Source organism: Aulonocara sp. 'chitande type north' Nkhata Bay, linkage group LG1 (assembly GCF_057382095.1).
Source record: "Aulonocara sp. 'chitande type north' Nkhata Bay isolate Kocher_YH1m ecotype deep benthic linkage group LG1, A_spYH_male_GT1.1, whole genome shotgun sequence".
Taxonomy (NCBI): domain Eukaryota; kingdom Metazoa; phylum Chordata; class Actinopteri; order Cichliformes; family Cichlidae; genus Aulonocara; species Aulonocara sp. 'chitande type north' Nkhata Bay.
In genome coordinates, this window is record NC_141344.1 from 16,606,077 (window position 1) to 16,678,165 (window position 72,089).

General features: G+C 40.1%; 3 protein-coding genes and 1 long non-coding RNA gene across 5 annotated transcripts in view; 2 read left to right on the forward strand and 2 right to left on the reverse strand.

Moving 5' to 3' along the window:
* The first annotated feature begins 492 nt into the window (after window positions 1-492).
* rnaset2 (ribonuclease T2) lies at window positions 493-9,110 on the forward strand. Its single transcript, XM_086285750.1, has 10 exons — window positions 493-650; window positions 1,439-1,516; window positions 1,632-1,686; window positions 5,620-5,669; window positions 5,981-6,038; window positions 6,650-6,714; window positions 7,208-7,321; window positions 7,441-7,486; window positions 7,600-7,674; window positions 7,772-9,110. Exons 2-10 carry the CDS (start codon window positions 1,446-1,448, stop codon window positions 7,964-7,966), a joined length of 729 nt encoding a protein of 242 aa, XP_086141876.1. The 5' UTR covers window positions 493-650; window positions 1,439-1,445; the 3' UTR covers window positions 7,967-9,110.
* A 1,035-nt stretch (window positions 9,111-10,145) lies between these two features.
* rps6ka2 (ribosomal protein S6 kinase, polypeptide 2) lies at window positions 10,146-29,032 on the forward strand. 2 transcript variants are annotated; one of them, XM_086285758.1, is made up of 22 exons: window positions 10,146-10,821; window positions 13,025-13,141; window positions 14,416-14,497; window positions 15,161-15,241; window positions 16,072-16,151; window positions 16,441-16,547; window positions 16,631-16,668; window positions 16,764-16,906; window positions 17,703-17,773; window positions 18,045-18,133; window positions 19,752-19,816; window positions 22,870-22,972; window positions 23,122-23,306; window positions 23,462-23,584; window positions 23,863-23,952; window positions 24,081-24,239; window positions 24,466-24,627; window positions 24,730-24,806; window positions 25,067-25,184; window positions 25,300-25,356; window positions 25,734-25,814; window positions 26,880-29,032. In XM_086285758.1, exons 1-22 carry the CDS (start codon window positions 10,717-10,719, stop codon window positions 27,027-27,029), a joined length of 2,283 nt encoding a protein of 760 aa, XP_086141884.1. In that variant the 5' UTR covers window positions 10,146-10,716; the 3' UTR covers window positions 27,030-29,032. The 2 variants fall into 2 exon arrangements, with proteins under 2 accessions (XP_086141884.1, XP_086141895.1); XM_086285769.1 differs by having other exon boundaries at window positions 10,148-10,821; window positions 23,164-23,306.
* LOC147338880 (uncharacterized) lies at window positions 25,040-45,758 on the reverse strand. Its single transcript, XR_015128350.1, has 4 exons — window positions 45,574-45,758; window positions 34,451-34,555; window positions 32,345-32,654; window positions 25,040-29,517 (listed from the first exon to the last, which is right to left on the reverse strand). It is a non-coding gene; the product is annotated as an uncharacterized LOC147338880 (long non-coding RNA).
* Window positions 45,759-68,071: 22,313 nt separating this feature from the next.
* The window catches only part of immp1l (inner mitochondrial membrane peptidase subunit 1), a 14,673-nt gene continuing 10,655 nt past the window's right edge, over window positions 68,072-72,089 (reverse strand). Inside the window, exons 5-6 of the mRNA XM_086285798.1 lie at window positions 71,102-71,212; window positions 68,072-70,515 (exon numbers count right to left, since the gene is read on the reverse strand). Coding sequence (XP_086141924.1) covers window positions 70,429-70,515; window positions 71,102-71,212 — 198 coding nt within the window. The 3' untranslated portion in view covers window positions 68,072-70,428. The remainder of the gene's footprint in view (window positions 70,516-71,101; window positions 71,213-72,089) is intronic.

A 72,089-nucleotide genomic window follows, 5' to 3' on the forward strand; every position in this document is an offset into this window, starting at 1 on the left:
CTCCCCGGTTTTTTTCTAAGCCTAGCATAAGCACGCATATTCAATCCACCAGGCTGTCAAGAAATATGTTTTAAAGAAAATAAAATGACTCAGATTGAATAATTCATTTTTGTGTTCTTGTTTTGATTTTTGTCTCAATAATATCCGTAAAACGTGTCTGTACAAACTCAAAATATGCCTATATTTCTTTTTCTTTCTTTCTGTTTTGTCTTCGCTTTAGCTCAGTGTCTGAATGATCAACCTCATGGTTAACACTGAGGCAGAAAAAGTTGTAATGCTAATGACTGTGTAATACTTTAGTACAGTGATTCTAATATGACGACGATATATTCAACATATTTTTGACTGGAGGATAGGGACGTCTGTACACTGTTGAATCAACGCACCACATTTGAAAATATCACCGGCAGACTCCGGAGAATAAATGAAGCCACCGGTTCTGCTGCGTGATGACGCATGAGCGGAGCATCGCTTCTGATTGGCTAAGTGAACAGGTAGGTAGTGACGCGATGTGGAACATAAACAACAAACAATGGGCTGTCGGTTATAGATCGTGTGAAGTACTTTAACCGACAGAAGCTATTTGTTCGGGAAACTGTTTCACATTTGAGAACTATTGCGAGTTTCGGCTGTGACGTATTTGACGCAAGGTGAGAGATTTTAAAAATATGTTATGTGTGTGTAATACGATCTTTTTGCTGACATAAAAGAGTCGGGCGTTTCACGCTAAATGATTGTTTTTAAACGTCGATAGCTAGGATTATAGTTTTTGCAAATGCATCTACTGTAGCTAATTTTGTCTAATGTAAACTAGTACCGTAAACAATCTAATCACACCGAGTAAAAGGGTCGTTAAAAGTTCTCTGTCGCCATTTCTTTATTTCCTTAACAACAGCGGTGACTCCAGACGATTTTACATTGGGCTTCCAAATGTTTTGTTTGGTCTGAGGGCAAGGTTGTTCCCTTAATCAGAATACAGTTTCACATATAGGTAAACTGAGTCAATAAAAGACCCACAAGTGTGTGTGTGTGTGTGTGTGTGTGTGTGTGTGTGTGTGTGTGTGTGTGTGTGTATAAATTTTTTTTAACAATATTTGTGTTGATAGACATTTCTCTCGACTGTATTTTTCATACCAGGAACAACAAACAGATATTAAAGTAGCTGTCCAAACAGGCCCAATTAATACGTTTGTGAAACTTTGAAGTTATTTAAACAGCATTTTATATCTGTTTGAAGAGCGACAGAAAAACTGCCGGGATAATATTTTTGTCTTATTTTGTGCTTTTTGATTGTTTGTGTGTGTCAGTTACATATTTTCATCAGAATCCACAAAGCTGCGTGCTTACTGATTCCACACTGTATATGTAAAATGTAATGTAGATGTTTAGTTTTACATATAAGCTGCCATTTATTGACTAACCTGCTATTTTATTTTAGGACAACCATGAGGCTCTGCTACCCCTTATTGATATGCCTGGTCCTAACCATGTCCTCATCTTTCATAATTTCATCCAAGTAAGTACAGACAAACACTTAGGAGGTGGTTCATTAGAACGTATAGATTTATGTAACGATAGACTGAATTTGTTTTCTTGGTTTTTGTTTTTTAAGAAATCTTTCTATATTTCAGACACATGTGGACCAAAATGATCCTCACCCATCACTGGCCAACCACTTTCTGTTCGGTGAGTTTGTATAATTAATGAAATCATTGCCCTTTAGTTATCGTAGTTGTGCAGAACCAGTTCCTGTCTTCCAAGTGAAGCAACCTTATATAAAAAAGGAAAAAGTGCACTCATGGCAGCCACACCCAGATTGAACTCTGCTGACTGACTTTTTTATTTTATTTAAAGTGTCATTATTTAATGCCAAGTGCCTCATATTTCACTTGTTCCATTCTTAGTTTTTGGTTCCTTTCCAAAACATTTGAAGTATGCTGGGTTTGATTCAAGCTTATCAAAGTAGTTTCAAGGTCAGTATTATGAAAACACAGGGTTAGTATCACTTCTTACCTGGGTAACACTATGTATCTAACATGATACAGAACGTGTTCTAGTTTTTCAGTAGCAGCTGAAGTCTTTTCTTCATCGGTAGATCAGTAATAAAGCTCTCGTAGACACAACATAACACAATGACTTTCTCGTGTTGACTGCAAACAGTTTTACCACAACTGCACCTTAAGCCCTTGAAACAATTGCTAGAAAAGTCCTTTTATTTAAAAAATGAAAATAATATTATAATCTGTATGATTTTTTTTTTCATTTGTATCCCATCAGCCATATTTGTGCAATTTGTTCCTTAAACATTTATTGTGCAAGTTATTATTATTATTATTATTATTATTTATTTATTTATTTATTTATTTATTTATTTATTTTGAGGGGACAGGGGTCATAGTAATGATGCAGAAGTTTAAAAAATTCAAAGAATTAATACTATACTACTGCACAGCTCATTTTTTGAATTAGACACTGTAATTGTAATCCTGCTGATTGGTGAGCTGTGTTATACTCAGTCTGCATTGTCTTTAACCTCATCATACATTTCTATTAGTTTTACTCTCCTTTGTAGACTCAGCCTGTCCGTGTTTGTGATCGTGATTGGTGCCAATGCCACCCCGTTCATTCACTTGTAAATAAGCTGACCCAGGTTTTACAGTCTATCAAGTTAATGGCCACCTTCATGTGATCGCAGCCTGAGTATTAAGATAAGATAACTCTTTATTGTCATTGCACAGTCATACATAGTACAGTAGTACAATGAAATTGGAAAACTGTCCTACGTCGGCACTACATATAACACAACACGACACAATATGACACATCACAACGCGACAAACAACACAACACAGTATATTAACTTGGTATAAAAAAGAAGAATAAGTGTATGTGTATTGCACACTGTTATTATTGCACATTAATTATTATTGCACCTTGTTATAAATATAAATATTATTATTGTTATTGTTTTAAACATTGTTACCTCCCCCCTAAAAAAAAGTCCAGGGAGGTAGCCAGTCAGGTCAGCTATTTACATTGATCAGGGCTATTGCCCTGTTGTAAAAGCTGTCCTTGAGTCTGTTTGTTCGGGACCTCAGCAGCCTGAACCTCCTGCCAGACGGCAGCAGCTTAAACACCCGGTGTCCTGGGTGCACACACCCAGGACACCGGGTGTCCAATGATTTTTGGACACCCGGTGTCCAATGATTTTTTGGGCCATGTTGATGACCCTCTGGAGTGCCTTTCTGTGTGCTGTGGTGCAGCTGGAGAACCACACACCGATGCAATATGTCAGCACACTTTCAATGGCGCAGCGGTAGAAGACGGTCAGCAGCTCCTTCTTCAGGTCCATTTTTCTGAGGATTCTCAGAAAGGGGAGACACTGTTGGGCCTTCTTTAAGACCGCAGAGGTGTTAGAGCTCCATTGGAGGTCTGTGTCTATGTGCACACCCAGAAACTTGAAACTGGAGACCCTTTCCACGCACTCCCCGTTGATGCTGACAGGCTGCAGCTCGGACTTCCTCCTTCTGAAGTCAACTACCAGTTCTTTTGTCTTGGTGGTATTGAGGTCCAGGTTGTTATCGACACACCAATCTGACAGCCTCTGAACTTCAGCTCTGTACGCCGTCTCATCTCCCCCTGAGATGAGCCCCACCACGGTGGTATCATCTGCAAACTTGATGACTGTGTTGTCTGGGTGGAACTAACACAGTCATGTGTGTACCGAGTGTACAGTAGGGGACTCAGTACACAGCCTTGTGGAGAGCCGGTGTTGAGGCTGAGGGCTGAGGAAAGATGAGGCCCCACTCTAACTCTCTGTACACAGTCTGAGAGGAAGTCTCTGATCCAGCGGCAGGTGGTAGAAGGAAGTCCAATTTCCAGCAGTTTAACTATTAGTCTGTCCGGGAGTATCGTATTGAAAGCAGAGCTAAAGTCAACAAAGAGCAGCCTGGCGTAACGGCCCTGCACTTCCAGGTGAGAGATGGTGGTGTGGAGCGTTGTAGCAATGGCATCTTCAGTTGATCTGTTAGCTCTGTATGCGAAGTGGAGCGGGTCGAGTGTGGGTGGCAAGCAGGACATGATGTGACGTCGGACCAGTTTCTCGAAGCACTTCATTATAACAGGTGTTAGAGCAACTGGTCGGTAGTCGTTGAGGCTGCTAATGTTAGTACGCTTTGGCAGTGGGACAATTGTGGCTGACTTTAGGCACGGCGGGATGCAGGACTGGGACAGTGAAGTGTTGAAGATCTTAGTGAAGACCCCAGCCAGCTGGTCTGCACACTCTTTTAGGACCTTTGCGGTTACCCCATCTGGTCCGGCGGCCTTCCTGGGGTTCACTGCCCTCAGTGTGTGCCTCACCTCATATTCCTGCACTATGAGGCTTGGGCTGCTGATGTCCGATGTTTTTGCTGCTGCTGCCTCTGGTCCCTTCACCTCAAAGCGTGCGAAGAAGTGGAGTGTTAGTGTTAGGGGAAGTGAAACCAGATAACAGAAAGTTATCCTGGGTATGTTGACTTCCTTTAGGACAGACCTCAGAACAGTTCTCATATCCCACTGCATCTCTATTGTCAAGCTTTGAACTGAGTCTCCAAAAGGCAGATTTTGTTCATTTCAAGTCATTCTTTAGTAGATTTATGTGTGATTTATGAGGCAGATGTAGCTTTTATGGGAAAAGTGCACCATGTACTAGGGTACAGTTGCATTCAAAAATTGTAAATTTGTGCATAAATACTGACCTGAAACAGTCCTAAGAGTTCATATTTATCTGGAAATAAATACGAGGATAGTGAATTCCTGATAGCTCTGTAATTTGTCTTAAGCTATTTGCAGTTAATTTGAAGCTTTTATTTATGCAATCCTGTTAAGTATTCACAACATCTGAGTCTTTGGCATTTGTTTGTATATTTATTTATTTATTTGGTCGTAGGAGCTTCAAAACGTGCTTAATTATTATCATGCAAAGTGAACAAACTGAGCTTGCAGTTCTCAAATATCATGTGATATCTTTGCGAGCTATTTGGTCGGACGTGTTGAGATTCTCCTTTGTCGAAGTAAGAGTTTCATTGTGATCACAAGTACGCAGTTACCACAACTGACGACACAAAATGAACATCCCCTTTTTTGTGGTTTTTGAAAGCACTTTTCCTGGTAATTATTCTGTCTTGTGAACTTCTCTGACTGAGCATGTCTGTGGGTGTTATATAAGGGTTTATGGCACATACACGACTGTGTCAGAAGGGCATGTCTGATTTGGTAACATCGATGACCCTCGATTAGTTGTACTGTTATTTAGGCATTTTGCTCAGGATGTCAGTTTGCCCTAGACGCGTTTCTGGCTGCTCTCGTTTATGTACACTGAAGATGGAAGCAATAAAAATCCACCACTACAAAGAAAAATACAGCGCAACAACACAACAAACTGCAGGCCCCAAATGACCTTAAAAAAACAACAAAACAAATCAACTTCTCAACTTATCACACACACTGTAGCTTTAAAGGGGTTCCTCATTTCATCAGTCATCAAAGTTCCTGACTGTGTATATACGTTGAATACGTGGTTTCAGTTTCCGATGTGGAATGATTATTAGAGTTGTCTAAATAAATGTTTATATATTTTAGATGGAGCACTGTCAAAGCAACATTAGCCAGTGGACACTACATGGATTCTGGTAAGTGTGTGTGTGTGTGTGTGTGTGTGTGTGTGTGTGTGTGTGTGTGTGTGTGTGTGTGTGTGTGTGTGTGTGTAATACATTCCTGATTACAAGGATGTATTACATGTTTTCCACCATACTGTATATATTGAGTGAATAATGAGGTTTTTTACTTGGTGAAAAAATGAAATCTTTGGCCAAACTATTCATTACCACTGTTGTTATTGCTTGGCTGAATTATGTTTGTTTGTTTCTGTTTTGTTTATTTGTTTGCGTCAATATCCCCTTTTTTCTGTGAGTGAATGAAGTTTGAATCTTTCTTTTTTCAGGCCAGATGGTGGCGCTTTCTGCAATTCTTCATGGCATTTCAACTCTTCCGAAATAGAGGTAAAACACTATTCAGAGTCTTTTTCTAAATATATTTTTTCTTAGGTGAGTGTAACTCACAGAAGATAATATAACACAAGCTTAAATACCAGTTTGCATATATTAAAAAAAGCTGGAATTAGTTCATGAAATGAATACACAAGTCTCCAAATAGCTGTTTTGAAGTGAAGCACCCAAAACTAAAAAAAATACAAATAAGCATAGAAACCATTTGAAAAGGTGAATTTCTCCTGTTTTTATACTTTAGTCCAGGGGTGTCAAACTCAAATACACAGTGGGCCAAAATTCAAAACTGTAACAAAGTCGCTGGCTAACGTTAATATTTATTGAAATATATTTATTCCTCCAGATATAAGAATGAATCTTATGGACTCAAACACATTTTGCTAAAAAACTGAATATGGAACAAGCAAAGCTTAATACTAAACAATATATATATTAGCTGTATAATACCAGTAGGCCAGCTCTGATAGTAATTTGGTATGGCTTCACGGGCCAAATGTAATTAGGCTGTGGGCCAAATTTGGCCCGCGGGCCAGAGTTTGACACCTATGCTTTAGACCTTTTAGTGATGAATAAAACAACGCATGCCTTTGCTTGTATGTTTTCAGGACCTGCTCCCAGACATGAAGACGAGTTGGCCTGACTTGTTTGATCCCTTGTCTAATGACTTCTGGTATGTCTGAGCTGCTGGAACTATAGAGCACTTCTACTACCACTTTAGTGTTGCTTTAATTCAGGGATGTGAAATTAATTAAATTAATTTTACATAGTGGCCGATAAACAGTCTGAGGAATAAGATACCAAAATGTTTTTTGTTTTTTGTTTTAATTTACACACAGTTTTTATTAATTCACATAAAATGTTCAATTTTTTTTAATTTACTGTGGACTCGTTGTGCAAAACAAAACAAAACCCCCCAGAAATTGTCATGCAACTGTTTATCTATTCTTTTGGCCAAAAAGGAGGTGTTTTTCAGCAGGAAATTTTCTGCGTTTCTTCATATTTATCATAGCTATCCAGGTGGTAGGATTGGAGTCTTTGCCCCCCAGGATTCATGTTTGACACCCCTGCCTTATACGAATGCTGCTACATGGTCTGTTTGAGCAGTCCAGTGAATCTTTAAGATAATATGAACATTTCCAAATAATTTTATTTGTGTGCTTTAGGAAATATGAGTGGAAGAAACATGGTACGTGCGCAGCCAAAGCCATTTCTCTGAACAGCCAACATAAATACTTCAGCAAGGCACTGGATCTGTATCATACACTGGATTTGGACAGGTACAAACCACTCGCATATTTACACGTTTATACATATGCACACCTGATTCCTGCAGTCCAGTCCAGAGAAACGCATACAGTTATTTTATGTATGGAAATGTCTGTTTTTGTTATTTTAGCATCCTGAAGAAGTTTTCCATCACGCCTTCTCCGCAATACTATAATGTAAGTTTGATTGTATTTGTACAATCCCAGCTTAAATCTTGTTAGAAGTACCTCACAATGTTAAAGGTCATAACTGCAGCTTCTTTTATTTTGCTCCTGATGTGTCTGTGTAGTTTTCATACATTGAAGGAGTAATAGAAAACTTCTACCACGTCAAACCTAAGATCCAGTGTGGCCATTCAACAAAGGTACATTTCAGGTTCACTGAAATTATTTCAAAATGAGTTTTAACACGCCAGCTGTTAAATTGTTAATTGGTATGTTTTTGATTGTTTGTTTTGACAGAATGACAGTTTCCAGGTTTTGGGGCAAATTGAGTTGTGCTTCAACAGTAGTTTCGCCCTGATGGACTGTGAGAAACAAGTTTCCACGGAATCTGATCCTGATAGAGGTTGGGACTATCCCATGAATGTTGACAAGGGATCAGGGTTATCTGTGTGCAACCACGATGTGCCAGTTTACTATCCACCTGTTGAATAATACAAAAAACCCAATATTTTCACAAATTGAAATTGTACAACACACTATGATGATGATTCTTTTTTATTCGAATGCATTTAAATTCTAACTGTGACTTGAATAAAAACTGCTTTTGATTGAAATGTTCTTTTTACGTCCTACAAACCAGGACGCACACTCAGCCACACTCCACTGTCACTTTGTGCTTTGCTGGAATTATATTCCCGTCTGACTCTTACAAGTAGATAAGACTGCCAGTGCGCAGCATGGGTTTCTCTGCAGCACAGCAGGGGCATTATGGTAATTTCAAGTCAGGACGGGCAGGGAGTTTAATATGCTGCACATTTATAAATCTTCGTAGTGTGTATTTTTTTTATTATTGGTAGGCATATTTATTTCTGCATTGCTACATGTGCCTATGTACCACCTATTGTGTGTCCTCTCTCCTGTTTTGGCAGGGGTGTTTGCATTTCTTTGTATATAGTAATGCATTTTTGCTTTGTTTTGGTTTTGTTTTCAGAATCATGATAACCAAGTTTATCTGGCAATTCAGTTTTTTATATATATATATATATATATATATATATATATATATATATATATATATATATACATACACACACACACACACACACACACACACACACACACACACACACACACACACACACACACACACACACAGTGAAATAGATGATATGCATGTTTTGAGGACCATCTTTGTAAGCCCACAGTGGCACTTCTGAAACACTTTATAACTGCCAAGTATGTGTGTTTGATGTTTCCTTTTTAGGTCTGTTTCCATAAATATAAGGTAGTATGCAGTAAATCTTTCATTTATTTCAATATTCATTAAGAGATGTGAGTGTCAGCACAGTACATTACAGAAGATGTTACACAAGTTCTCAGCACATCAGTTTTTGCTGACCTATGGCCTGAATAGGGTTTAGCACTTGTTTTGGAAAAGGTTATTTAACACCTCACCGATCTGCACACAGACTTGTTTCTATTGATGCTGTTGGACTGTGGCTTTTTGTTCATAGATGAATTATTTTAAATCTAATGGATTTTATTGTATCTACAGTAGATCAATGCTGTAGTGTGAAATTTCTGAACTAAGCATGTGTATCATTTTTTTCTCTCACAATAAAGCCTTCAATATCTATTCAGTGTCTGCTATAATCATTATGTAAAATGTCATTTTGATATGATGTATTATTTGCTTTAAAAATTTTTACATGCCACAAAACATGGGATGGTTTTAACATGCATCCTGACATGTAGTGTAGTATAGCGTCGTAGTAGTGTCTGTCTATATCGGTGTGTATAAATATTAATGTGATCTACTTATAGATCCTTAATCCCAAACGGACAAAGACACCAATCCATAATCCTGAATCTCCTCCCACAACACCGCACAGCAGCATGACGAAACACATCTGATTACATTTTCATTAGCGGTAAAGTGACCTAACATTCTGTGCCAGTTACATCCAAATATGATCTAACATGAAACGATGCCAAAACCCCACATTTTTAGTCATTTCCAGGTTTAGAGATCACAGTTTGGGCGTTTCAGGTGAACTGCCCTGGATGAAGAATTTTAAACGTAATAAAAAAAGAAAGAAAGAAGAAGAAATTAAGCCTTGGTCAGCCATGGACACTTGACCTAGGTAGAACGCAGTCCTCATTTATTTACCCCTTACCTCCCTCTCAGTTTGGTCTGTATTTCCATCTCCCTCCCCTTTGCTCTCTCTCTTGTTATGTAACACTGCAGTTCTGCAAAGCTGCTGATGTGACAGATCCAAGTACCTACACACACAGACACCCACACCCACTGATCAACCAGATCCCTCTGTACTTGATTGTGATTGTTGTCCTTGTTGCTGTCATCATTATTGATCCCAACATTGATTACTGCTGCCCTCGGGATTTTATTGAACACTGTTACTCTGATGTGATGTGACTGGATCTTAGCCACTCTTTTCCCATCTACTGGTATGCAGCCTACACTGTAGCCCATGTTATTTTGTCATTTGTTTCATTGCCTGTGTGTGTGGAATTGGATGCCACACACAAAAAAAGAAGGGACAGGAGAAGAGGGAGACGGAGAGGTAGCTGGGTTACAACCATGTGACCTCACCAGCTGTTGCTGTATGCTGTTGGGAGAAACGAAGAGGGAGGTGAGGGCCAGGAGCAGGGGCGAGAATAAGAGAGGGAGGGGTGGCACACAATGTGACTGGTGACAATCCCTTGGTCTGCAGAAAGAGAGAGGGAGGTAGGGAGCAGGGGATGAATAAACACATGCACGGGCAGAGATGTGAAGAGGGAGCTCACACACACACGCACCTCCTGATTCAGCGGAACAGATTTATTCGTCACCTCTCCCTGCAGCCTCACGCAGAGAGCCTGATGTAAAACACAAGGCAACCCCAAACCCAGCAGCACAGGTCCCGTTCATCATCCCGCTGTCTGCCTGCGTAGCTTTAAGCCTCTGTCACAACTCTGTCTGCGTGCTCGCCGGTGTCCACTGCAGCTAAGGGACACGGGACCGTCTGAGAAGCCACCGGAGGGACGAGAGGCGCATGCGAATGATGGGAAACCTAAAGAGCGAGGACCGCATTGAGGATGGACCAGTGATGAAGCTGCGAGACAAATAAACGAACCAATAAAAGATCCATTTCTACCCTAGGACCCCCGGCAGGGGACATGATTATCATTATGGGATAGATGCACAAAGGGGGGAGAGAGAGAGAAATCTGCTCGTTGCCATGGATACCAGCACGCGAAAATTCACGGTGAGGAGATGGTTTTCTATTTACCTGAAGAACAAGGCGGCAAGAAACAAAAACACCGCTGGGTTCTGCCAGGTGGAGGTGAGTGGCCTTAGCAGATCATTTGGACACAAATGCAAATATGTTTGCTGTAAGGGGGGCTGCATCACATTTGCACCATGTGCGTTTGTGGGAATGTAACAGCCCAGACACCAGCTCACATGTGCAGCAGACAGTGGACTGCGTGTGTGTGAACAGTCCGTGTGCACATGGGAATGATAGTGGAAAGAATGTGTGTTATTTGGTTTGTTTTGGAGTGTTTCAGGAGTCACTGCTGCGTCGTTCTACAGCTGTTGCTGCTTTCTCTGGCCGTGGGGAAGCTAGAAAATAGAGGAATACGAAGGGAGTCACTGTGCTGTGACGGACATAGAGAGAGAGAGAGAGAAGTTGTATGGAAATATAGTCAGACAGAAACGCTAACGGGCAAACAAGCAACAAGGCAGGCAGGTTGATAGATAACTGGATACAGACAGATTGATTCAGCGGTCAGCCTCAGCAGTGGAGGTTTATTTATAGCCCAAACAAAGCAGCAGGGCAGAGAGAGGCAGTGAGTCTTTTGTTGCAGATCTACCTGAATGTTTTGGATATTAATGGAGCAAAACCTCACCTTATCCCTCCCTTTTCTTTGTAAAGGTGTGCTGATGAATCATCTTTATAGGCTACCGTTAACGTGATTGTTTTATTTTAGCAAATGCCTGCCTGCTTGAGTTTGTTTACCTGTCTAGTCGCCTGTCCCTGGAATGGGATGCTCTGATGCTCCATCAGGAGTAGGTGGAAATTACTCAGGCGACCTTGTTTAAGGAATAAACCAGCAATTAAAGAAAAGAAGGGAGCAGTTTGCTCAGTATGAGTTGAAACTTTCCAGCATGTTACAGTTGAAGCCAGGCCTTCAATGACCTCAAAGTGACTGGTGAAAAATCCCATTACAATAAGTTGGACTTTATATTTTTATGTGTGTAAATTAGCTCATGGATTGATTTGATCGAAGTGCATCAACATGCAAAATACTATATAATACAAACTGATATTTCAGTCACCCATTTATAATCCAATTCAGTTTTAAACAGTAAAATCTACAAAATGGCCGTTAAATATAACCTATTTTGCACATTTGCAAAAATGTTATCGTTTCATCTTCAAACTGGAAGAGATCTTCATCTCTTCATCTTACTTGAATCTATTGTACGTGTGTTGTGGGTTATAGATCTATATTCTTGCTATTCACTTATGTCAGTAATTGTATGGTTTTTAGACTTCCACTGTCTACACTGGTATGGCATAGTTCGTATTAGTCATTATTGTACTATCAAGATGAGAACCTTTCCTATGTTGTTTTCTTGATGGTACATCAATCTGGAAAATCAGACTGCAATTACCTCTGAATTCCTGATAGTTAGGAAAATAGTTTGGAGAAACCAGCTGTTTTATCCTTGCTATAATGACAATAACATTTGAAGGCTGTATTTATTTTTCATGACTTGCTTTGGTGGACGTTTCTGGTTTAAGGGGAACTGTAGGAGGGAGATGGCATCAAAAGACTTGCCGTCACTGGAGAAATGAGACCATGTGATTATTTTCAGCCTCATGTGAACGTTCAGTCACTCTGGCTCCCAGATCGAGGGAAGCATTTCTTTCTCTTATCAAACTATTCCACGAGGATGGGTTAGTAGCTGATCACAAGCTGCATTAAATGCATAAAAGGGTATGAAAATACCTCAGCCAAGTGATTCTTCAGGACAGACAGAATCTTATCATATACTAAAAATGAAGGTTATCTAACAGGTTTCATCAAACAAGTGGAGGCTAGAAGAATCGATTTATAACCATTACCCATATTTACCAAGTCCTGATAGTGTTTTGTACAGAATTACAGTATAAAAGAAGTTGCAGTGTATATCATATTGTCACAATATCCAGTCTAAGCCTTGCCTCTTGTTGAAAGTTGGTCATTCACTTCATTAAGCAAACTGAATAGGCTGAAAAAGGCAGCTTACACTGTGCATGATTTCCAGTGACCTCAGCCAATATCTTGATAGCAATATAATGGCTTGTAGATGACTATCTATCTTTAGGTATGGATTTAATGAGTAATTATTACATTGATGGCCTTTTTAAATGCACATTGAGGTTATAGGGACACAATTTAATCATTGCTCATATGTTGTAAAGTGTAATTTATTAACTCGTTTAAATCTCACCTTAACCCTAATCTACCAATAATGACTTCTATCTTTTCTTTCATCAGGATGACAGTGTACTTAAGGAGTTTGACATCAGCCACCATGTTAAGGAGGGCTGTGAGAAAGCAGACCCTTCACAGTTCCAACTGCTTAAAGTGCTGGGACAGGGATCCTATGGAAAGGTACAATGTGCAACCATTTACTTACTGCAGCTTTAAGGCTTTAATCTGATAAAAGTGATGGGACACTGACCTTACGGAAAATATCAGTGTTGACAATAAAAAAACATAAATAACCTTAAAAAGTCTAGAAGGTCACCTCTGAGGCTACATGTATTTGGTATAATGATCATGTTAATATTTTTTATTCCTCTCGGTTTTATTAGAATATGTGGACTTCTCACTTGATGATGCCCAAAAGTAAGTGCACATTCGTGTGACTGTTGAGCACTTCATCCAGACACCATCAGCATTAATATGCTGCTGTAATTGCCTCCAGTCCTGTGGGAAGTATTTCCAAGATAGCCTGAAACCACACTGCAGGAATTTGCTCCTGCTCAGACACCAGAACGTTAAGGTCAGACAGTGATGTGGTGCAATATGGTCTGCCTCGCAGTCAGTGCTGCAAGTCCTCCCAAAGGTGTTGGATTCAGTTGAAGTGAGAGGTCTGTGCAGATTGGTCAAAGCTTTTCACACAAACTCAAGAAATCGTGGGGGTTTTTTTGTACTTGCTTTATGCTATTGAAAAGAGGCGAGCATTTCTTAAAATGCAACTGTAAAAAAGAAAGTGCACTATTGTTCAGTCCACTTAGAACTAAGGTCCTGCTTAACTCTAAAAAACTAGATTCAAATGAGCCAGGAGATGTCCACTTACCTTTTGGCACAGTGAATATATGCGTGTCTGATTTCAGTGCCGCAGCTGATTATGCTTTACCAGCCAATCATCTGCTAATGATAAGCCATCTAGTTCTAATTATCTGTAGATTAGCTGCCTTGACAACGGTTTCACAGATCACCAAGTTTATTTAAATTAGTAAAGGCTCACTGATTTGTTAATGTTACTGTAGATTAGAGATCGGAATGGGCCTTACATGAAACATCAGCAGATGTTGGCATGTGGCTGCCGTTTCCAAGGCTGCAGGCATGGACAAAAGGTCACGTCACAGTGTGGCTTAGACAGCATGTTTACATAGCTTGCTATATGTCTGCTAAATTATTGCAGACCTTGTTTAAATCGTAGCTGTTGTCTCTGTTGCACCGAAACCACATTGATGTGGCTCTTTTATGTAACGTGATGGTAACTTGCTCCGGCTTGGTAACCTACAAAGGGTGAATATAGCATTTTTAAATGTTGTGAAATATAAATGACAAGTTTGTTTTTTTTCTTTTGTTTCAGAAACGTCACTACGAAAGAACAGTTGCACAAAATGTGATGTTTATGGTAATTATCATTGCAGGTGTTTCTGGTTAGAAAAATAAGAGGAGTGGACAGAGGACAGCTATATGCCATGAAGGTCCTGAAGAAGGCAACGCTAAAAGGTGATTTAGTGCAAATACACTTGGCATATTGCCCCATTGGCATCATTTCAAATAGTAATAATAATTTTTTTTAAAATTTCTTTCAAACAAAGCCCTTTTGTATCATGTTCTTGTTATTGGCTATATTTAAAGAAAGAAACAAAACAAGCACAGCTCCACAGAGGATTGGATCTGAGTCATGGTCATTTGTTAAAATTATTATTGGTTTAATAGAGGAGCAATAGATATATCATTGCCCAAGTTCTCACAGTGCCCTACATTCAAGGGGATTTTGGGTAAAAGAGGTTAGTTTGTACTTTTGATTCAGATAAACTGGTTTGCGTCAGCCAAGATTATTGTAAACAGGGGTGTACTGTAAAAGCAGGTTCAGATGTCATGTGCTGATTTAATGACTTTGTACAAGCCTTAATCCTCTTAACCTGCACCTCTGGAATCTAAAGAGTTACACTGTCATCTTGTCAAGCAGACAGATGTTGCAATAACACTGTTATTGTGGTTTTCATTTCACTATAAACCAGCTACACTGGATTTAATTTACCTTAATTTCAAGGAAATGCATTCTTATCCTACATAACACGTACTCGTGTTATTAGACTTGTGACATTTTACAGAATGAACTGGCTGAAACTTCATTAAAAAGACTGCCTTCTATCTCCTACTCAGTTCGGGATCGTGTGCGATCGAAGATGGAAAGAGATATACTGGCTGAAGTGAACCACCCATTTATAGTTAAACTTCACTATGGTGAGTATGAATTACTTGTGCTTTTTCAGCATGTATGTGTTGGAATCTATTGGCCTTATACATGTAGAATGATACATAGTGTTAATAGTGAATGTTTGGCCATTAAACATGGCCTAAGATTTGAAGTAATCAGGTCAGCATATGTACAAGTAATAAGGCAAAAACTCAGATTGCCCTAAATGCTCTATTTCAGAGTTTTTTTCTTTTCTTGGTTGTGTGCTGTTTTCCGAATAGCATCCACTTAAAGGGAAAATTGAGTTTAAGTAGGGGAAAGAAAGCTGAAGTGGCTTATTTCAGACAGTAGATGAACCAAGGGTTAGTAGTAAAGCCCAGTACAGGGCAAATAAGGATATTGTTGAACTATGAATCATGCAAAGCTACTTTAATAGAGTTAAGGAATAAAGGTGTGGAACCAGAAATGAGCATAGAAAAATTGTGTTGGGTAAGTCATTATTTGTTTAATAAATGTTGTTTAGCGTTGGTCTATATTCCTCGTCCCTGTAGTTCTAAATCAACAGCTAGTGTCTGTTTAAATGGGGCTGTGTGCTGTTGGGGGACTTCAGCGGGGCAGTTGACTAATTAGTCATTTTGATCTGTTACACAAAGACAAGGTGACATTTCACAAGTCATTTTTCTCATTGCATACATGTTCAAAAATGAGGGAAGTCATTGTAGTCTGCCCTTATTTGTATCTATACACAACTGCAGATAAATGTGCAGACTGTGCACAAAATAATAGAATACTTTATAGTCCTCAATACAGCAATTAAAGCCTCAAGACGTGTTTAACTTGCATTTCTGTTTGTGCATGTACTTATGTATTTGTGTAGCCTTCCAGACAGAAGGGAAGCTCTACCTGATCCTGGATTTCCTCCGAGGAGGAGACCTTTTTACTCGTCTGTCCAAGGAGGTAGGCTTCCTGGTTCAAATCATAATCCACTTCTCACTGTTTGTTATGGGAAGGTGTTTGTATAACTCCCATCATTCGCCTGTGAAAGAGATCAAAGACAGTCATTTTTTTTGTACTTTAAAGGAGGCACACATATTGAGACAATGTGCCATAGTTCGGTTGGCTCTGGTGAAAAGCGAATTTCATAGGAGAGAGCTCAAAAACAAATATGTGAATCAATAACAGACCAGTTTCCCCTTACTTTTCGTTTTTGCACATTATATTTAATACATTTGTTCATTTGTACTAGGTAATGTTCACAGAAGAGGATGTGAAGTTTTACCTTGCAGAGCTGGCTTTGGCCTTGGACCATTTACACAGTCTGGGGATCATCTACAGGGATCTCAAGCCTGAAAAGTACTAGCTCATAAACATCCCTTTTATGCATTTTAGAAAAAATATTTCGATGCTGATTTTAAAGTTCTCTTCTCCCTCTTAAGCATTCTTCTGGATGAAGAAGGACATATTAAGATTACAGGTCAGTACATCTGACTGAAAACTGTAATTCTCTGCTTTTCTGTCTCTATTTGTCTTTTGACTATGATCCCCTTTTGTCTCTGTCTCACTATCCAGACTTTGGCTTGAGTAAGGAAGCTATTGACCATGATAAAAGGGCTTATTCCTTCTGTGGAACAATAGAGTACATGGCTCCAGAGGTTGTAAACAGGAGAGGTCATACACAAAGCGCTGACTGGTGGTCATTTGGCGTGCTTATGGTAAGTCTTTTACTTTGATAGTCTCTCTACACTTCTGACATGCATGACTAATTTTCCAGTCACTCTGCTGGCTTGTATGTTTTATCTAATAATGAATTAACTACAAACTCAGTTCTTAGATAATATGCCAGTGCACTGATTTCTTCGTTTGGCTTTCCTCTGGCAGTAAAACAACTTTAATTACTGTATCTGGCAGATTAGGTCCCATTATTTTCAGCAAACGTGCATCTGCTGGATGCTGCTTGTTTCGCTAGCCTGGTGGCTTACTTTACTAATACTGAGAGGTTAAACATTCACTGACAGCTGGCAGCTACATTAGGTCACCAGGGGAAGATGTCAACCCTGTCTGCCCTTGTCTGGTGTTAGGAATGTACTGATATTAAAATAAACAAATAAATAGCCGAAGATTTCTCAATGTGCTGTAGAGATATTGAAAAGTAAAAGAGATTACTGAAAAAAAGAGAACTCCTTCACATTGTAATCCAATCTTTAATGTGGGTGAATACCATTGGGTGTGGCAAAGTCTATTATCAGGGTGCACAGTAGGTTAGGTTTGTTACAGTGTTAACCAGTGTATATCTTTATTTTATGCCTCTCAGCCTTTTCCAGTTAAATGTGATTTAGGTCATGGTATTATGCGTTAATTTCAACAGCTTTGTTTCTGATTTGGCCCGTTTGCAGTGGAAGTCAAATGACTAATAAAATTTGAAGCAAGCATGCTAATGAGATAATCCACCTCCACAGCTTCCATTATTGGGCGGACGTGTTTTGACAGTTGTTTCGTTGTGTTTTCCAGTTTGAAATGTTGACGGGATCATTACCCTTTCAAGGAAAAGATCGGAAAGAAACAATGGCACTTATTCTAAAGTAAGACTAATTATTGTTGCTATTTTATTGAACCTTCACATCTTTTGCAGGATGTAATGTTTAAAAATTCTTATCTGTTTCCCATTGTCCAACTGCATTTCAATTATCTATATTGTATCTTTGATTTCTGAGGGTTGCTTTATAGGATAAGCTGCTTATATAAATCTGCAATTATTAACCTCAAGAGATCCACTATACCTGAATGAACATAAAAATAAACTGTCAGCAGACATAAACATGCATAAACCTGTTTCTTGGCTTGTGTGTTCAGGGCTAAGCTGGGAATGCCACAGTTCCTCAGTCCTGAAGTGCAGAGTTTATTAAGAGCGCTCTTCAAGAGAAATCCTGCTAATCGACTTGGTATGTATAAAAACCTTGAACAATGACAATTAAATGTGTTTTTAGAATAAATTTAGAAACTTAAACATCAGCAGTTTGTGTCCATTTGGATAACTTTTGAAGTCACTTCTTATTTTACACACTCTCTGGTCTCTTGTAATAGGTACACCTAATCAGCACCTCATTTGGGCAAATATTTTAGCAATTCAGCAGCAAATTGCATCACATGTCACATGTTTGGCATGTAGACATGGTCAGGATAACCTGCTGAAGTTCAAATGTGGCATTAGAATGGAGTGAAAGGTGAGCTGAGTGACTTTGACTGTAGCAGGGTTGTTGGTGTCAAATGGGCTGATCTGTATATTTCAGAAACTGTTCTGATCTACTGGGATTTTCCCACATGTTTAGTGAGTGGCAGCTCTCTGAGCAAAAATGCCCTGTTGATGTAGAAGAGCATGAATGAATATACAATACATTGAACCACATGGGCTACAGCAGCAGAAGACCACACCTCATGCTGCTCCTGTCAGCTAGAACAGGAAACTGAGGATATGCTCACCCAACTGGACAACAGAAGCCTGGAAGAAAAAAGTTTCCAGGTCTTATGAGTATCAATTTCTGCTGCAACATTTATATGACAGGGTCAGAAATTTGTTTACACATGAAAGCATGGGTCCATCCTGCCTTGTAGGAGGGTTAAGGCTGCTTATGATGGTGTAATAGTGTGGGGCATATTTTCTTGGTACATTTTGACCCCATATCACATTTACCTGAATATTGTTAATGACCATGTACATCCCTTTATCCCTTTATAGTGTACCCATCTTCTGATGGCTGCTTCTGGCAGGATAATGTGTCGTGTCGCAAAGCTCAGATAATCAAAAATGGTTTCTTGAACATGACAATGAGTTCACTGTACTCAAATGGCCTCTATAATCACCAGATTTCAATCCAATAGAGCACTTTTGGGATGTGGTGAGACGGGAGATTTAGAGCAATTGTGTGATCCTATCTAAATCTCTGAGGAATGTTTCCATCACCTTGTTGAGTCTGTAGTGTGAAGCATTAAGAAAATTCTCAAGGGAAAAGTACCAGTACTAACAAGGTGCTAATTTGGTTTAAAAAAAAAAAATCTATTCATATTACAAATGTACCACATATAACACTAGAAATGATACTTTGTCCATTCATGGTTTACAAGAAATTCACCTGCTAAATTCATGATCATTTTAACAGTGATTTAAATGCAAGAGTGAGATAGCTCTCAAGAGCCTTAAAAAAATCACTAAGGGAAGTCGTCGCCCTGGAAACAGCTGTTTGACCTGTTGCCCTGTGGTAGATGTTACATTTCCACCAAAATAAAGGATAAATAGATTAAAGAACAGTTTTTTAAATGCACCATGGCATGGCGGATTTATTTATTTATTTGTAGTTTTTACTCCTTCATATCCATAATTATTTATTATCTTCAACTGAAAGGGTTTGTTTTACTGTGTGAATGATTGTTGAAGTGTGTGAATTGATTTTATTTTGGAGGTACATGCGGATGTAGCATTTCAGTTTTATTACATCTTGTGATTTAATGACAATAAAAGGCATTGCGGTTGATTCTGATTCTCTTAATCTGTGTTACTTATAGGTGCAGGACCAGATGGAGTAGAAGAAATAAAAAGGCACCGCTTCTTTGCATCAATAGACTGGAATGTAAGCATAATTTATTAAGAGTATTCTGCAATATAGATATTTGGGTACTATAAACTTGTATTATACCGTTATTGTCTTATAACCACTGTCTTTCTCACATTTACGAATAATAATAATTTCTTACTGCATCAACTACATTGCTGTTGTAGTTTTAAAGTGCAGTAATGAGATTATTGACCCGAGTTAAACTTAAAATCAGCATCACATGGATCAGGTTTACTTGGTCAAGACAACTCCTCCTTCACTTCCTCAAGAGTTGTCCATAGTCACGGCACTTTAACATGCTCATGTGATGTTGGTTAGCAGCAAAACCCCAAACTTCCTTTTCTGTCCATCTTGCCTAACTTTTTTTGCAACTAATCTTCTTATCTGTAAAAGCCTTTGTCTCAGAAAGTTGGCTCATGTGCAAATGTTTTCACTAAAGTCTTTATCCTAACTATCTTTATCTAACCTTGAGACCTCAGCTCCTTTGGATGTACAGTGAAAAACAATTTGCCCCCTTGGCGTTCTTCAAAATGCAAGCTGTGCTTATTGCATGTTAGAAAACAAAGCCCTCCTACACTATTTGTGGGCTGAAACATTTGTCAACAGAAGCAGAAAAAATATTCATGTCATTTTTATAAATTTGAAGATTGCATTTCTGATAGGGCTATTTCATTCCCATTCCATTCATCCAGCATTACTTTAAAAAAGTGACACATATTCATGTTGGTTACACACCACCAAGCCTGCTGGCTGCCATAAAAGGGGATTTGGTTTTTCTCTCTCCTTTAAATCAGTTTTAAAAGCAGAAATCTCAGCAAAGCAATCATAGACTCATTTGTTTTATTGATTGTAATCATCCTCCCTATAAATATCTGCTCTGATCTCTTAAAGCACCCTTCCTTTTTAATCATAGATGTTTGGAAGGCTTGGGACTCTCATTTATCTGCTTTTGTGAATTATGGCGCTCTTATTTCTATCAGAATCCACTATCATCGGCTTTACATGCTCGCTAATCTCTGCCCTCACCGCGGGTTCCCATTGCTGCCCTCCTCACTACATTACTACCTGCTCACTTCCACACAACATGCTCCCATTTACACATGGTGTTGCTGGCTTGATGTGACAACTGTCAGTAAGAGGCTTATGCTCTATTCTGCACTATGCTAATTAAATCACTGTACTCTATCAGGCAGAATGATTCCACATCATTCATCAGAACCTTTTCTGACTTTGCGGTCTTAGCCTTTCTTTAATGTCTTGATCTTTGAAATAGTAAAGATTTGTAGCCTCATTTTCTCAACACTATCAAATGAAAACCAAATACTCAAATGCATCAACACTTCCCAATTTCTAATAGTCTCTGTTGGTTACTTTCCATGTATGCTAGTAATAGGAACCCAGAAAGATTGTTCCCTTTAATGGGCACTGCAATGGTGACATCTGCAGGCTATACTCAGTATTACAGCAGGTGCCTTTCTGCTGCTGTATAATAGCTATACAACCAGCCACCAGTCTTTACTTCATATTAATTTTTTATAATTTTTTCCCATTAGTGGATATTCACATTTATTCAGAAGTCCTGAGAGGTGTTTCAAGATAGGTGCCAAGTTGCAGCACTTGCTTCTAGAAGGACCTTGTTGTATTCTGTCACATTCTAATTTGCTCTACTTTTTTCCTTTTTTTTTTTTTTTTAACTTCGGTTAATGAATAATTGAATATGATAGTCAGTGAAGAGCAAAATATATTGTATGATGGATGGTTGCGTGGTGGTTAGCACTGTTGCTTGAGTTCAGCTCCACCATCTGGGTGGGGCTTCTCTGTGTGGAGTTTACATGCTCTCCTTGTGTTTCCGTGGGTTCTCTCTGGTTTTCTTCCACACTCCAAAGAATGCAATTATTGGGGTAATGGATGATTTGAAGTTGCCCATGTGAGTGTGAATGGTTGTCTGTCTCACTGTGTTAGCCCTGCGATAGACTCCCCCACAACTCTGACAAGGATCAATCAATCAATCAATCAAGGCTTTATTCGCCACGTGCAGGTTGCCCTGATTCTGAGAACTCACGACCACAGTGAGCCTCCCCAAGATGTAATCCAATTTGCGCTCAGAGATGTTATTCCGAGCGAGCCCTTCCAAGATGTAATCCAGTCTGCACTCAGAGATCTTATTCTGAGTATTCACAGCAGCCGTAAGCCTCTCCAAGATCTTATCCATGCTGCACTCAATGAGGATAAGCAGAAGAGTTGAATGAATGGATGAATGAATGAATGAATGAATGAATGAATGAATGGATGGTGTAACAAGTGCTACAGTTTTGCACAGTGTCTGTCTGCTAGCTAATGGTACAGTGGCTGTACCCAGTGAGGAAAAAATGATAAAGTGGGATAATATCACTCGAGACAGAGAAAGGTATAAGAAAAAACAGGAAGATGAGAGATTATTTTCTAAGGTAAGGACTCCTTAGCAAGTCATATTATAATATGACAAAATAAAGTTGTCCTAAATCATTTTAATTTTTTTTAATTGGATATTGGATCTGTACATACATTGTCTGGATATTTCCAATTCTGAAACTATATTACAAGAAAAGTCCATGTCAATCAAAGTATATACTTGACTGTAAGGGCAGGCTAAACTGGGAAGTTTAATGGTTACAGTGATGAACTGGTGAAGGGCAGACTTATTCATAGAAAATGCTCTTAAACTGGTTGTTGTTCTCTTTTCTTTTTTTTTAAAATTGTTTTAATTTGTAATATTAAAAAATATTTTACAACTTACAACAATTGTTTAGTATAGCACTTTGGGCAACTATTTTTCCGTGTTTAAATAAATAAATTTTACTTATTTGTCTTATTTGTGTGCAAACCTAGCAAACTTGTGGACTATTTTTTATCAGATCTGACTGAAATAATCATTTTTTCCCCCCCAAACACGCTATAGTCAAAGCTTATACATCGTGTTTTCTTCTGACTTTTATACCTCCTTTACAGATCATGTGTCATTTGTGTTGAATTCAGCTGCTGGTGTAACAGTATTCCAATTTCTCTGGTTTTTTTTTGCTCATTCATAGAAGCTGTACAAGAAGGAAGTGAGGCCTCCTTTCAAACCAACCGTTGGCAGACCTGAAGACACTTTCCATTTTGACCCCGAGTTCACCTCCAGAACACCTACTGGTAACTAAAGCATGTAGACACACATGCAAATACAGAATTAATGTATAGGTTATAGGCGACTGGGTTCAATGAGGAACAGAAAAAAAAGAAAACTACCATACTGATCAATCGTTTTTACTAAACTTTAATATTTCTAAAACACTGTCAAGCACTCTGCAGACGTTTGGTTCAATGTGTCTTGGGATATCCAGATTCTCCAGGCATCCCTCCCAGCGCGAACACACACCAGTTGTTTCGTGGTTTTAGCTTCGTTGCAACTAACCAAACTCAGGAGTCCAGTGTTGCTACAGTAGCGGCCACTCCTCAAGAGCTGAACATCAACCCCATCGCACAGGTATACATCTAATTAAATCACAGACTAGCACACAGTTTATGTATTTAGGTTTCTGACCTTTCCAAACATTACCTCAAATAAATTCCCTGTCAGCAACTACATAAGTCATTTAATGTTGTAGTGTTTGTGCACCTGATTATGTGTTTTCTACATAGCATCTCTGTGGTGATCTGGCCTTCGGTGATGTTTATGATCTGAAAGAAGAAATCGGACACACGGGAACCTCTGTCTGCAAAAGATGTCTGCACAGAATTACTTCAGTGGAGTATTGTGTGAAGGTAGGGGACACTTAACCTGAACTGCAATTTATTTAAATACACTATTGATTTACTCTTTGCCTTTAGAGCCTCAGCAGTAATATTCTTTACTATGATGGTGTTGAATGTAAACAGGGCTATTTGTTAGCTTGTGAAATGACTATTTGGGGCTGCTTACATATTAAAATAAAATGTAGTCAAACTGGACAAAACTTGCATGCTTCCTGAGCTGTAACTCAGAGTTAGTTACAAATCACTGGTGATCCATCATGCTAATATGCTGTGCACATTTATGTCAGATTATTGACAGAGCGAGGAGAGATCCGTCAGAAGAGATTGAGATTCTGTTAAGATATGGACAGCATCCAAATATTATTACCCTGAAAGATGTAAGTACAGCACATGAGCCTGCAGAATAGTGATTTTTAATTTGCATGTAATTTTTCCTAAGCATTTTTTCTTTTTTTTAAAAAGATATTTGTTTGTATCTTTCTTCTGCATTCACCTTTACCTATAGGTGTTTGACGATGGCCAGTGTGTGTATCTGGTTCAGGAGTTACTGAGAGGGGACGAGTTGCTGGACAAAGCTCTGATGCACACAAATTTTACTGAGAGAGATGCATCAGACATCATGTGCGCTCTGACCAAAACTGTGGAATATTTACACTCACAGGGGGTAAGCTGGATGAAAGGAGGGCTTAAAAATCAATCTTTGAATTCAGGTGGGGCGGTTCAGTCCCAGTGTCATAACATAGTGCATATACATTGCCAAAGCCCCATAACTTCAGAGGTCATTAACATCAGCACAAAAGCTGTGTGCTGGGAGCTTCAATGGCAATGTCCATGTAGTATATTTATATGTATGCACATTATTAAGGCTTAATGGTGACTATTTTTTCCAGGTTGTACATCGAGACTTGAAACCCAGCAACATCCGCTATGCAGATGACAGTGGACTCCCAGAATGCATCAGGATATGCGACTTTGGTTTTGCCAAACAGCTCAGAGCTGAAAATGGTTTGCTGATGACTCCCTGTTACACAGCTACGTTCATGGCTCCTGAGGTACATCAGCAGTCATTACAAGGTGCATCTCAGTATCACTTATACAAATTATTTAACAGATATCTGTGAGTGGTTTTCTTTGCTTTTTTTGTATATGTGCAGATTTTGAGGAAACAGGGTTATGATGCAGCCTGTGACATCTGGAGCCTGGGGATCCTGCTCTACACTATGATAGCTGGGTGAGTTTATAAGGTCTTAATACAACTCACACTCACAGGTTGTGATACAGTTCAGGTGTAAACTGTATGCAATGTTGCAATTTTCTTCAAAGACTCCTGCAACAGCAATAAACAGCATGTCTAAACAACCCCCCCCCCCGGTGAAATAACAGTGAGACAATAAGAGAAAATGTCTCAAATCGGAGGTCATGGTTTTCTGGAGTCATGCATTTTTTATTAGATTGAATTGCTTTCTGTAAGTGGGCATTGTTGTTGGTCAGTTTCAGCCCATTTGCCAGCAGTCCCGAGGACACAGCAGAGGAGATTCTGGCTCAGATCGGCTGTGGGAAATTCATTATCACAGGAGGAAACTGGGAGCTGGTGTCAGAAGCAGCCAAGGTTCAAACATCTTAATGCTTTCTGATTTGCATAAAATGGAAATGTTTGCCTCTAGCATCGTAGTATCAGTGCAGAACAAATATATTAACCGTTCATGTCCCCATTTGTTTAACAGGATATCGTGGTTAAGATGCTCCATGTGGACCCCCACCAGCGTCTGACTGCCCCACAGGTACCATTAGTCCATAACATAAACTGGCCTGTCATATGGCATATTGTGCTATTAGTATAGTGCAGGTCCCACCTTGACAGTTTTTTTCCATCATGATATAATGAATATGCTATAGATATAAATTTTATTAATTTAGACAAAGCAATAGATTACAAAAGTGTATACAAACTGAAATTTTACATACATATCATTTCCTTTAGCCCAGATGTACACATATGCACTGAGCCTGATGTTCATACCACGACAGTATATCATGTGTTTGACTATATACCTACACTGTTTGCAATACTACAGATGTATCATGGTTGTGGTGTTACCACGTTATATACATTATATACATTCAGAGCTGATATCAGTTTTACTGTGATGCTTTTCAGGTTCTTCGTCACCCCTGGATTGTTGAGAGAGACCAGCTCTCTGACAAATGTCTCACCAGACAAGATCCACTCATTGTCAAGGTCAGAGCCTTTGTACTCTATGTAATTACAAATACAGATTACTATAGAGATAAGCATATTATCCCCTGTATCGTGCTAATATAGATGGAAAAATCACATATATCTATTGCTCAATCTAAAATCTTCTAAGGAGACCTCCAAAGAAAAGTGGATGTTTATAGTTTTTTGGGGTGGGTATTTTTATACTGTAGCTCCTACATTTTATGCTATTAATGTTTTGAGTTTGTAAGACTGCTACCTATATCAGGTCACTGTAACAGAAACTTTAACATTTTATTTAACCAGGAAGTCCCACTGAAATAAAGTGAATTCTACCTTAAAACAGAAGTTTGGTTCATCTTCGATGTTTAATGCAGAGTAGTCTTAAAAAGTATCTGGGGAAAAAAACACTTAAATTGTACCTGAAAGTATCAGATGTATTTGGATAGAGGAATGCAGCTTATAAATCGCTCCATTTTTACCAGCAGTGGTGCTGATTTACTGGTATGTCCATATTTTCAGTATTAGAGTGGTCTCCTATTAAACTGATTAATTTGCACAAAAAGAAGTAGGATTCAAAGTTGCATGCATAGCTTTATAACTGTTTCAGAGTAGTCCTCAAGGTCTGATTAGTTGATAATAAATATAAGTACACAATTTTAGTAAGTATAATTCTATAATTTCATACATGCCACAAAAATCTGTTATTGTTAAATTGAAAAGGCATAGTTAAAGTACTAAATAAACACTGTAGAGTAGCCACATGTGGTAAATGATTTATTAGTAATTCTAATAGGTTAACCTCATAGATTAAGTATACATAGATTAAGTATACATTTTAATCATACATTTTAACATAGGCTATTAAGGTACATAAGAGAAGATGCACTTTACTTTAAAGCTTGGGAATTCTTTTGTTATAACAGGTACAAAAATTATATATATTTAATAGCTAATATAATTAAATGGGTAACCATCAAATAGATTGTCTGGTCAATAATTCCTTTAAAATGGCTCTTTTGATAGTAAAGGTGTCACCTGAATTACACTGATCCAATACAATGCATTCTACTTTTATTCCACTAGGGGGCTCTATCTGCCACCTATTCTGCTTTGAGGCGCTGTGCTCCTGCCCCTGTCCTGGAGCCTGTTCAGTCTTCTGGCCTTGCTCAGCGGAGAGGGATGAAGAAACTCGGGAGTCCAAAACTCACTTCAGATCCTAAGGAAAAGGAATAGCCTCAACCATTTGAATGCAGCACAAATATAATTTTAGCTTTTAATCGTAGACCTGCATTCTAAAAAGCACAAATCACATCTAATAAACTATAACATGACAATATAGAGGCCTACTTGTACTGGCACCAGGATTAGCGTCAAGTCACTCGGTGAATTGTTTCAATTTTAACAGCTTGATGCACTGATATAAAATTCATCACATGCACCTTCATTGGAAACTGTGAAACTGAGTGGCTTGAGGAAGTCAAATAATAGACCTTAAAATAAATTATTCTTAATTTTGAAAAGAGAATTTTCAATTCAAACAGACATTTTATTAAAAAAAATTGCTTCTAACTTACCCGTCCTTTGGAAGCTGGCCTTGATTTCAGTTGGTTAACATCCTTGGTCATATAAGTGGCAAGGCTGTCTTACAATACACACAGACAAACTCTTATCTGCCTTGAATTACTGTATATTTGCAGGAACGGCTGCAGTTCAAAGTAAGAAACAGTAGACTGAAAAAACGAGTATTCAGTGCCACAAACATAAAAGTAGCAGTATGGTTTATATATTTTTGTATGTCAACAAAAGCATAGCATTTATTGTTCCAAAGTCATAACTTATACACACAGCATCTCTCTTAGATTAGCATATTTTACTCCAATCCTCAGACTCATGCCTGTTAAAAATGTAAATATCCTACCAAAGGGAATTATTTATTTAAAAATGCCATCTACATTAAGAACCACTGGATGTTGCACTCGAGCACCAGCAGAACAAAACAACCTAGCGTAAATATATATATTGTACGGCTGAGGTATAGTACAATTAAAAACACCAGAGGCCAGTGCCACTGGCACCTTTCTGTACCAGATTTTTTTTTTTTTTTTTTTTTGCCCGATTCAGCTGCTTTCATACGGTGTTGTTCATGTCTGAGGTGGAGCAACACTTGTTGGGAGACTTTAGTCCTCAGCAAGTCGTCATTCAACTGGAGTAACATCATTTCCACTTTACCCATGTCTCTTCTGTTCTGCTCCTCTGGAATATACAGCTACTGAGATACTGAACAGCTATGCTCAAATTTCAAAACACACAGGAAGACTGACTATTTACAGAACCTATAGCAATGCCATTTAGTCTTATTGGTAGAAAATGTGATCAAGATTTTTCTTGCATAATTGTCTTCCACAGCCTTTGATTCACTGAGTAGTCTTTAAAAGAAACATGGCACACTCTGCAGTCTATACATTTTAGACAACGTCCAGCATAATTCATCAATTTGCATGTGCTCAAATGTGTTTATCAGTAAGCTTATGTTTGCCATTAGTATCTGAAAGCCAAAACATTGGAGAATCACTGTGTCAGATTTTTGTATATACTGTCTAATGCTGCTGCCCTGATTTTATCTAATGAGATGTTCACTCATAAAGACGAGGTATGATAGAACAGGGTTTTTTGCAGATACTAGTAGCACTTTGTGTTGTACAGGTAAGCCGTAGCAATGTAGATTATAATGCTCCACAAGTTAGAAACATACTTGCTGATCAGAGGTAAAACGTTTTGAGATGTGCAAGAAATAAGCACTGTAGTAGAGACAATACATTCTGCACACAGTTTTGTTTGCCAATTCAAAAACTGTGGGTTTTGTTGCACTGCACAACGGCAAAAGGTGTGGCTGGCGAACTGATGAAACTATAAGTATGCAGTATGAGTATGTGTGTTGTACAACCGTAAAAGTAATGTTGTATATATTGTTTATTCATTTAGACTGTACGTACTGTTGTGCAAAACCAACAGTATGTTGTATCAGCAGGCTTGGTTGTACAACTGTCAGCAACCAGGAAGACCGATATATTGTTTAGCAAATATATTGGGACTGTACATATTACATTGTGTTGTGCATCCATTGCTGTGTACATACTGTCTATACCCAGCCAATTGTTGAAGATATTGGCCAGAATGCCAAAGTTTTACAAATAAAGGAAAAGAACGGAAAATGACATTGAAGTGTATGAAGAGCTGGTTTGATTTGTTATTCTGACTTGTGACAGAAGCGCTCCCAGTAACGTGATCGATGACATTAACCTGCATGCAATCAATCAGCCATTGCCTAATAAGGATTTGGCTTGTAAAAATCTATATTTTCATAACATAAACAAAAGGTCCTGTTCCATTTAATTGCTGTGAAGTCAGTGTAGTTTTATATTTAATAAGAAGGGTCACACCAAAAGAAATTATTTTCCAGTCATTAATAACCATTTCCTAATATCTACAAGTACTGAGAAAAATGTTTGACACCAACTTGCCTGTGAGGGGTAGAGGAAATCTCTTATTACCTGCCTTTTTTAGGAGTGAAACCTACTAAACCCAACATTTTAAACCTTCATGGTGCAGCAGCAGCAGCAGCAAGCCAGAGTTAAAGCCACTAGATGGCAACCAATCATAGTCCATCCTTTTGCTCTCTTTCCACTGCTTACTTGAAGTTGTCCCTTTAGAGCCATAATCCCTGAAAAAGAAGAAGGAAAACTCTTTAATTTATATCAACCACCAGGCACACCATAAAAGCTTTTAGCAGGCACTGAGCTGATGTGTCAGGTGGGTGTGGCGGGCTCATCAGCCCTGACATTTAAGTGCAGTAGTGCTCGGAGCAAAAGGGATTGTAGGATATGAGTAGATACAGATGACAAGCCCCCCTGTGAAGATGATTGCAGTGGAGTGACAAGAGGAGACCAAACAACAGACATAGCAAGGAGAAGGTGTCGGGAGGGGAGAGATGAAAGGCAAAAGAAAGAACAAAAGCTTTGAGAAACAATAACTCAACCCGGCAATTACAGCTTTGTCAGATTTTATGTTATCTTTTCATAAGGGGAGAACTTCAAAAATGTACTTAGAATCTTAAGAGTATATCGCCATTTTGAATTTATTGAAATCTTTGTAACTTTACCTTATGACTATGGAAAAATACAAATGATTGGTTTTGGTCTTAGGATTTTATATCATATTATTATTATTATTATTTTTAAATCTGTGGATATTTAAGTAAACCATGAGTTGGAAAACTGGTTAGCACCTGATACAGGTTAGCACCCTGCAATATGCAAGTTTTCAAATGCCTATGTAAGCAACTTTCTGATTTAGTACCAACAGTGGTGTTGTTGAAAGGGACATGACATTTTTCTGTAAAGTTAAGACATTAATATTTGCAGTATTTTGGTTGCCTCATCGCTACATTATTTTTTATTTTTTTTAAAAAGCTATTTCATATTGTCATAAAGATGAGGAAGACCAAGATGGATGCAAAGACAAAACAACAACAACAAAAAACCCAACAAAACAAAACAAGAAACACTGTTACTTTATGAAATCCCTGGGAAGTGAAGTGTTCCACTTAGGAAATCCCCTGGTACAGTCACCTTAACACCATGTCTTTTAATGACAAACCAGTCAAGCTGCAGTCCTAGATCCACATCCTCAGTCTATGTGAGATGTACCCCACAACCAGACTGTATCAGCCCTCCAGAAGCTGAGCTACAGTATGCTAGGCCGAACCTGAGGTACTGACTTCCAGCGTTGGCTGAGCCAGTGTAGCTTTCATCCTGGATGGAGGGGTTGACAGGCCCAAGCACTCTTTCTCAATGTACATGTACTTTTGTAAGTGTTTAATACATTCAGCGAGAGATAACCCTGCTTTTCGTCAGAGTTTTGTTTGTTTGTTTGTTAGTTAGTTGGGTTTTTTTTTTAATGGCAATATTAAATGCCATTTCTGAGCCTCCTCTTTGGGAGACCTCTGCTGATCACCTGCATGCAGAGATGTCTGAAATATAGCCGCTGGCTACTGAAGTAAAACATTTTGGTAGTTTCACAGCAAACTGTAGTCTGTGCTTTTGGGACATGAGAAATGACATATGCTCAAGCCAAGCCAAGAAGTGGGGGCCTTTTCCATTCCCTTGCCCTTAAAAAGAACAGGAGCTCCTCCTGCTGGGGATGAAGGGAAAGAGAGTTTCTTTTGTTATGTTTTTGTTTTTGGTTGGACACCCTACAATTGGCAAACTGCCTGGCTGCAGAATACTTTCATTGTTTTGTTACCCCCTGAGCAAAATGAAGTGGTCACACTTGGTGACACTAACAAAGTATTTCGAAGTGACTGATGATACTGAAGGGGTGCTTGGTGGCACTGTCATTTGTCCTAGCATCTCCTCTCTTTGAACTAGAGGGGATGGAGACTGATGCTGGATTCCATCCACCTAAGTAAGATATTGGAGTTGGGAAGAGTAGTAGTAGCAGCAGTAGTCAGAAGAGAAAGAAAAAAAAACATTTTTTATACTCCCTAGGCAAGTTAGAGCCACTAATACATCACAAAACTTGCAATGTGTGTGCACTCACAGATAGAAGCTGGCTGTGCATGGCTTATGTAATGAGTCACACACAACAGTGTGAGCACAGATTACAGGTTTTACTATATATGTTCACTGCTGCCATCTTGGATTGTGAAATCAGGGCTGGAAGTGCTCTCTAGCTTTCTGAGTTGGAAATCTGAGTTGAGGGGGCATTCCAGTTGCAAATTCTAATTTTGAAGTTGAACTTTCTGGCTTCCCAATTCAAATGGAAAGCAGTACGAGAAAGACCTGATAAACTGGGAACTGCAGAAGCACCTGAATCATAAACTATGAGGGCATTAGTTTACCCTTTCCATCCCTTCATGAGGTGATACAGAATACTGATTAAACGTTAGGTCAAACACTTCTTCTTACCCTCCTTTGGGCATGACAAGTTTCTTGCAGCCACCACTAGAAATAAATGCTTTACCCCAAAGCCTTGTGGTTTCTGCCTGCCTTGGCCTCCTGAGCAGATTGGGACACACTCTCCTTCTCTCTGCATTTTAACTCCACTTTGCCTATCCCTCACTGCCACTGCTGGAGCTGCAATGCTAGCTCTATGCACCTGGTGGGGTAGTGAATTTGATTTTTGTGGTAGGCAGAGGACGAAAGCTTCTCCGTCTTTCTGTCTTTCATTTTCTCCAAGACTGGGCCACAAAAGACCTTTGGCGGGACACAGGGTACGTCCATGACTCCAGCCTTCTTTGTCCATGATTGACAGGTTTAACCACAAGACTGTCCCACCAGAGACTGCAAGGCTCACCCACAGCCTTGGACTCCTCCACAGGAAGAGCATGGAATAAGTGTATAAACTACATACATTTTATACCAGAGTACAAGGCTTGGATTCATATCTTCCAAGTCTTTTCTTGATAAACAATGTGACAATGTTAAGGGAACATGCTGACTTTGCTGTATAGTGAGATCAATCTGCGTCAGATGTACATCGTAACTTACGACATAACCAGAACCGTTTCTTCTGATGTGCACCTCCTGAGAAATGTAAATACACGCCAGGTCAACTGCTGGAAGGTGGTGTCATCCTTGTCCTCCTTCATTTTGTCTAAATTGAGGTCTGTGTTGACGTCGCCATCCAGGTTACCCTCATTTCAGTTGAGGAGTCATTCACAAATGGCTGGGACACAACCAGTTCTTGCCCTCTATCATGTTTACCCATCTTGTGGTGGCTCATAGTTGATGGATGTCAGTCACAGCATTAGTGGCTGACAAGAAGGGGTCCTGCTGGGGTAGCAGCTATAACCATAGCCTGTTGGAAAAGGATGACATGTTATGCCATCTGTAGGTAGCGCTAACATCTGGGTTAAATCCAAATTGACTGTGTTAGCATGAGGGTTAGAGGCCATAACATGGCTAAACGAGTACGTCACCAAATTGCAGCTTCACATTGCTCACTTTTTCACTGTAGGAATCACTTCAAAGTTAGAACAGCTAATAATTCACATTATAACAGTCTCCTCTTTAGTTACATCTTTGCCTTTATATTCCAACATTCCCCTTCTGTCACAAAACAGAGGTCCAAAGAAAAGGGATATACACACTGACAGGGACAGATATCCCACCACCTATGGCACTGGATGTGCGTACATGCATATAAACACACACACACAGAGACACAGACCCTTGGACACCCTGTGGCATTACAGCTCGACCTGCCACTCGGACATTCACCGAATCAGACGGACAAATCTCTAACAGACGGCTCCTGACAAAGAGATTATCACCGTGACAGGAGAAGTGTGTGCAGCTGTGGGTGGTAGAGTTTATAGCAGGAAGATGGGGGTAGGGAGCGAACTCAGTACTTTCACACATTTTGCTTCTGTGCTCTCTCTCCCTCGCACTCTCATCACACCGGCATACATAGTCAGACTTCTCTCTATATGAGAAGCAGATGCATTACCTTTCATTACATGTGTGTGTGTCCATGAACATGTGTCAGGCCGGAAGAGAGGGACTCTAAAATCAGTTAACTGTACTTTAGAGGTTCTGCATAAGAATGAGTCCAGGTGTAAGATTTGTTGTCATTTTAAACTGTGTGAGAACTTTCCTTGTATTGGTGTTATGCTATAATTCACCCTTTGTATCTTACAATTAATACAATACGAATTACATCTCCCAGCTATATGCCAGAGCTCTGTGACAAACAGGTGCGATACGTGGCACACTGTAGTCTATGCAGTAGACTCCACCCAGCCTTTTTCTGTTGCACTGCTCATCAAAGCAATTTCAAGCCAACTTAGCTTCTGAAGGAAGGATATGTTACAGTGTTGAATAAAACAACAATGTCTGCTGTAGCAATGGTGTCTGGTGCACAGCAGCTAAATCAAAGGAGGGAAAAATATTTACCACTTTATACTCACTAAATTTGTAAGAAATCCTGTGCAGATTTTAAGAAATAAAATAAGTACAGCAATATGAAGGCAACACAACAAAAGATTTCGGTGCAACAGGGTTAAGTATAAACTCTTCAGTTATATTAGTGTCTTACTACAGAAGTTTTAAAATTAAAATATACATTGTTCATTCATTTTTTTTCCACCATCAGTCCCAAGTGCTCAACTTCAGCAGTATATTTCTGTACATACTTTATGTGACGTCAAACTTTATGGACTGCTGCAGGGTTGTTATCTGGCTCTTTAATTCAAATCTATATTAAAGTGGCATTAAAGTTTTTTAATAGTGTTGAGGATAAATCAAGGCATCAAACCTGCACTTATCCATTCGTGTAGCTAGTTTTGTGCCAGAATTATGGTCCTAAAAGGGAACAGAATCAATAAGAAATACCACACTGATGTTACTCTGCGTATTGCTTCACTCACATATAAATTTAACTGGAGAAAAGTTCATTTCATTTATAATCACAAACAATTTAACCACGAATGCCACCAATCTTTGCTCTAATTGTACAGAGAGTTATCAAGTAGCCACTGTGGATGAAATGGCTGATGGGACACAGTTTGATATTTTCAAACAGTTTTTGAACAAACCACAAATTGCTGCAATGACGGTGATATAATCATGTAATCCAAACACAAATACACTCACAAGTCAAAGGTGCCAGAGGAGGATAAGTGAAGCTCTGTAGAAAGTCAATTAATCTTTTCAGCGGTCCCCCTTCCCTCCGCCCTGCTTAAAAGCTTCATTTACCTCCTATGGAGAAGAGATAGAAACACCATTAGTGAGATGATGGCAGGACTGGAAAGGGGAAAGGAGAATCTCACAGTTGGATGAGCTGAAACAGTATAGGCCCCCATCTCCTCAAAAAGTGTGTGTGCGCGAAAAAGGCGAGAGCATCTTCTGCATGGGTGAGCTCAATTAGGTTCCATCTTGATTATCAAAGGTAGTGGTGTACAACTTTTAAGGCGGAAGTGTGCCTCAAATCCTGGTAATGGCAAAGGGTGGGCCGACCTGCAGAGTGAAGCAAGAGTTGGACTGATTGGAGTGGAGATGTGACTGAGGTTGGGTTTTTTTTGTTGGACAGAGGTGCTATACAAGGTGTACATTAGGGAATAACACCCTAACCACTATTTCCATATCTAAAGTAATGTGCGTGTGTGTGTGTGTATGACAGTGAGAGAGTGTGCGGCATTCGAGCCCAGCTGGATAAGTGATATTCATGTGTGTTTGCATGCACGCGTTTGGGTGTGTGAAATGCCAGTGAGCATATAGGCTTCGCTTGACTGAGCTCGGCTGGCTGCTGGGGCACAATTGGGGGGCTCTCTGTGTAAAGAGGTCAAAATACACACACATACAAACAACAGTGAGGAAGTTTGGCTGAATACGCAAGGCTCTGATAATCAAACAGTATGCAAATCAGCCAAATCCTATGCAGAAACAAACAATATGCCATATGAATCTAAGATTACAAATACACTACACTATGAACGATTCCAAACCTCACATTACTTATATATGTCACAGTGTTGCCACATTAGTCTGTATACATCTTGACATTTAAATTCAAGCCACCTGAGCTCGCAAGTTTCAAAATGATGTACGTCGAGGTGCAATATGTTTTCCTCCTCTCCCTGTTGATCGTAATTACTGCAGATCTGATCTCAGGGCTGTAAGGTTTTACTTGGGTTAATACACTTGCTGGCAGAAGAAGGTCAAGTTAAATCAATAGTAAGAGCATAGGCAAACCCTGGGCTGAAGTCTTGCAGGGGTAACTACAGGCAGGAGGCCAAGTCCCCATCTTCTTAATTACAACCAGCTTCTAGTGCTGACCCTGAAGACTTCTACAAGTCAATAACATGCACACAGTTCAATATGTGTTCTATTACTTGCACCGTATAACTCACACTCCTTCAGGGACAACGGGCCACAGGCTGACTTGAAGATCTGTCAAACTAATCATTAAGGAGTTTGGAAAAGACAGTGCTGGTTTTCCTTTATGCAGCATTGTCTCTGCATGCCCTCCCATGTGAATGTGTGCGTGGTTCAATGTGTCTCTGTGCCTGTTTTCACTAGTCTAGTGTGTAAACAAATGTTTTGTCCCAGTTAACTAGGTCCCAGTCAGACCAAACCCATTTGGCATTGGTCCGCTGATGCTGGTGTGTGCATGCATTCAGGCTACGGCAATATATAGATATATGTGGGCATATGTGTGTGTTGTGAACATGGCAGCCAGGGGGATAGCATGCTGCTGCTGCTGCTGACACTGGGCCTGTCTGCCTGGTGTGCCCCTTTCTGCACCAGTAGAGCTGGCACTACCTCCTGCCTCTGCCCAGCGCGCCAGCTGGGCGCTACCAGGAGAGGCCCTGCAGAGAGAGGACACAGGTCAGCTGTGACAGAGGGATGCAGAGAGAGAGAGGTGTGGAGTAAAGGGGAAAGGTTTAGATACAGAGCGGGGATAGAGGGATACAGCATAGTCATAGAAAGTTAAAAGAAGACTGAATACAAAGCAAGTAAATATTTCACTATTAAACAATGACATTATGATGAAAATGGGTTGTCATTATAGGCATAAGATGACCTTTTGTGTTTGTCTTGTGACATGTGTGTGAGGTGGGATTCACTTCAAAAGTCTGATAGTTTAATGTAAACCACTTATATACATTCTGAACACCAATTTGAATTTTATACCTGAAAAGTAGCATTTACTTCCACTTTTTCTTGCCCAATGTCAAAAGGTGGATTCTGAGAAAATCAGATGTGTCAGCATTAACCATCTAACAGTTTGTAACCTTTCTGGTTCTTTTAATGACATATCATTTAGATGCATTTGATATTTGCATACGGGACTTGGACGCTGTATTACAGTCTGTGGTTCTGCAGTCATTTTGTTGGGGTGTCCAGGTTATTATGTCAGAACGGTCAAATGAATTTACAATATAATTTGTTCCTTGATTATGTGATTTTTAAATGTTTTATTTTATCAAATTATACCACACTTAATTACCATTTCGAGACATCTATAAATATTAGTGTCAACTTTTCAAACAGACAAACAGACAAATCAATTAATAAATGTTAACTACTATTTCATTGTTTGGTAATAGTACATAACTAAAATAAAATTAACTATGAATTAACAAGGTTTTTCCTCAACACAATAGTGCATACATTCACTTTGGACCAGCTGCCCGAGAGATGTATAGTATTTGCTTGAATTTACTAAGGTTACAATTTATTCTACAAGGTGAAGAAAAAAATTATATAAAACTTGCCAAGATATTTCACAATCATATCTCATGGCTGTATTGCCTTGTATGGCTTTCTTTATAGGCTCTTTGTTCTTTAGAAAAAACAAAAGCAATAAACTTTTTTTTACCAAAATCTTTATTCTTTTTATTTTTTTTAACTTTAGCCACTGTAGTTAACTAAGCTGACTGGTTAAGTGAGCTTCACTTGGGATATTTTAATCTAGACGCTGTGTTTCTGTGAAATAATGACTCTTTCCCAGCACTATTACTCAATTAGAACAATTTCATATCATCTTTTTTGTTTGCAGCCTGCAGTGAGGTGCGACAAATGAGTCTTCTCGGTAACAGATGACATAAACTAAGGTTGGCAAAGATATCCAAATTGTAGTTATAAACAAAAAGTATGTGTCTATTCTATGCTGGCACGTTCAAGATATACACATGAAAATAAAATAAGACATACGAGTTCATTTGGTTCCTGTGAACACCTTAAGATCAATGAGGCTCTGTGTTTCTTGGTTTGCTCATCCATGTGTAAATGAGACTATTTGCATTGTACAGTGATTAGGGAAATTAGAGACCTGCTGAGGGAAATCACATTGCGTGCTCAGCCACAAGGAAGTAGGGTTATTGCTGTCTACAACTGTCAGACACTGACACTAGGCTTTGGGACTTTTCCATATGGCGTGAGATAATATTCCTGGGAGGCAGAACACTTTCAAAAGCTGCACATACATATTATCTGCATTTTATAGTGTGAAATACTCGTTGGTTATTTGTGAACTGTACTCACCTGTGATGTATTGCAAAAAAAAAAAAAAAATTGTGCTGAGAATATATTAAAAGCATTACCTTAGAAATCAAACTTATGTATAGTTCCATTGCTTTATCTTTCAACGTGCCCAATTACTCCATCAAAAGAAGTAAAGCTTAATGATCCTGACTGGGACTTGGGTGGCAACACCTTTGTTCCCCGAGTCAAGTCACAAACTAATGAGTTTAACTGGATGGTAAATAACAGCACAGGCATGTCAAAGGTCTCTGACCTTTCTACTCGAGATTTGCAGTGGACTACACTGAACAAACCCTTTCAAGGTCCTGCAACCTATCATTAAGAAGAGCAGCTTAGACGAAAGCGCCAGAACAAGAACAAGAACAATAAAAAAAACCAAACATTTTCTCTTGTTGTTTGCTTTCTGTGCTTCTGTGCCATCCTGAGGGAAGTTGATGGGGCAAAACATTTGCTGAGTAAATCATTCACTGAAAATGACAATAGAGACAATAAAATGTAAGCTCTTTGTGTAAACTGCGAAAATAATAGGAACGCTAATAAAGAACGCCTTGTTTTTGAGAGTTGGGCTTAGAACAAATGTAACCCTGGTCGCTTAAAGGACAACATCTGGTCTTATGACTTTCGTCACTATGCTATAATGTAGTGTAGCTCAAAGCCCAAATCTACTGGCTTTGACATGAAAGACCTGCAGGGCTATCCGTTAAGTAGCGGAATCAGTGGGATGAAGTCATTACACCAGTATGAGAGACGGAGCCTTGATACCCTCACCTTCTTTCTCCTTCTACTCCCAACCTCCTGCCCCACCACAGACACCCTCTGAACACCCCGCCCCAAGTCCGCACCTTTTCCAAAGCGTCCTCTCTCCCACCCCCTTTCTCCATGGGCCCTGGGTCTCTGGCTGGCACAGCTGTGCCGGGAGCCGTGCTGTCACAAGCGGTTAGGGTGACAGCCACTCACACTTCATAATGTCCCTCTCACAGGTCACCGAGCGACAAGCTGGGTCACCTCGCTCCAGCAGGCAGCCCCAGGGGAAGCAGAGTGCCCCCACCACCTCCACTACCTCCCCAATCCCTCCCTCACCCACCATCTCCCCATCAAATCCCCAAACCTTCCACCCTCCTATTGCCCAGAAAAATAGAGAGACAGGGGGTTTTGGGGGGGGGGGGTCCAGGTGGAAGGACCTATTCTGAAGGGATGGTCCACGAGAAACTCTCCATGCTGGAGACTATGCCAGGCCCGTGATTACAGTGGGCACTGTTAGTTCCTCTGATAGGGATGAAGCTGGCAGCATGGGTTAGGGCTTGTATCTGCTGTGTAGATGGTAAGACCTCAGAGGAACATGATGATGCACTGCCTTTCTGTAGATCTTATGGCTGCCACAAAATCGGGTATCAATGCAGCAAAATAAATCAAGATCAAATATATTTTAAGCTTTATTCTTTGAATTATAGAAACCACAAAATCTTAAATATAAACTTGACTTTCTTGCCATACTCCAGATGGGTGAAAGCATGGTATGAACTTTGTAAATGGCCATAGGAGAGCACCATATGCTCCTCATGTCTGCCATCCAACTGTCATTAATGTGCATTATCTGTGCTCTCAATCTCATTGTCTAACCTAATAGCAATGCAAGTCAGTAGAGACAACATTAAGATTCACATTATTGGGCCCATGCTGACACTCTCTCTAATTGGTTTGCCATTTTTACCTAATGCACAGCTTTCAGGTCATCACAATTAAAACTGTCTGTCTGAATATGTCACGCGAATTAAGTGGCTCTTTCTTAGATTCAGAGTATCTAGAATATTCAAATTGCATTTAAATGCCATTTTCCTTGTCTTTAAAAATATGTTAAAGCAGATTTAAAATATACATTTGACATACATGTACTTTAGATATGAACTGCTAGAGCAACACAAAGAAATTGAGAACAACAACTAAGCAACGAGTTGTTCATAGAAATATTTTCCTACTTCACGCACTAACAAACGACAAGTTAAGCATGTGAATTTAGGGGGCAGATAAGCAAACTGGATGCAGCGCCTAGCGTTGGCTTCAGCTGTGAGCGAGAGGCCTCGTACCCAATTCCCCTTATTCAAACAGTCACACCCAGAGAGCGGTTAATTCACTAAAGGTGCACATACACCCACTGAACAATGTGTAGCAATTAATTTCGCTCTCCCTCCCACATCTGGCGCTTCGGTGTGACCCTGCCTCTGCTGCGCTGTGTCAGTCAGGCTAGGCAAGGCTCTGTAATTTCACACGTAAAGGACCCCAATGAAACGTGAAAAGAATATGTGGCATTGTTAAATTGCATTAAAGAGTTTAAAACAGTTGATCTGTGCCCCCCCACCCCCCACCTTCTTCCAGAGAAAACAAAGCAGTAGATGAGATCAAATGCTCACTGATGAGATGTGACATAATGCAATATGCACAGAGGATGCATTTTCACAAAGGGGAAAATTTCATTACAGGCCCCTCTGCAAACAGGATAAACACCTTGGAAGAGAGAGAGAGGTACGATGCCACAACAGGGGCCACGCTAAAGGGACCGTCAGGCCTCTCCAGATCTTGGACTAATTGCCTGTCAGGTATCAGGTTCCATGGAGAGATTCAAAATACCTCGGAACTTGGAATTTGCTGCAGTAAGGTGTACGGCTTATTTAGCGAGTCACAAACACACAGCAGCAGCAGCAGCAGCACAGATTCCAAGTTTTACAGCTTCATTACTGTTTATGTTTGCTGCCGCCATCTTGGATTGTTAACTCGTGGTTGCTGGGGCTGTTCCAACTTTCCGAGTGGGAAATGCAAGTTGAGGAGGGGTTCAAGATTCATATTCCAAACTCGAACTCGGAAATTCCAACTTCACATTCATTCTGGAACCCACTATTATTGTGCGTTTTATGTCACTGAAAATATTTAACTTTTGGACTTTGGAAAGACAAAGGACTTTTAAACTCTACAGAGCGATGGGGTTTTTTTGTGATTTTTCTGCAGTATCACCCTTTTTCACAGTCATGTAACTTTATGGAAACACTCACGTCATGAAAGGCAATACATACATTTTCTTTGTTACAAGGAAACTTCACATCGTGGCCTCAACCACAGCTCTAGGATTCCATGTTTTAAGCCATTTCTACTGTTTTCTGGTATTATTTTGAGGAAGATTGTTCAGGCATTCATTCGATACTGGAAGTGCACACAGGCAGGAAAAATGGGTTAAAAACTGAAACCGAAAGCTCACTGCTGAGAGAATGCTACTGAGGTATGCGCTCCAGACACTCAACCACTGGGCCACCCCCTTTTTTCAGGCATTTAATAATGTGAATTGAACAATCTATCTGAACATAAGATGAGATTTACAAATGTACTATTTGGTTACACACAAACTTTAATCATTGGTTATTATTCATCTCTTTCCTACAGTGTGTCTTTTGTCCTGTCTTTCTCCCCTCACCCCCAAGACCTGACTGTGCCCGTTTCTGCTGGAGGTTTATTCCTGTTAAAACCGAGATCTTCCTTCCCGCTGTCATCAAGTGCTTGTTCACAGGGGCTCATCTGATTGTTGGGGTGTTCACTGTATTATTGTCTTTACCTTACTGTCTTTGCCTTGAGGCAACCGTTTCTGTGATTTGGAGCTATAAAAATAAAACTGAACTGAATGAATGAACAAGCTCATGCTTCTCTGTTTTGTTGTAAATTTTCAGTTGGCTAAATTTTCAAAGATGGCAAAAAGTTCAAAAGCTAAAAGCATCATAAAGACGTCCTCCCATTCATGCAAAACTGGAGAATTCTACACTGTTCTTCTTCCTTACAACTTATCCTTAGCCTCGAACACACCATCCTCTCCTCTACTCCCCGATTGCACCACCTCTCTGTCTCTCTCTCTTTCTCTGTGCCACTGTGCCAGTCACCACGCTCTAGGGCTCTGGAGATATTTCAAACATATCTGAGAAATCAATCTTACAGCAAACTGAAGGAAAACATCGAATGTCATTGAGCAATAAGTATGAAGCCTGTCAGAGGTGGAGCTGAGAGCTGGGCCTGCGGCAAGTAAGGCCTGCCAGTATCCCAGTGAGAGGCCTCGTCAGCTCGGCCCCCGTGCCTCTTCCCATACACACATTCACACACACAAGCGTACATGTGCGCGCATACACACACACACACACACACACACACACACACACACACACATCTGACAAAGACAGTTACAATGTCGTTATACTGTTTTTGATTCACACTGCTTCCTCTTACTTCACCTATCTTACTTCTGTCTGTCCAGGATATTTAAAAAATAAAAAAAAGTGTGCATTTATATTGTGTATTAGATACAGACAGAAAACATGGAGAGAGACAGCAGGGGTACGACATGTAGCGAAGGTCAAGCCAGCTTGCTAAATACAAAAAATTAAAACCATGCAATAATTAGAATTCAAATAATTGATAAGCTATTACTTTAATTACCGGTCATTATGGCAATCATTTTCTTGTTTTGTCACAATCCATTTCAGTTCCACAGGTGCACAATGGCATCTTGCATCTCATATGATGAAAACCCAAACAAATGATATTCAATTTAGTGTCACAGGAGGATTTTTTTTTTGCTATTTTGCTTTAAAAGAATTACACGATTACTGGATTATCAAAATTGTGTGATAACTTAATCAAGCTTGTTCCACTTTCAAATACAGCTATTTGCTCTAAATTGATCTGTATAACAATTACACAATCAAATTTATTACCCGCTCATTTAGCAAAATCTGACTAAATGATTGTATGCCAGCAGCGATTTCAAAAAAAAAAAAAAATCAATGGGTCTTTGATCCTTCTCACAGAATACAAGATGCTCTGAAACTGTACGTCCTCCACTATGTGGTTCAGGGTAACCCTTTGCATCTAGCTGAGAGGAGAAGTAGATACAGGCCAACAGAAAATGAAAACACGAGAGAGGAAGACAGATTTCAGTAGGCAGGAGGGGAGAAGGGCAGCAGATAAGGAGAGACTCAGCCCAGATAGACAAGTGAAAGGAAGCAGAAGTTGATGAAACAAGATGTCACCACTGATGGGTCATTACACCCAAGTAAGCATGGGACACTAGCTGAGCTTGCACTGCCCCCACCCCTCACCACCACCCCTTCATCTTTTTTTTTTTTGTCCCTGAGCAGACAGTAACTACTTTATTGCTACTGCCTCCTCACTATTACTTTTCAGGCTCTGTGCTGATTATCCTCTCGGTACAACAAATCACTGCAGCTCAGTGTCGCGGCACTCCAAATTGGCCCGCTTATATTTGCGTACAGATGTGTTTACATCCCCAGGTCAATTGAATTAGGCCTTATAATGAGCCTGGGTGCTGAACAGCTAGCATGCCTGAGCACACTGGGGCATGAACAGGCGCAAATCAGGTGAATCCAGTTAAGAGAGTTTACACTTAACATCACATGCACCCAGTATTTGTCTCGCTGTCTCTTGCTGCACCCATCCTGTTGCTCATTATTATGACTCCAAGCCTGAATGATGATCAGGGCAACAACATCTATGCAACGCCACATCAACGGGTTGAGGGTGTGGAATCAAAAAGCAACACTAATCTACAAATCCCCAGTGTGAGAGTTTGATAGTAAAGCTCAACCATTACTTGTTTTAAAGCTTACTCATTATTTAGCCTTCTTATCACACAGCCACTGGTCACATCACAAAGATGAGCCAGTACGGATGCAGAAAGTGAGATGTTAATGTAAGGAAGAACACTGAATGAACAAATAACACTGAATTATTCAAAAATATGCCTAAATCTGAGTGCATGAGGGATGAATTAGTGATCTGCCAGTGATTTAGAATGATAATGAAATGTTTGTTTCTGGTGATGGACAGGGTAGCCTGGGTAAGTGCTGTGATGTGAATATGACAGTTGGATCTGAGGTCCTTGAGCTGTTCAGTGACAGGGAACAGAGAGGTCATCATTATAGAAAACAGAAAGAGCTGCTTGACCTTGAAAAGTAAGGTTATATGCGTGCTTACTGTCTTGCATCAGCCCCCATAAATACACATACATATTTTTATTATTGCACCTGAAACAAATACAATGTAAACACATAATTTAAAAGTTTAATGATAAGCATAATTTACAATTAGTTGAGTTACGTCTCAAAATATGTTGATGTAGAGGGAAATGTATTAGCCTGCAGTATAGATGAGCCAATTATTTTAACTCAGAAATAAACCTGAAAGCTCGTGCAAAGAAAAAAAAACAAACAAAGCAAAAACAAAATATGTATATATATTCTGAGCCTCAATGGTCGCCATCAATCAAATACAAAATACCAAACTAATGTAGTCCGTATTAGGTAAGAGTTTCAGGTTTTTCACACATGAAGTGATGGAAGAGCCCAGAGGGATCTCACATCAGTTTCCATGTGTGCATGTAGACTAGTGAGTGGAACTAAAACCAGGCTTGCGAACCAACGCGCCCTGGCTCCACTGGGACACACATAAGCGACAACAACAGCCGAATTAACCATGCACACTGCAGACGCCAGCGCGCTGAGCTAATACCAGCGAGCTGTGTGCTCAGTCAGCGGCCTCGGGTCCACTCTGGTCCACTGATTCGAGGGACTACGATGAACCGTCATGCAGCTATGGTTCTGTGCTGTGAAATTTGACCGGGGTGTGAAGGTGGAAAAACCAAATAAGCATGATGCTGAAATACAGTATCACGCTTTCTCACCCCTCTCACGCCCATCTCTCAACACTGTCAAACAAGATAAAGTGGAAAATTGTACATGATCAGAACGGTCTTGATTTCTTCATTGTGACTAATGTGCCATTGGCTCTGGCTTGTTTGAACTACCGTCTCCTTTATCACTAGCAGTTTAAAAAGAATAAAACAGTTTTAAAAATCTGGTTTAATAAGTTCCTTCTTACTTTTCCCAGCATTTTCTATTTCAATTAGATACAACAAAAGGTCACATTTCACACAATACCCATTTTGCTTTACTTTCCTCACAAGTGAATCCCTTCTCTATTTCCTTGTGTTTTATTTTTTTACATTTACTTCAACAAAACGCAACCAAGGATCACTTGGCACTTTTTTTTTTCCTGTCCATCAGAAATCTTCTCTTGACCCTGGACATGTTGCTGCCTTCATGCTGGTAACTCTAATAGCATCCGATCCACAGAGAGCAGACCAACACTGCTTGAGCCACACAAACACAGGCACACACAAAGCTCCGTGCACCCTTTCTGCAGCATTCCTGTAACACTGATAACAGAGTTCATCTCTTTGCTTTCCTCATGTGTACTGCATAAAGGTCATAAATGCATTAAACTAACATTTGCACAGGCAGGAGGACACACACATACACACACAGAGAACTCACAGGGGTATTAAAGGACCCCCCACTCTCTAAAATAAATAAATAAAATGCAACATGAAGAGAAGACAGCACAAAGACACTTATTACCTGGACCAAGGTCCTATTACCTGGACCTTGAGGGGCCTTGGCTGCCTAGACGGCATCTGAAGGTGGAGCCTCCAGTCTTAGTATCCATGACCACAAACACACACAAAGCGGCTGAAACAGTCAACTTGGGCTGGCAGAGAGCTGGTCTCAGCCACTCTCACCACACTGGGCCTAGTTATACTCTGTCTGTGTGAGGTACACTGATTACTGATATTACACGCACACACACACACTACCTTCACTGCAGGGTATGTGTAAACTCACCATGCAGAAGCAGGTCGCTGCATTAAACACAAGCATATGCTAGCAAGGAGTCTTACTATGATCTTGCACACAGCACTCCACTAGACTGGGCTTCAACACGCTACACTAGTCCGTATTCCACTGCATTACATTGGGCAGGCTAACGCTAGCTCACGCACTGCCACAGTGTTAACAACCGCTCGGTCCTTGCTAGCAGGTTGCTAAGCTAGGCTAAAGCAAATCAAGGCCTCCTGCAGTCATTGGTGTGAGAGCCCATTTTCACAGTTCACACCCGACCTGCTAATGGCTGATCATTCATTCACGCTCTCTGTTGATTGCACAGGCAGGGGGTTGGCCAATCGTACAGTTCGCTAATGTACCGTACATAGTGAGGATAATCGGCGAGAGCAATAAGCATGTTAATGTTCTGTTGGCCATGAAAACTGAGGTCTGGTAATATTTTATGAGCAGGATCATCTCAAGAGTTGTGTTTGGTTCGGAACTACAGGTCGGGGCAGCAGAAGATTCATTCATTCATAAAAGACAAACTTGTTCAGTCCGCGGTGTTTAAGGGACCACATTCCTTATGATAATGTTACAGTTTAAATCCATGTACCGTGTCGTCCAGCAGTGGTTATATCGGAAATGCTCAGTGCAGATGCAGACCTCTGAAATGAAATGCTTTAATTCTGCATGCCCTGAAGGCAAGCAGAAGAACTGTTTGAACTTGAACATGTACATGTTTTGGATAAACTTTTTGGATCAACTTTATAATATCCGAGTGTATGTTGATATTTGATTACTGCTGAAACTGTAACAGCACAATAACACGGTATGTCCTAAAGACGTGACCTTGCCATGACCATCAGGATACTTTGAAGGCACAAACTATGACATTAATGTCTAGCACATTTGTACTTATTGATCCTGATTTTTTTAATGCTTGACACATTGTTATTCTTTAACCTCCTAGGACCTGGCGTCTACATGTGGACATCACATTTTGGGTTATTTAGACCAAAATACTCCATTTTGCTCTACAAGGGCCTGATATTCACTTACGAGGACATTATACCGCTACTGGTCTATTGAAATTTTAAACGAATATCCTCATATGTGGCTCTCATTTTTCTTAGAAACAAAAAATCAGGTAAAAAAAACCCCAAACAAACAAAGAAAGTAATTCTTTGTTTTTACATTCATCAGGCCCCAATATGTACAAAAATATCAAAGAGTTCGGGTCTTAGGAGGTTAATACTATTTGTGTCCAAATTTGAGGTAAAACCACAAACTGGATGGATAAAATCAACGAAACATTGTCCCAGTCTGGCCAGAATAGGGGCTCATGCTGAAGCCACTTTCACAACTAAATTAGACTAAACATCAGGTTGAGACACGCAACGCTTACTGACTGACACTGTTCACAATTATCATTCATTTTTCATAGAGCACTAACTGAACAAGGACATGAAATCAGCTAACATATTGTAGAGCTGTATCATCTCTATCGTCCAGGCTCTAATGAAGGATTTCATATTCAAAACAGATCTCCTTCATATCAAATCTTTTTTTCTTTTTTGCAGCAGTTTTAATCAAATCATAAACCAAACAACCTTGTGTCCTTAATTGGACTGTCATTCCCTCTCTTACAGAGACACATTTGTATGAAAATTTTAATGTTTTTTGTCACAATGGAAATTGGTTACTTGCTGAGAAAAACCCTTCTAAAACCATCACCATGTAGCTGAAAAAAGAAATCTTTGTATGACAGTCAGTAATTCTAATTATGTTACTAATTAGTGAGCAAAGGCAGAGAAACTAAGTCTGAAGTAAAAAGAAACCTCACAAATAAAACACTTTATATATTAAGACAGCATGCTTCGGGCAGTATATAGATTTGAACAAGGGAAGCACATTTCACTCCCTGTAATTAATATTAGTGTACACAGAGGATTAATGCACACATTCACTTTTACTGTATTTAGAAATTCTAATTGACGTTAGGCTTGTATCAGTTTAGCATTTTCTGTGTCAGCAAAGAGCTGTGAGGCATGCTGACGTGAACCATGTTGCATCTGCCTCCCTCACAGGTTTTTCACAGTGCATTAGGAGAACCTTGCAGAATTAGTCTTTGAGATCACACTGCATTTTCTGTGCGACTACACATCCTTACCCTGTGGATGAGCTCAACTCTCCTACTCTGTCCATCTGGATATCCCAACTTATCCCAGAAAGTCCAGTTCTGCCAAACATGACAAACTTCGTCTACTAGATTGGATTAAAGCATGAGAGGGAGCATGCAGCCAAGGCCTTAGACTTAAATGCTCTCCAGGCTAAAAAGAGAGTGATAGAGTTAGTGCCAAGGAAGCATAATTAATGTTCTTAATTGGGTCTTTCCTTACAGTGGCGAATGATAGTGCACTCATAGTTAGCCATGGCTCCAGGGCCACTGCCATGCGCTCTTAGTGACGTGCGTCCTGTGCTTGTCTGATCTCATACACTTGCTGGCCTCGTCCTGCAAGAATTTAGACAACGCTCAACTGTGGGCAGAGGAGGAGATAAATACTAATGCACATATGTTTCATGCTTCTCAAGCAGGTATCATCCCCCCTCATCCCTTTATTCCAGCTGCTGAATGATGAAGTGAGTCATAACAAACCCCCTCTGTGTCCCATCTGATTTGGCCTTTGTCCACTACAAGATTTACTTAACCTCCTAAAGCTGCTCTCCCCCAGAGGTCTTACTTACAAGCACTCTCCTCCTCTCTCTGACCGCTGGCTTAGTGACATCAGATGGCCAACGAGGTGTAAATCCGCTGCCCTTAAAGAAGTTAAGTCAGGTGTAACACACAAGCCTGTTTGGTAGAGGAGAAATTGCCAAATACATTATTTTGTGCTGAGAGAGCATGTGCGAAAAATGTATGCATGCATAATAGATAGATAGATAGATAGATAGATAGATAGATAGATAGATAGATAGATAGATAGATAGATAGATAGATAGATAGATAGATAGATAGATAGATAGATAGATAGATAGATAGATAGATAGATAGATAGATAGATTTTGTCAGGGATTGTGTGTAATGTATTTTTCAGTACATGCCTTTTCAAGTGTGGGTATGGAGCTGGAGAAAATAGTGAAAAAGCAAAAGGTCATTTTAGTCAATAGTTGTGTATTTTTGGATTGTCCCATACACCTGTTTCTTCCAGCTAACACCAGCAGGGGTCAGTAGTGCACTGTTATCCTAGTTTCTGACTGCCTTTCATTCAAACCAGGAAAATTGTCCATTACTACACTGATGATTTAAATTATATAAAAAAAAATTTCCATGGCTTTACATCATATTCCGTATTCTGTTGCAATAATGAAAAATAAATAAGATGCAGTTCAAAAATAATAATTTCATGCTTACAGCACCTATTTAATATGTGGGTTAGGGTCAGTAACTCATGGACAGCTATTGAAAGGAGAGCACAATTTTTTAAATTATAATGAGGATACAAGTAAAAGGGTGAGGCATCACTGCACTCACATGCCTCGTGACGTTCATGACCTAAATTTACATTCACTTTATTAATGCAAATTCACTGCTATTAATTAGAGTAAATGTCTAACTATCTATTTGTATTGTCCCAAAATAGACCGTTAAAAATGAATTGATAAAAATTAGGTAAGGAACAACTAACTTTAAAACAATCGCTTGATATTTTTGTACACAAAGGGCTGTGCAATTACATCTGTACCCAAATCATTGTGCTGAAATGCCATTTTTCTTAGCAAACATGGACAGAGGAATACAGTGGCAGCTTAGCGTCCAACACAGGGAGAGACTGACACACTTTCTCTCTGTGTTTTCACCCTTAGGCAGAGAGCTAATTAAGGAGGGACTGTGGTTTTATTTACTGTCAGCTCCTGGCCTCTGGGTGTGTGTGTTGCTGTGCATGTATATGTGTGTATATGGATGGATTGTGCCCTATCTGAGAATGTTTTCAGTCACACCAGTTTAGTTGGGCCTTGCCATTTTGCCCACATTCCGCCAGCGGCACTATGATAGTGGTAAGGCTGACTGTTATCCATTAGCAAAAGCTTCTCTTAGAAGGGTATCTCCTCGGCAGTGCAAGGAGGTGCTCGGCACAGCAGCAAGCGCTGCAGGGAGAAAAGTAATTACAACGCTCTCAATATAATATAGCGATCAGAGATATCTTAAAGATCTGATGTGGGTATCTACTATCAAAACGGGTAATCTGATGGGGATCATTCCATCATCCTTAATCCCAATTTACTGAATACATATCATACTCTATTATGGTCATTTAAATATACCAAGTACAATATACAATAATAGTCTTTGAAATTATCATAAAAAATGACAGCACACTGGTTATAATTATAATTATATAATGAACATCCGACTTCTGCTCACATAATTATAATTTAGATTTGATTTGTCTCCTTTGAGCTGTTTTGACTGTTTAAAACTCCCTGGCCATCGAAAGCAATTGATCTGAAGTATATAAATGTGCATATGTTTTGGAAATAAAGTGTTTTACATTTAAACTGAAATCCAGTGAGGAAACATTGGTGCCCAGCAGGAATGAAGTGTAACATAAACAGGTTTAGGGGAGTAAAAATGTACAAAATCATTTTCGCCTCCGGTCACAAATGCTTATTGTCGTGTTTCATGTATGTTTCATCCACATCATGCAAAATTATGTTAGCTCCTATCAAATCCATCTGTTAAAGCCTCCACTTACCTTCGGTGTGGAGGTAAGACATGTATGTTCACTCATTTGGAAAACAATGGTTCTAAAATTAAACACACTTACTCCAACTCACTGCAAATTGTCAATTAAAAATTGACTTTGAATTGACTCAGTTTTTGAATTGAGTCAATTTTCAGTTCAAGTCAATTGAAAATTGACTTTGAATTAACAGTAATAGATATTTTGCGCCCAGAAATGAAATTAAAATTGTATAAGTTTCATGTATGCTGGATTTTTGTAATGCCAGAGAAAGACTATGCAGTATATAATATATGAGATTACTGACCTTTGATTCCCCCCCCCCCCCCCCCCCTTTTTTTTTTACATTGTGTTCTGTTAAATCTTGAAAAATATACAGTGATAAAAAAAATATACCCACTGTCTCTATTGACTGTGGATGGTCATCTGTAGTTAGGCTGACAGTGGACATCCTCCCAACATCCGCTGATGTTGATCAAACAGAACCTGCAGTCCCCCACTGGCCCCAAGCTGATTCAAACAGTACCTCAGCACGACTCTCTTTACAGGGTTCCACTAAAGCGCCATTTGTTGGTGACAGCGCTGCTGCAGAGGTGACACACCACAGTGACAGGGGCAGCCCCCCCACTCCACACTCTCCACCACCATCCACTCTAACCCAGCGGTGGTGCCCCAGTAAGCCCCGTACCTCCCTCGTGTCCATCAATAAACCGCAGGCAGCCGCGCACACGCACTCGCATCACCATGTTAAGGGGAGCGACATGACAGTGTAGGGAAGGTGATAGAAAGGAAGTGATGGATTGATGGAGAAGAACGTTTCACTGGTATCTGAACAGCGAGCACAGCAAGGAGAAGTCTCATTATGTGCTGTTGTGTCTGGCAGTGACAGTGCTGTAGCTGTTATAGGGAGCCGATGACCCAAGTGACCTGGAAAGCAAGGCATGGCCCACACAGCTGTGGTCACTGTGGTGATCTCACACAGTGTAATTAATGCACACAATCAGAGGTGTCTGCGCACGTGTGTGTGAGAACACACATGCAGGGGTTTGCCTGCTTATTACAACCAAACAGTGAGTTACAATCTGACAACAGAGAGCTCTGGGTAATTTCCCATCATGCCTCATCAGGAACAGTGGGGGGCCAAGAGCCTCACCACATCAGCTCACACTCGGACCTGGGTGGAAAATTACCATCATTAAACAGCGATGTGCAAGAGAGAGAAAGAGGGAGTCAAAAAACGAGAGCGTGTGATACACAATGGGGAAGCAGAATGGAAGACGGGCGGGCACTTCGTATGAAAGAAACCCCATGGAACAAAATGAGGTCTTGTTACAGTCACCTAAATGTGGAAAAACCCTGATGCAGTATTGATCAAGGAAGTTTCCACTATGTGTGGTCGTCAAAGGACAAATCTATAATACAATTCCACTTTGATGAAAACAGAAGCGAACGTCGGTTTTCTTTTCTTTCTTTTCTCCGTCTGTACTTTTCCCTCTCTCATTAGCGAGTGGCTGTGATTGCACGGGATTGAACAGTGGCGCTGTATTGATCCGGGTAGCTCTCTGAGGACTAATGTAATCAGTGCCCTCTGCCGCTGCAAGCTGAAAGGCAGGTGGTGAGCAGCACGAATAGCAGTGAGACAGGTGCGGGAAAAAGAAGGATGGAGGGAAACAGTGGGGGATCTCTTAAGTATTTAAGATACATTTGCAGTTAATACAATCTATTATGCAAGGTGAGAACATGAGGGGAAACAGATTCAGCACAGATTTAGACATAAATTTCCTTCTTTTTTTGAGGTTACACAGAGTTAAAGCATTTCTTCAAGCAAATACAGACAATCTCCCACTTGACAAAATCTTTGTTTTGTAACAGAAATGCACACAACATGATAGATGAAGATTCTGCAGCGATGCTCTAAGCTGAATCCTAGCCTCTGATGCTGGATCTCAAGTCTGCTTAATGTAATAGTGACATGTTAGAGAAAAAAAAGGGAGTGGAATCTCCAAGCGCATTAAAAACAGTGCTTGTCTACTTAAAGACGTATCTGTGAAATCACAACTGCACTGTAAGCCGAGACAAGTTCTGGTTGATCTTGGAGGGACACAATGTTTCCTGACAGTCTGTAGTTTTGCAGCTCCCTGGCCGTCTTGACAGCTCTACTAGGCCCATGGCTCTTCTTAACTCCTTCTGTCTTCCTTTTCCGAAGCCGATGCTGAAAGTGTTTACCCTCCCATCCTCTGCCATTTACTTCAGTGTCCCTGCACATATGTCTGCAGTTCACCGTTACCCACCTTGGCTTGCTTTGCTTCCTCTCTTAGTCTCTTGAGGGCGAGGTTATTTATTTTCTCTCTTTCTCTTTCTCATACTAGGGTTATCGTGTGAAAATAGCAGGAAAAAAGGAAGGAAAGAAAGAAAAAAAACATCCCTTGATCACTTGACTGAATGTTCACCTGGTTTCTCTGCTGGCTAGAGATTAGAGAAAGGAAGAGATTAAAAAAAACAACAAATGAGATGGAAAACAGACAGAGAGAAGAGAGAAACTGAAAGACCCAGGAGGAGAGATGGACATATGCAGAACAGAAATTATGTTTTGTTTGCCCAGCACCCACATCCTTTCTATAATGTATCCTCACAAGAAGCACACATAAACAAACACACACGCCTGCATTCCCCATGTAAAGGCGTACACAGATGCGCTCTTGGTGAGGAGGCGAGAGAGAGAGAATCTTTGCATGGATGACCCACTTGGGCTTGTGCCAGTTCTGGGAGAGCCTGGAGCCAAAGTGTAGACCTGGAGACAGACACACACACACACACACACGCACGCACAAAACACAGGCACACATGCACCATCTGGTCCCGTGCCTTTTAATAACTGAAACAAGGCACAAGATGTAGGCAGCATGGTGCATGGTTTCCCATCAGCCTGGCAGCAAGAGAGCAGTAAGTAACAATAGCAACTATAGCCCTGAGAACAGTAAATACACAAAGCATTACAGGTGTAGATGGAAACACGCGGTAGTGGATAAGGCCTTTGTTTGCAGAAAATTGGAGAATTTGTTGAAGGAGTGAATAATTCTTTCAGGGTTTCAGCACACAGGATGTTCAAAAAGATGCGGCCACACTTTCTCGCCGTACCCAGCATAAATTCTTTTTCTTCCTTTGCTCTCTCCCTCTCTTTTCTTCCTCTCTGTCTTTCTCCCCTGCTGCGTACAGGAGTCAGTCTGACTTTTGATCCTGACATCTGCGTCTTGCAGGAATGTCTGTGTGCACCCTCTGCCCTCTGATGTAGCTCCAGGAACTAATGGAATGTGAAAGAGACAGACGGGCTTCTCCTCTGAAAAACACTGCCCTCTCTCCATACACGTGTGTATATATGTGTGCGCATGCACGTCAGTGTGTGTGTGTGTGTGTGTGTGTGTGTGTGTGTGTGTGTGTGTGTGTGTGTGTGAGAGAGCAGGGAGGGCACTCTTCCTCCCACACAAATCTACTGTCTGCTTCAATCCAGCCTTTTCCGTAGCTTCACCAAAATAAAACGAAATGAAAAAGGGTGAGACGGGAGAGAAAAGCAGATGATAAATGAGTTGAACACCTCAATTCGTGTTTGTGCACATGGCAATATGGAGCGTGGTTTTGGATCGGCTAACCTTTGAGCTGTGGCGTATGGGTTAATCCCACAACTCTTTCACTTTCTCTCCCTCGCGCTCTCTCCCTCATTCTGTGGAGAGAGTCTGAAGGTCTAAAAGGGTGTTTACAATTCACTAATCTGACTTCAAAACCAGCTTAACTCTGGGAGACATCAAAGGTGCGCGCGTGATGGCCCCACTGATCCCAGTAAGGGGGGGATGTATGATAGACTGGAAACATAGTGAGAAGGGGTAGAGGGAGAAAAAAAGAACAAGAGGAAACTAGATATTTCTGAGATCTTGTGATTATTATCTCACTTGAACCCAAAAAAATGTTGCGGACTTATAAGGTTTAAATTAAAAGCACTTCATGAGTCTGTTGGATTCTGCATCAATCCTGTCAATAACCCGATCAATAGGGGACATTAGATGCTCTTAGAAGCTCTGTGACACGCATCTCAAAGTCCAGCTCGAAATTGTTTGTATCCCAATAATGAACGCACCCATTTGGATCTATCATCTTTATCAAAACCACTCATGATGAAAGGGCAGCTAATGCATGAGCTTCTGCGTTTTATAAACATATTCATTAAGGACTGATAGGTGGATTTTCAAATTCAGTTCCAGCAAGTGGACAGGCAAGTCTTTGTCCCAGTGAGGCTAACTAATGATGAAAAGCTCATTTAAACAAGACTTGCATGAATATCTGCACAGGAGAAAACGCAGGCAAGGTAAAATTAGCCAGTAGTAAATGAATATTGTGGAAATACATCTGGCATTAATTGTCATCCAAAGGTCACGGTTCATTAAATTACCATTAAAGAGTTTGACAAAATGTATTTGGTGCTCACTGAGGTATGCTGGCTTTGTGAAGTAAAATGTATAAATAACTGTAATAACTACAGCGGTGTTTCGAAGACCTATTAATATCAGATGGAGAGCCGCAGCCTATTCTGCGGGGACGTTATCAAGGGATTCACGCTATTAACAGATGTATTTTTCCTCCTCCTTGAACACGTAGAAATAATACAAATTATAATAAATTGTCTTGTAATGAATAGTCAGGCCAAAAATGTGGACAGTGCGATTTGATGGAGATGAACTGATTTCACTCCTATTAGTTATTCAGTTTGTATGCCGAATACGTCTTGACGCAAAGTTCTTTTGTGATTTCAAGTTTGTCCCATATTTCTATTGAGCTATCAGGGACAAGCATGCAAGACTGCCTCAAGCGAACATCTGCTCACACATGTACACATATGTATAAGGATACCAAGGCTGACATACATGCCCACGTTGAACCGTTTGCAAACACTTGGTTGGAAAATAAAAATAGAATAATATATATTTTTTAAGGACAAAGGGAAAAAAATGCAAATAAGGGTGTACAGTAGGCCCGTGTTTGATAAGGAGGAAAGGAGGGAGGAGGACAGAAAGAGAGTATGTGTGTGTCTTGTGTATGCGTCTGTGTGTTAGAGAGAAGCAGAGCAACATGAGACTGAGAGACTTGGGTGGACAGACACTGATTCCCCCAGGTGCATGTTGGGTAAGTCTTCAATAATCTGGAGTGACAAGGAACAGAAGGAGCCGATTTCTCCTCATGTCATATCCTCTTTCTCTTCTCGCTTCCTGCTTCTTGTCAACAGGACTTTAAACTGGTGTTTGTTAAATTGGATGTCAGGTTCAACAGAGGACTTTGTTACATTGAATGCTCGTCTGTTTGTGTGCATGTGACACCCTGCGCGCGCATAAATATGTTCGGTGCTGTCATTTAAATGTGGTAACATGTTGTCTCTTGGTGTTAAGGGTTCGGGTCACAGAAATAATATAAAACGGGTGAAATACCTTCACTTCAGGAATCCTGCAACTCACCTTTGATATGTAATTTTACACATGCAGCTCAAACAGATAAGTATCCATTACGCTGATTCACAACCGCAGCAAAAATCCCCACTGTACTGGATGGCAAAGCCCTGGAGCCCTTACTGTTCAGCCATGTCACTGTAGCAGGTCTATCCCGCCTTTCCAGGAAGCCTCCTATGAGTTGGAAGCCCCTGGACATCTCTGCTAATCACTCATCCCTAAACAAGCGCTTTCTAAATGACCTTAGAGAGCAACGAATAAGACACACACGAGCCACACAGCCAAACATTGCCCCAGGCCTCTAACCAATTTAAATCCCAATTAGATTTTTCAGTCTCTCAAGAGGTGAGTGTGTGTCCATATTTACTCCTGAATGCTTTAGCGTATGTTCACATGCATGAGCGTGGATTGTAAGAGAACCAGCTCTTCTATAAACAACAAAGGTCATTCCACGTCTGAGTCGTTGCATGTTATTTTTCCGATTAGTGTGTGTGATTTTGTTTTGACTGTTATTGTTACAATAGTAGAAACAGCTGACCTTTGACTGTAAAAGATAGAAGATCACATTATTGTCATTGTCAGGCAATTTCAGAACTGATTGTGAAATTATACAGCATACATCAATAAATCAAGTATATAATTCCAGAAAAAAAACACTTAACGTCCAATTATTAGACAAGCAGAATATAGAGGAGTCTTTATAGTCTCTCCTTTCCCCATTGAAACAGAAAATATTAGCATGCGCAGCATAACTGGATGATGACAATATTTATGTTAAAACAGTTTGTAAGATGGACTCTACTCTAGGTAACATACGTTTTTTTGCTGTCTGCTCTGTTTCCACATTAGCTGAGTTGCACACGTCAAAAAGAATATTTCAAATGTACTCGATGCCCTGGAATGGAGATTTCTTAATTTGATGTATGCGTTATGTCATGTGTGACTGAAAGCAAATTCTCACATTGTAGACAACAGCATTTGAAAATGTTTAATATGCTTTCATGTTGTTTATGGTAACAGCTGTTTGAGACATCCACTGGCCTATTAATGCCTTTTGGCACATAAACAAAAGCACACACATATATACAGTCACAAACGCACACCAGATGGCCACTCCCCCCTCACCCTTTACATTAGGGTCCCTGTGGCAACAGGTCAAAACAGGTCCCACCTGAACAGGGCATTTCTGGTTCACAGGTGAGCCCTCTCTCTTTCACTGCCTCGTCTTTTCTTTATAGTCCTGCCCCGCATCTCAGTCTCTCTGACAGCAAATGAGAGCAGGTCAGCATGTGCTGGGTTACTTCTGCAGGACAGATGGGATTCAGTGGAGATGGGATTCGGTGGATGGCCCATCTGATGTAACCATAATGTAGCCAGAATTGCTTTTTCTATTCTTTTGATAGTCACAGACGAGAGGCGAACACATGCTGGTGCACACAAATGCACACAGGCACATAAAGGCTTTGCATTCGTTTTGGTGATCCAGGATTTATACTGTAAAATGGAATCTGCTCTTATAGTTAGTACTTTGTCATCAACTGTAACTAAGTGAGCTTGGCGTTAACAGTCCTTATACCTCGTTCCTCTCCCCCCCACACACACCTCTAGGTGGCAGTATTGCCATATTCACTTCACCGTGTAAACCTCTCTATGCTCAAGCTTTCAACATCCACAGATATCTGAACACACTGTATACTTGGACAACTGCTGCACTTCCTTGATATGTACATAAAGTAATCTCCCTGTGTGTTTTTCCTCCTGCTTAAAATGCAGAATTTGCTTAAGCTATTGAAAAAGGGAATACATTAAACCCATGACTTAACATGTATATAAAAAACACATTAAAGGGATCTTTTTTCCTCCCTGGGTTCCTCCTGCATCCACCTATCTAGTCTAAAATAATTTTTTTGAATTACAAAAACCTTTTCAGTTGGTTCAAGAGGGTTCCTCAGTCATTGTACAAACCACAACAACACAAAGCTGATCACAGAAATGAAGACAATAAAGGGAGAATCTTTACAACCAGGAATTCATCTCATTGACGTATTTTGTTCAGGGTCTAGTTTGTGTGCACGGATGTTATATGGAGGTGTGTTGCTCTGGGTGGGTGGGATCTATGCGTGCGGAGCAGCATTCATTCCAACCCTGAGAATAAGCTGGAAAGAGAAGCCATAATAGCCTCATGATTTGTACAAGTGAGCAACACACAATTAGATTCATTATTTTATCGTAGGGATGAGGGAAATGCAATGCAGGCATTCCCCTGCTGTGACTTGGCACCCTTTGGAGACAGTGAATCATGTACACGTGTACACATTTCCCAGCACAAGACAACAGAAACACTTCAAACAGTCTCATACATTCTTTAGTCAGCCAAGAACACAGTTTTCATTTATCAGTAACTAACAAATGGTATTTAGGTATCTGGCCAACTCACCACTTCACACAGGTACAAGTTTCTCAACTGCAGACTCGTTTTCCATGCTGGCTTGAGGACACAGTGATTTCCTGCTTGAGTTGATACAAGTCCTTAAGATACTTGTTTTAGTTCCCAAAAAAGGTGAATCTTCACGTTTAGAGGCCTTAGTACCACATAGCTGGCAGTAGAATAGACAAACAAGATGAGCTCAAACTAATAGTCACCTTTAATACTGTAGTTTGGGTATTTATACACACAAGGTACAAGACATCTCCTTGTGCCTATGCTTTTCCCTCCTTTCTTGGCTGCAGGACCATGGCTGCACCTGAACTCCCGAGCAGAGTGCTGGTCTGACGCTGCACTATGTCACAGTGCGCACTGATTGTCTTATCTGCCCATTTATCACAGTTGAATTGGAACCAGCCTTGCCTGAAACCTGCTTTCAGACTTTTCTCGGGTGACTTGGGATGCATGATGCTGCAATTGTTGAGCTTTTAGAAACGGGAGATCCATTGCAAATGAATTCAGGGTTATTTTAACTTACGCAAATACTCAGTGTGATTCGTGACTGTGCCTCACTTCATTTCACTGCCTATTGAAATACAGTGCTGCTGCACATATTAGCATGTATATACAATGTCATCTATCTATCTATCTATCTATCTATCTATCTATCTATCTATCTATCTATAAAGACAGAGAAAGAACTTATATATCTCATATATAAGCTATATAAATACTGTCTCAGAAAGCTAATACAACATTGGTTCTTAATGCTCTTCTTATCTGCTTCTCCTACTCTAAACACTTTAAATGGATTATTATTTGATCTTAAGAAAAATGCATCCGTGTGCTAGACCAGGCAGGCTCCACGAGGCTGTCCAAACAAGCTGTTTGCACACAAACCAGCACTGATGTCTTCTGTCAGCCCTCATTTTGGTAAACACTGATGTCTATGTGAGGAAACGGAGTGACAGGTGCATGATTGAGGTACTTAAAAGCAGACACTCTTAGTGACTGTCCTCCTCTCTCTCCATCTCCAGGGTTGCTGCGTTTTATATCCTGACATTATACTGTATGCATCAGCTCTCTTTCATCTCTGGACCATTTTTATTTATTTAGTTTTTGGCTCTTGTTTAATTGATGTGATGCCTCTTTTCCAAGCACGAGTGTTAATTGTAAAATGGCTTCAACTGATCACAATAATCATCAAGTTATTATTCACAGATGCAGCGTTTCCAGGGTCTTCATTAAAAAAGAACATCACTTGCGTGGATGCAAGACACACTTGTTTGATTCTGTCAGGTAGGAGCAGACTATGTATGGACTTTGCCACCTTTTCAAAGCTTCACAAACAGGTCTGCTTAAATGAGATCTGTAAAAGATAAACATTAAATATGCATCCAGATCTTCTGCTTGGGCGAGTGGACTGAATTTGTATGAATGGCTAATGTGTTGCTGTGACGGCGAGCAACTAGATTGATCACTCATTACGATATCTGCTCCATTGGCCATTAACACCCGCAAGGAGCCTAAACATGGGCCCCATCACACTAAGGTTAAATTGAGAGTGAGGAAGTGATGTGTGATTGTGATTGTGTGTGTGTGTGTGTGTGTGTGTGTGTGTGTGTGTGTGTGTGTGTGTGTGTGTGTGTGTGTGGCTGGCTAAGAATAAAGGTTTTTGTGTGAGCCAAATATGGTCAGCTATCAGCTGGCAGCTGGAATGACAGCACAGGTGAGTGAGTTCAGGTGTACTGACATAAATAAGGTACACAATACACCTGCAGTTTCTCACCATGGATACTGTCGTCTGTACTTATTACAGTCGCGACTGATAAAAGCATTACTATTTACCCAGATGGCTCTTTAATGGAGGAGAATGATAAGATAATGTTGGACATGGACTTAAAAATGTAGCCATCTACCCTCTCACGGCCTGTCCGCGTCTGATCCAAAAGTAAGAAAGAACAATACATGTATATTTAAGTGCGAGTCAAGAGGCTCTCCACGCCCACAGCTGCAGGGATGTTGTCAAAAGAACAAAATTTAATAAAACCTGTCCATGACACTTGCACACACACTTTCTTTCTTTCTGCGTCTCCTGGTGCTTTCTCTTTCTCTCTATCACACACACCTGCCTAAGTGAAGGATTTACTTGCATTACACACAGTACATTGAACATGCCAATCACCTAGCATTGCAGCTGTCTGTGTGTTGTCTGTGAGCTGTCTGCATTCCTTTAGAAATTAACTGTGCACCTAAAATACTCTCAGACATGCAGCTTTAAATGCTAAAGTGGGGACAAATGTCACGACAAGCTGTTCCATCAGTTACATGTCAGACTCACTGAGATGGTATTTAATTAACATGAGGGAATGACTAATGCTCAGAATTTTCAAAAAGATGTTAAATTTATACCTCAGTGATTCATCACAGAGTGCGCAAATGAATTAGAGCAGCTCGGCTGCTAGCTATTGTCATGCAACCTCACTGTAGTTTAAACTTAAGATTTATATCAAGATGTTAAATTTTAAAAAACAAAATAAGAAATAAATCGTGGTGACAGACAGCGGTTTCTGAACAACTGCTGTTAATCCACAGGTGGAGAATCTTTAAACATTAACATCAGTCCAGAAACTCACATTTGCCATATTTGAATAGCCCGATGCATTCAAATCATACATATTTAAGTGGAAGGCAACAATTTAGATAGGTCTCCCTTTTACAGCAAGAATATCGATATCATATTTGGGAAAAACAAATGTCTCCCAAATTTGCTATTTTGAAGCCCAAGTACTGAAAGACTATTTTTTCTCTCCTTCTCTCTCTGTGTGCAGGTGTGTGTGTGTGTGTGTGTGTGTGTGTGCGTGCGTGCGTGCGTGTGTGTGTGTGTGTGTGTGTGTGTGTTCAAAGATGTTGAAGATGCTGGTGTTGACATAAAGTCTGTTTACTCCACTGTGCTTCCTCTGTAAAGATTCTGTCCACAGAGACCTCATATGGGGTGAGGGGACCCCTATTCATCTCCTCCCAAATGGGATAGCATCCTCCAAGGGAGAGGGGTGACACAGTCGCTGCCAAGGCGATGGGGAAGTCCTTCTGCTGATAATAGCAGTCGGCGGGGGGAACAACCTCTGCAGGCACCAGGCCAGACAACTGTCAATCAAAGTAACTCTCCTCTTTTTTTCGGTGGCAACAGCCCCTCCTCTCTACGTGCCTCTGTTTCGACCATCTTGGTCTCTCTCCTTCGCAGTAGGCCCACTGAAGGAAATTCTGGACTAAATCTCCAGCCTGGATATCATCACAGTGAACATAATGGGCATGATGTTCTGACAAGGAGTGTTTGGGGAAACCAAAGGAAAAACACCAATTACAGATGTGTAATTGTAAATAATCAGGCTTTTAAAGGGGTCAGCTAATTATGTATGAGAAAGTTACGCAAAAACTGAAAACAAACACTGGAATGTACTCTGCAAAGATATTTTTTAATCTCGTCCCTTAGTGCTGTAGATAACAAATAACAATCAACCATTGTGAATCTCTTTTTACCTAATTAGTAATTACCACGACGATAATTACATGACTGTGCTTGTTTGGCATGAAACAAATTGTTGTGAGAATAAAGTGCATTCCCCCTCTCAATTTAATTTGTATCTCTGAGTCTGTATCATCCAGATATTAATGCTTAAAAAATAAAACGAAGAAATGTGTGCGCATTATTCAAGCAGAAAGAAAACGAGTCAGCCCCCCCGCCAAAAACAACAACGCAGTCACATTGCCTTGCAGAAAGGGAAAAAGTCTTGTGTTTCATACAAGACTTAATCATAAAAATGTTTTAAGAATTAAATTATTCACTTGGAGGAAAATAGCAAATAGGAAAAAAAAGAAAAGAGAAGAAAAAAATCAACTGTATGATGACTAAACAGTTTTTGAAAACACCTACCTGCAGACTGCAGGAGATTGTGGAAAACATATACATTACTATTTCCCTTTTCCCAGATTAACTACAATGTATTTCCTTCCTTGGGGAAGTTAGAGTTGTAGGTTTCAGAATATGTGTACATCACAGAGTCTAGTTACAGGTTTTAATCCACTGCATGTGCAATAAGTGCACCGGAGCATTAAATGCCTATTGGTAGCTTCAACTCTTTATCTTATCTCCTAGTGCTACAGGATTTGTTTTCTCTCATCAGACAGCCCTTTTATGGCATCCTGAATGTGCATGTACACTATGGTTCCAGCTACAGCTTTACCTGTTATCATCTTGTCTTTGCCATTTTATGCTGCCTTAGTGCAAAAGATGTTGTTGTTGTCTTTTTTTTTTTTTTTAATTTTGTGTACATTTAAAAAAGCGTAATCTAAGTGGTGATTAAACAACAATTTGAGTGAAAATGCATTTGGGTTTTAGTAACAAACCACTCAATTTGCAGTGGTTATTTGAATTAATTTCCAAAGACATCTTAAATCCAAAGATATCAAGTGAAGTGATACAGTATTTTCTTCTTTATTTAATTTCTTTTTATTTAGGCCAAAGTACAGAAGCTAAATAATTGCAGGGCCAGTAGCTCAATATAATTAGGCTCATTTGTGGAAATGTATCATTTCACAAATGTCCACTTCCCTCAGAGAACTCACTTCATACTGTGCAGCATGTTTCATCCAGCATTGCTTGAAGCCTTCAATTGGACATATGCTTCTTAAACAGTTTGTTTTTCCCTACTGTATGGTTTAATTCTCTAAATGTCCTGGCAATTAGGGTGTGACTTTTGATATAGAAGCCGAAACTAGCTGTTTTCTTTGCAGAATAAAACAAATTTATTCTCACTAAATGAAGACAGCTTGCTACAAATACCTTTAACTGCCTACTCTATAAAATCTTTAATAGAAACTTACTGACTCATGTCACATTCATTGGGCTTGTTGATAAAATCACAACTGTCACCATGGCCCTGTAAAAGTGGGAGAGGTAACGCCATGCTGTTGCTGCAAGCTGTCTAGTAATGAGACGTCACTCCATCAGGGGTGGTGTGTTATGACAACTACTAGAGGCATTTTAGTGGGTTTTTTTGTATGTGTGTGGTTGTGTACAACACATGTGTGCATATATTTGGACACTCATGACCCAAAGCCAACACTGAATAATGCAAATTTCTAGGATTTATTTTTTTTAAGGCCTGTAGTACATTTGCAGTGATGCGCATGAAAATTTTATTGCAAAGAAAGGGAATAGTTAGCACATTACCCTACATTTATTGACAAATGAAACAATCATCGGGAAGAAAAGTGTCACACAAAGAGAAAAAACTCTCACCAGACTCGCGTGAGTTGCCGTAACCCTGCTATGCATTAACCAGTCCCACTGATGTGACTAATCTGCTTCTTTTAAAGGCGAACGTTTTACATTTACAAGTCAGCGTGTGCGTGTGTGTGCGTCTTAACCAGCTGTACATACATAAGGTATTTGCGTGTCTAACAACGGTATGGTATAAAAAGAAACCCCCAGGTCTCATAAAATATATAACACAACCGATCTTGCAGATTTTCCAATTGGAAACATTGGTGCACACAAACTCCATGTGCTCTCACACGCTGCTGCACCATCATGTATTTAAGAACAAGTTTTATAAATTCGACCGTTGGAGTCTGTTGTTCCATTTTATGTCACATTCCTTAGTTGTGCGATATGAGATGGTTCATTTGATTTAAGTGTTACCTAAAAGACTCATTATTTATTGAAATATACACCCTGTTTTCTGTACAAGGTATCCCTTGGTTAAATGCATTTTAAAAATGTGTAATACCCCTGTAGGGATCTGGATTAATGCATCAGATCAAGACGTGAGTTTTATTCCTCACTTTTGTAAATATGCCTATTACAGATAGCATTAGTACTGACCTTGACTTCCTCCCTAAGTCAATGATTGTGACTGTTTAATGTTTCTGCAAGAATTATTATCACAATAGTAATTTAAATCTTATCTTATACAATAGAAAATAATCTCAATTATGGGAAAGTACATTAAATCACACAAAATCAGTTAACCTGTGTTCAAAGGAAAGGAAAGAGAGGATGTAGCATGTAATTCAGCACTCAAATGATATTGGCTAGCCTGTCCTCTCTCATCCTTTCTAGAAACATGTCTTATTCGCCACAGCTCATCGAAACAGCATTTTTACATTCAGCTTTTAGCCTTCAATAGCTTGTGCCCCTTCACATCACCCTCTTTTCAGCTTAGAGGCTCCAGAGATCTGTGGTCCGTTAGCTCTCTCACAGCGTTTCAGCTGACATCACCAAGAACTCATTTTACCAGTCTAGCAAAGTGCCTGGCATCGACAGAACGAACACAGCATTTTCTCATACACAATGGATTCCCCAAACTCACAGAACTGCCGTAATGACCAAGTCTCTCAACCCATGGTGATGGTTGATGTTTGGCTTGCACTGTTGCTGATATTGCCCCCTCCCCCTGCTCTCTCCTTTCAAGTCCACCCATTTGACAAAGTGAAAACAGCAACAAAAACACAAACAAAAACCTCCCCCAAGCTCAGGCATGCACAGCCAAACCTGACATTCTAATTAGTTTTAAAAGTAATTGCTCGAAATGATTAGTTGAGTTGGGCCACTTTCCCTTGTTACCTCTGAATTGGAAATATAATTGTTGCGGACAGTAATTGGCCAGCAATAGACTGTTGGTTATTGTAGTCTGTTGTGGACGGCTGCATCATTACCAAGGCTTGGATGCAGTTCAGCTTTTGAACTACAGTGACCAAAGAGGAACACAAACACACACGCACGCAATGCTCTGCTTCCCCATGCCAGCTCTCCATCACCACTCGGGCCCATGCCCCGCTCTAAGGATCTAAGTTCCTCTTTCTTTGTCCCCTCCCTTTGTTGCTCCTACCCTCATGTACCTTGGGGGCAAATGGACTACTTGTTGAGAGAAAGAAAGGCTGCAAGCTCCGAAGAGGAGAATCGCCAGCTCGTAGATGGAAAAGGGGTGAAGCAGCAGAGAGCCATCGCAGAGAAATGAGACAGGACTCGTGAGTTTGCTTCTTACTTTGAAGAATTATCAACACAGAAAGTTGCAAAGCTGCTCTGGTGAATGACATCCGAGCTTTTTATGTGACACCAACGTGACTACACGTGTCCCATCTGTGTGTGTGTTTGTGTGTTTCTTTGTGTATGCTCTCACTGTTATTGCCAGGATCAGCTTCTGTCTGTTTATGTTTGTTGTACAGAGTTTCCTTTGCTAAATTGTGTGGAAGCCAAACAGCTCCCATCAGTAAACCAGGCAGAAAGGGCTGCGTATCCCGCTACGGGATCCAGGACATGCCAGGGGGACCACATACACAGGCACATACACATACGCACAATGGGAGTACCTTATTCTCCCTGACTCACAAGCACACATCAACTCACTAATTAACTGACAGTTAGCGAGAAAGACAGACACACACTGTATATATGTGAATGTGGGTGTGTGTGTTTGAGTGCAAAAGGTATATACTGATTATGTTAGGATATCACAGAGAAATCAAGATTATTTGGGTTGATAGACTTTCAGCAAAAACTGAGCAAATGTGCATCTTCCAATTATGCATTACTTCTCTCTCTTACACTCAAAGCAATATAGGTCATGGCTGTCAGACTAAGGATTCTGTCATCAGCCCTCACCCTTCCTCCTTTCTCCATCACTCCTAGCCTGAGGGTTGAGTTCCCATACCTCGTCCATTTGGACCCTCAGTAAGTGTACTGTATGTACAGTAGAGACCTCACACCCAATGCACATCTCACCCACCCGTTCCATTAGAGGAAAGAAGCACTCACTCTGTTCACTGCCTTTAGGAGGGGGAGTGGGAACTACGACCAAAGATAGGCTAATGCCCCATACCCTGTTTCAACACAAGCTATACAAGCATAACTTTTAGTATTTACAAGTTCTTATTTCTTTTTTGGAACCAAGCTAAAGTTGCATTTTGCCTTCTAAATAGTCTTTGTTGTTAGTTCTTTTTTAAACTCTTTGATTAGTGGACTGTGAGTATTGACAGCCTGCTGTGTGTGATCATCACAACAAACTGACAGTAGGGAGCTCGATAGCCATCCGACCCAGCCTCCAATACCATCTGTCTACTATGGATCTCTGGAGGTTGACGTCTGTTGGCTTGGGAGATGTACACACCACAAGCCTCAAGGGCTGGCAGAACAGAGTTGAAGGAAGTGTGTATGCCCCAATTGAAGCTGTTCAGTCATCTTCACACACAGAATAGGTACTGGTGGAGTATACCCACTCTTTTTCATGATCTCTTTCACTGTCTTTCTCCCTCCATCCCCCTCTCTCTCACAGAAAAGCAAAAGTGATCAAACGCTACTGTGATGTCTTAATTAAGAAGTACTAACAGGCTTGATTAAAAGAAGAGAATGAAAGGATCCATCAATGAAAGGAGTAATTCCCTTATCAGCTAACTGCAACACAAGTGGACGGGAGAGGAGGGAGCGTAAAGGGAAAGTGAAGAAAGAAAACAGGATGCATCAATAGAATGGGAAATATGCAAACAGAGAAGGAACTGAGGCATGACTGAATTCATACAGCAGCGTGACTGATATCACTTCAACTCCTCAACTTCAATAAAGCATCGACAAGCAAAAGTTCAGCGCAATTAAGACTGGACAGGTTTTCATAAGTGGCCTTCTGCTAGGGAGATATAGCTTGAGAATGAGCATATTTTCGTTTGCATGCAGCACTAACAGAGACATTTGGCTGTCAGGGTAATGCCGCTGCATCTGACCCAAGTTTATTTTTGGGTCACAATCTCCATCATGGGTATGAAAACAAACAAACCAGGCCATTACCAGTGATGGGTGGTTCTCTTACTCTCTTTACCCACACCTCCCGCTCTCCTCTTTCACGTGTCTTTGCACTTTTAAAGGATTCAATTAACCTGAAATGAACTAAGGAATCAAGCAAAAAGATACCGCCTGTCTTCCCTTCACTGCCCTATATTCAGCTTTTCTCCACTCCAGTTCCCTTTTGTCCCATCTGCTCCTTCCAGCTATTTCTCATCTTCCTTTTTCTTAACGTGCAACAGTTTGAGGAAATACAGCAAGAGCGAGGGAGAACCCTGTGCTCAGTTAAAGAAAAAGAGAAATAAAGAAAAGCTTACAATGAAACTAAGAAACGTGTTGTTTCCCAGTCAGATCTTTTCATGAAATCTCCACTGGCTAGAAGAAGAAAAAGGCAAATTTAAGAACTTCGGATTTTAGTAAATACACGAAAGAAAGATAAATACTACATGTTTGTAAAAGACACTTTATCAAGGTAATTTGCTGCTCTGAGAGCAATTGGAAGGCTGGATCATCAGTAATTTGAACACTAAACCAGCTCATAGCCACAAAAGCACAGGCCAGACACAGGAAATACCCTCAGTACCCCCAAAGAAAAAGTTGAAGGTGTTTTTCTGAAATGTTTAATCATCTATGAGATTTTTAACATAAAATAGCAGCAAACAGCCATTTGTTATGGTAAGATGGTATTCTTTGACAGTCAAGTCACACCCTCGATGTCTGCCATAATCAAAAAGCTTGTTACAGCTGCGTGTGCACATTACAGCATCTAAGTCCCTTCACACAAGTGACCTCACATAATGCAGTGTAAAAGGGAGATGACATAGCAGGCTACCCCCCAAAATAAACAAGAATTGTAAAAAAGAGAGAGATGTGATTATCCCACTTTAAAACACAAAGCATTGGAATTAATGAAATGATTGTTATCATTATTTTCACCAAAGGATAAATCAGATGAGTGGTTATTGGAGGCAATGTGCCTACTTAAAGGAACTTGCTAATTGGCTTAACTTGGTGACTACATTTATATTTTTATATAGAGGCTTTAAAACACAAAGCATGTGATTTATGCATGAAGTATTTTAGTTATGTATATCTACTCTCTTTAATTTCAGTTCAGTGTCTGCTGCTGTTTCTTGCTGATAATTGTTAGTTTTAGCTCTGCATCATTCAATTTGATTTAGATGTAGTATATACTACCAATGCAATGAGTTTCCACTAAAAACTATTTTTAAAAATGCAAAAAAAGAGGGAACTTCTTTGACACCTCAGAGGTTGTTTACAGGTCTTGCGACGTACCTCTTCAATGTGTGGATTCCAACTGATCTGTGATGTGCCATTTGTTTGAAAATCAACTTTATATGTCTCCGTGTCCTCTTACAGAGGCAGCAGACACACCTCTGCCCCACTGACAACCCACAGCCTGACTTTGCAGTGCTGCATACCTCAGCACAGCTGTCTGTTGTCCGTTTCTTCCGATCTCTATCTCTTCCTGCCTCACTCCCCACTTTGTGCCCACTCAGCATGATAATGATATACACCTCTGCCCAGTCATCTCTTTGTAACTCTGGTACAACTCAAAGTATGACAGCAAAGGCAACATACTGTACATTGCGTATCTGTTTACCCTACCTCAAGGAAAATGCAGCTTAATGCAGTGTTTTTTACATTAATGGCAAAACATTTACTTCAGAGTGCCTCTATACTTGGGGAAATGTGTGACAGACGTACTTAATCCAGTAGACCTGAGGTGGAGTAAATCCGCTATCTTCATCTTTAACCTTGTTAACATTACTTAAATCATAAACAGCTTTTCATCCACGGGGCTTTAGCTACACCAGTGAACAGCCATAGCTCCCTCTATGGGGCAGTATCTTTAAAGGGACACACTAAGATTACTTGTGTCAGCATTCTAGCTTAGCGGTGGCATTGTGTTGACACACAACAGATGAATATAAAATCTTACAAAAAACAAAAATGTGCTTGAAGCAAAGCCCTGCAAAAGTATTTTTTATATACACAAATATAGTACACACACACGCACACGCTCACACAATCTTGAGTGTCCCTCCCAGCAGGCACAATCACACTCAGGCAGATAATTCAGTGTCACAGAGAGCCTTGTCTCTGACCCTCTGGCCCCCTCTAGACAGAGGAAGCAGCTGGACAGGGACCCACGGCTGCCTAGAACTCACTTCCCTTGGGGAGCTTAAAGAAGAAGAGTCCCTCTCTGCCTCAGAGAATGACCAGCTGAGCATCAGTATGCCACTGTACGGCTATGTCCCTGTGTCCAGAAAGGCCTAAGCAGGATGAGAAAGTCTTCAAAATCTGCAGCAGCACAATGCTTTGAGTTAACACCCTGATGAAAAATATATCACAACTAGCTTGGTTTTGCAATTAGATCCATTCTATTCTGTGAATATTCTCTGCCCACAGCTCATAGGATTGGATTTTTTCTTTGTGATTGTGTTTGAATATTTACCTGCTGTTCAGAGGTGCAAACCACATTACTTACAAAAGATTTATTTTACAAAACAAGGACATATAGCTAATGATGTACCCATTTTGCACCCATGATTAGCAATGACTACACCCATTTTTAGGTCTAAGACACATCCATGCAGTTCTGTAAAACCTAGAACCTATACAGTATATGACAAAGGAATGACGTTTTTCCAAGTAGAAATCTGCAGTAGCAGTGATAACCAGTACATGTAAACATACTGAGTGTGAGACTCGATATTTTTAAATGCACGCATGAACACATGCGCACACACACAGAGCCCCTTACTAAGTGCGTATTAATATTGTATGTTTAAATGGGAAGTGCTAAGATTTTTTCAATTGCCTTGGCAGCCTGATGAAATATTAAACATTCAGAGAGTTTTTGTTGTAGCGTAATACCAAGGAAGGGTAAACATGAAATAAATAACGGATTTTAAAGGAAATGTGACACATAATGCTGAAATACTTCCTTTTAGTTCAGACAGATATCACTTTTTCAAGATTTACAAATAGCCAACAAAAAAATTAAATGTACAGTTTTGGTGCATTTCAGCATCACTTAAATAAAGCAACTGAACTCACTCAATCGTAACTTCTGATTCCTGAATAGTGTTTGCACCGTTTGGTATGATTAGGCTTTTAATACATTGACATAGCTGCTATTACTAAGTTGGCTTTAAATCTTATGCATATTTGCCCCTGCCAGCTCTGCCATTAGCAGTTCCACAGAGATGCAGCGTCTCTCGCTACTGCATCTTAATCAAATCTTGAATCTTGATCTTAATCAAATGGGCACGATTAACTTTTTAAAAGAATTAACACTTTTATTCAAAAATGAAAAAGTCAAGAACAAGTACAAATATAAACAAAGCAGACAAGTCAATCTGAGTCCGAGTCGCTCTGAGTTTTAATGATCCGTTCTGTTGGACTTTCACTCAGGGTCCCAAAACTATGTGGTGGCCAGAGCTGTACGGGACAAAGGGCGACAAAGAAAGAATGGATTAAAAGAAAGAGAAGACTGGCATAAGTACAGAATAAAGGTGCTTCTAACCATATTGCACACTTTATCACACGGTGTGACACATTTGCTAATATGAATTTTAATGACACCATTGACATCATAGCAAATCCTGTGATTTCATCAGCTGTCATAGTAGGGCCTCCAGTGGAGTGCTGCTGTCCAATCAGATGGACAGAAGGTTGGCTGACCCGTTTACAGGGTCGTGGTTGATATGACATCCAGTGACACGACAACATAGCAGAATGGAAAGCTAAACAATATGTTGGCTAGGCTTTGGTCAATCAGATGCAGTTGCTTTGAACTTTTAACTGACTCATGGCATTAAATTGTGCTTAAAACAGACATTGTTTGATAATAACAATAATTTAAAAAAATAATAAAAGACTAGAAACACACACACACATATATAGGTTGGCCATGAGCTCAGTCACTAAAACTCTTATAGGAAGAAACTCCACAAATACCCCACACATTTGTTATGCTTTTTTAAATATACATATATGACAATGTAGAGTAGACCTCCCCCATTACCTTTAAGCAAACACGCCCTCGGATGAGGGCATAGGGAATTGGGCCATAGTTCCTTGAGTCAGTAGAATTCCTAAGGTTATCCCCTTCTAGCCACACATGGCCTTTTGGAACCTGGAAACATTGGCACAAAAGGCAAAAAAAAAAGTTCATAATGTAAACAACTCCAGTCCACAAAAACAGAATGAGATAGAAGTCTTATAGTCTTAAATTGCACCATTACTCAACTTTAAGAGACAAGTGATTTGATCTCATTTAGCGAGAACCCCTCCCCATATTCCAGACAACCCTCCCTCCTTAGCCTATCTTAACGTTAACCTGCTTGTCCCTCTTTAACCTTGCACCGTCTTAGGAGAGGGGTCATGGGTAACGGGCAGGGTCGGCGAGAAGGGATTTAGAAGAACTTCAAACAGGGTCATTAGGCTGTTGGCTGAGATCTGAGCCCCTTTTACCCAAGGAGGGCAAAGCCAGAGAGAGGCCTGAGATAGCTGGGCAGCAAAAAGAAAGGGAGCAAGAGAGGAAGAGAGAGAATGAGGGAGAGCTAAGCTGCGGCTAGCAGCAGTGTCCAAGGGTCTCCACCGCAGTCCGACCTGCCAGTGGGGCGGTCATCCGAGCGCTCTCTAATTCACAGTGACACCAATTATGATTAATCTCATCACTTTAGGAGAGTGGGCTTGTCAAGTCCCTAATTAAGTGCGCTGTCCTCCCTATATGTGCAGACAGGATCAACAACACATTATATTGTCATAATGGGCATCACAATCCGCGAGTCTATTTTTGTGTTGCCTAACTTTTTAACGGCAAAAGTACTCTGGAGGAAGAGAATAACGTGAATAAAGACAGAATATTATCCGCACTGAGGTGACGTCACATCTTTCCCTCTGTATTCCTTATCAGTCGGCTCTCTGATTAGAGTCTTGAGTACTACTGTGGGATGCTGCATTTCATTTCATATTTGATAATTGAGACAGATGATGTGACATAATCACAA

Coding starts and splice junctions, on each gene's coding strand:
- rps6ka2 (XM_086285758.1), top strand. CDS start 10,717: ATGGATACCAGCACGCGAAAATTCACGGTGAGGAGATGGTTTTCTATT. Junction 15,242..16,071: donor TATAGTTAAACTTCACTATG/GTGAGTATGAAT, acceptor GTATTTGTGTAG/CCTTCCAGACAGAAGGGAAG. Junction 23,953..24,080: donor ATATTATTACCCTGAAAGAT/GTAAGTACAGCA, acceptor CTTTACCTATAG/GTGTTTGACGATGGCCAGTG.
- rnaset2 (XM_086285750.1), top strand. CDS start 1,446: ATGAGGCTCTGCTACCCCTTATTGATATGCCTGGTCCTAACCATGTCC. Junction 1,687..5,619: donor GGCCAACCACTTTCTGTTCG/GTGAGTTTGTAT, acceptor TATATATTTTAG/ATGGAGCACTGTCAAAGCAA. Junction 7,487..7,599: donor CTTCTCCGCAATACTATAAT/GTAAGTTTGATT, acceptor GTGTCTGTGTAG/TTTTCATACATTGAAGGAGT.